The following is a 72,089-nucleotide window of genomic DNA, read 5'->3' as shown; positions in this document are numbered from 1 at the left end:
GGAAAAAGTCACTTATCTGATGTAAACAATAATATTGAAACTCTTGAGCATTTATTTTTATCAATGTAACAATGTTAAACCATTGATAGAAACGGTTGTTAGAAATTTACAACTTTGTATAACCTTATGAATAACAATGCACTCGTTGAAAAAGATATCTTATTAGGAATTTGTACAGAGAATTTTAATAATACCATTGTTAATGCAATAATACAAAACTTAAAATGGGCTATTTGGAAAAAACGTAATAATGGACGACATAAAACAATCAAAGAGAATAAAAAAAAATATAATTCAAATAGTTTGGGGATGGGGTCGAAATTGCAACAAGTTGTGTTTAATTGACATCGATTTCATATATATCCTTATTGGTCAATCAATTTTTCCAAAATTTAGTTAAAAAGGGGGGAGGTAGGGTGGTCAGTGAAAAAACTATATGAATTAAGTTTTTTTTATCCTACATTGAACTTTTGATGTCGTCCCTAGATGCAAATTCGATAAAATTGTATTGAATATGTAGTCTATACAGGCTAAACCTGCACATGCAAAACGAATTAAAACTTCTCTTGCTACGCTCGATTATAGAGTATATATGCAGATCGAAAATTAGATTCTTTATCGAAAAAATGTAGGAATATATACTTAATTCTACTGCTCTAATTGAAAGGTATGTTTGATTCCATGTATACTAATCTTATTGTAATTAGGAATAAAACAGTGAACAATATGTTATCTTTACCTACAGAAAGAAACCTAATATTTTTATTGTATTCAATTTTTGAAACTATGTCTTTGTACTATATTAGGTACATTAGTAAATTTCCACATATATCATGCTTCGTGGTACATTAATGCTTTATCCTTTTTATTATCTATACGTATATTACAGAATAATTTCAATTTTTGTTCAATCACATCAATAATTTCTAATTCAAACTATAACTTATTTTTCTTAATCAAATAATAGTTTTTCAAGTTTAAATCAAGAACATGTTTGTTCAGTGAACCGGATATACGATAGTGATTTTATACAGTGATGCTTATCAGGTAAAATCAATTGTATTGGTTATTTAAATATGAATATGTATGTAAAACTATATTATATAAATTCGTTTGTTTTTTTCCCTGGTCAAGTAAGGCCGTTAAAATACAGTGGTCCCTAAGTATGCGACATGGGCTACTTAGGTATTTATATATCAGAAAATAATTGAATAAAATATTTGTTATCGTTAAAAAAAAATCAAATATTGCTGTTTAAACTATGTGTAATAAAATTATGAAAAGAAAACTAGGGGTTAGTGATTTTTTTATGGCATTACATGGATAAAACCAGAGGATTCCGAATATCAAAAATTTAAAAACAAGACGAGCGAACAATACAATACAATACAATACAATACAATATTTTTATTTTCCAAATTAAAGGGCCCATTAAGAGCATAACATTAATTACAACATGACATAAACATTACAGAGTGATTAAAGAAACATAAAAGAATAATTGAAATTCAAATGCATGAAGAAAGGATCAGTGGTCAAGGGGAGATAATTTTGATATATTTTAGAGTATTTGACTAATTTTCTGATTTTCTTAGTTGCAGGCCTTTATCCAGGTATGCACATAAAATAGATAAAAATCTACTATCTTCATTAATCATGATCCATGAAAAAAGATCATTTATATTTAAACTATCTAAACTGGGGTATTTTTTTACATAATCCGTGATATCTCTTCTGAGGTTATTGTAAATCGGGCATTCCAGAAGAAAGTGCATTTCATTTTCAATACAATTTGTATTACAATATAAACATATCCTCTCATGTCGAGGTAATATTTCATATTTACCACATACATTGGTAATTCGTTCATGTCTGCCAGTTTCTATTCTTAAACAGTGATTGCTAGGTCTGTATTTTGTTAACAAATGTTTTTGTGGGTGCTATACCATCATAGCATATATGAGAAGAACATAACCCGTGTCATGCCAACAACTGTTTTTTTAAATAAATGTTTTTAGTTCCGATGCAAAGACCTTATAAGTGAATCAATATTAACGCCAAAATATGCAAGTTTTAATGACCTGACAACAGTATCGTAACTATACCCCTTCTAAATAAGTTTATTTAAAGGTTTTGTAAGCTTCTGAGGTGAATACTGACATTTTTGTGCTATATGAAGAATATTTCGATAAAAGATTGGATGTGAAATACCTGAACGTATAAGAAGTCTGCATGTTGAGTTATATTTACGAATGATGTCCTTATACCGATGATAAAATTTAGTAAATGTTTTGACTAATTTATGATATCGAAACCCCTGGTGTAATAACTTTTCACAAATACATAAATTTCTCTCGTTAAAATCTAAAACGTTGTTACATACACGAGCGAATCGTACAAGTTGAGATATATATACACCATCTATAAATGGATACTGTGGATTCATTAATATTCGTTGTATACCAATTTTTGTGGATATCATCGATACAGCAGAACCACGAATTTAAATGTTTAACGAAATACAAATTTTCTTAAGGAATGTATGCAGACTTAAACCAAAACCATGAAATTAAATATTAACGAATATACAAGTATTCCACAATCCTCGAAAATTTGTACCCACGAAAATAAATGAATCCACAGTAATTAACGATAGGAAATGAAAAATCATCTCTTTTATCATCAATTTTAGTATTAAGCTTTCCGTTAATGATATAGATATCAAGATCGAGGAAAGGGCAGTGGTCATTGTTAGTATTAGCTTTATTTAAAGTAAGTTCAACTGGATAAATTTCTTTAGTATGCATACTGAAGTCGTCATTATTGAGAGCCAAAATATCAGCCAAATATCTAAAGTATTATTGAATTTGTGTATAAGATGTTGTTTCGATGGGTCTTTGCTGAATTTTGTCATAAATTGTAACTCATAGCAATACAAAAACAGGTCCGCAATAAGTGGTGCACAGTAAGTCCCCATTTGAATTCCGATAACCTAACGATATACGGAATCTTTAAAATGTTATCTAGTAAAAATTCAAGGGCAGATTATTGTGAACTTTCCATTTCTAAGTAGCAACATTCCAGCAGCACCTGCATACGGGGTATATATCTCCCAATTGATACGATATTCCCGTGCTTGCATTTCCTATCATGATTTTCTTGATAGAGGGTTACTGCTCACAAGGAAGCTATTAAACCAAGAGTTCCAAATGGTGAAGTTGAAATCATCCCTTCGTAAATTTTACGGACGCCATCACGAGTTGGTTGACCGTTATGGAATAACCGTTTCACAAATGATATCGGATATGTTCCTTACGTCGTAACTACAATCCCCTTCCCTTTCATGAATGTGACCTACCGAATTAGACTATTTACCGGATTTGTAATCACATAAGCAACACGACGGGTGCCACATGTGAAGCAGGATCTGCTTACCCTTCCGGAGCACCTGAGATCACCCCTAGTTTTTGGTGGGGTTCGTGTTGTTTATTCTTTAGTTTTCTATGTTGTGTCATGTGTACTATTGTTTTTCTGTTTGTCTTCTTCATTTTTAGCCATGGCGTTGTCAGTTTGTTTTAGATTTATGAGTTTGACTGTCCCTTTGGTATCTTTCGCCCCTCTTTTATCAAAACATGTCCAATTGAGATACTTCTTTTGTTTATTGCTACTAATAAATGAATTAAAAGAGTTTAAACATATATATTTTTAAATGCCCATTTAATTAGGCGTGTGAATTTTTTCTTAATGAGAATGTGAGGCAATGTGGTATATAGGGTAGAAAAATCAAAACTTTGAACAAATTCAAAATCACCAATATAAGCCAGCAATTTATCAGGTACTTCCAACGAGTTCTTGACACAAGTAATTAATTCCACTATTTTCGAATGCCTTATTTGAACATTCTATTATCAGGTTTTTGATTGTACAAAGTGTACTGGTAAGAAGAATAGTCAATTAAGTAGTGGAACAATGGCTTGAAGACGAAATAAATCTATATTTGTAAGGTGTTTTGTGTAGCTTATGAAGCCAATACATACATGTAGTTGGGACTTTCATTGTATTTGGTTCTGCTTGTAAAGCGGTAGCTAAAAGTTTATGTTTGTTCCAGATGTTGTTTTCTGAAAATGGGGTCAGTTGGAATGTAAGTGAATTGGTGATTTCATTTTTCAGAACCTCAATGTAAAATTTACGTCAAACAATAATAATATTATTAGCAGCTTTATAGGCCGGTACAAAAACAAATTCCTTGGCTAATTCTTTTAGTTTATGTTTGAGAAATAGGTTTATTGTAGTTATTGTTAAAAGTAAAATGTTCTTTAAAATGTTGAAAACGTATATCAACTATGTTCATTACTGAATTAAAAAAAGAGTCCAAAGATTTTTTGTCAGCTTTTTTCCGTTTTATCCATTTCAAACAGTAAGTACGGAGTAAGTCGTGGATGATATTACGAAACTCATTCCAATTATTAATTGACGGGGGGCGATATTTAGGTCTTTTACTGAGAAATGATTTTAACTCTTGGTCTTGAACGATGTTTAGATCTCCTGTTATAACATGGGAAATGGGTCCATAAATGTATTCGGAATTACTGCAATAACATGAAGTAGATGTATTTTCACTCAGTGTTCCAGCTAGCATGAAATGGAGGGGCGCCGCGCCCCGCCCCCGAAATTTTGCGCCCCTCTGCCTTTTTTGAGCGCCCCTGCGCCCCTCTGCCTTTTTTGAGCGCCCCTGCGCCCCTCTGTGCCCTTTTGAAAAAAAGTTTAAAAAACGATCTTTTTTCCTCATATCGTCGCCATTTTGTTGAGTTCTTTATACACACACTTCATTAAGACAACAGATTAAAATTGTTGACACTTGTTACCTGATTATAATCACCTATTTGATTAGAGTCAATTACTTAATCAGGTGAAATTTACGACCCTGTCTAATCCCTTTACCCTGAAGCACCAAACATCGAAGTTTAAATGAATTGATTATTTTAACACCTGACGATGCAAAATATAATTTATAAAATAAATGTGAACGGTGTTCATTTCTATTGTATTTGTTATTTATTATGTCATTTAAAAAGAATCATTCCAATAGGTCAACATGCAAAATGCATGAAACATGATGTAACTTTGAGCTCCGTAGCAGAGTTCAAAAAATTTATGGGTCACTGAATATTCACAATTCAGATCGTTTTTGTTTTGATGTTTTTATTTTTGAAACTGATCTTTCAAACTAGTTTTAATCCAGAAGAAAGTAAAACCATTGCTTGACTGTACCTTAAGTTGAATATCTATATCCAAATTAAATTAATTAAAACTGTAATCCATGATCACAAATTGAATGCTTTGTTTACAATTGTTGAAAGCCATGTGCTTTTTGGCGGGAAAATTCGGGAAACCCCTTATTAACAGGAAACAGTTACATTTCATTGTTATTTATAGACAGTAGGAATTTCATTTTGGAAATCATTTTGATTACAACTGCTATAAAGATTTATTCATGAAAAATTATAATAATTTCTTGGGGTGAAACTGATAATACTTTTTTTTATTAAAATAATTTACATCTAGGGGTATGGAAAGGGGGGCTTTTTTTTTTCTTTTTTTTTCAATAATATTACAAATATATATAAAGTTCACCAGTCTGAAAATACATGGTTAAATGGATTTTAATTCTGAAAAACTCGTGTTTATTTAATTCCTTTATTATTTCCATCATAATAAGAAACAAGCTACATGTATAAGGTATTTCAAACATATATTTTTGGCTTTTATATAAGAACATTCAAGACTATTAATATGTATGTGCCTGCAGTAAAAACAAACCTGGTAAGGCCTAAAAAAATTCTACAGGGCCCTTGAAAAAACTTTTGGATCCAGGCTGGCCTTCAGAGAAAATGTTAAGTATTGTTCCTGACTGTATTGCAGATTTATGTGAAGTTTTTAAACTGACATGCACAATTCATTTCATAAGTGTAATAAAAATAATTCTACAAAACAACGCAGCGCATCGCGTTGCAAATTCATCTTAGACCCACCATGCATCAAGAAATATATCTTTATGTGGTAATATTAAGTATTTGATTTTTTTCAGTGAGAACGCGCTAAAGTGCCCTTTTTAAAAACGCGCCCCTCTATTTTCAAATCCTAGCTGGAACACTGTCACTGATATTAACATCTTTACACAATTGGCTATAATCAAACAGAAATTCCCGGGTAGATTTCTTGTAAATATAACAAATAAGAGGAAGCTCAGTATTATCAAAATATCCAGGAATTTGTTCTTTAACAGATTGGTCGTTAAGAATACCGGCATAATTTACAAGATACATCTATATTACTGAGTTTTATCAGCTGTTGTATAATGTAATTATATATACCACGTGCGAAAATGAAGGCCACAATTAAGAAAAAAGTAAAAAACAAAAAATAAAAATAAACTGAATAAAACTAGATAGATCATATTTCATTCTAGTAGAATTTGACATTTCTTTGAAATGCAACTTGATTCTTTAAAAATTTACTACGTGTATATATATATATTTTTTCTTTTATAGGGTTTGTATTAGCCATTTAATCACGCAATAAAAACCACGTTAGCATTGACATTTAAATACACGAATAAAAAATAAAGGAGGTGTTGTTTTAAAATACGTTAATGATGAAAAAAGGAGAAGTGATAAATACAATGATAGGACAGTCAAATAGACACCTTCCACATAATTGTATCATATATTTTTGAAACTATCGATTTTTCTAACTTGTTTTGTCAATAGACAACTTTCGAGTTAATCCATTCCGTATATTTTCGGCACTTAGTTTTTAACGGGGCATGTTCATTTCTAGTTAAGCGAAATGTCCTTCAAATCTCAAAATGCAAACGACTTGGAAGGTTTTCTACAATAAAAAGGTGTAATTTGTATTTCTATTGAAAGTGACATATTGATCAACTAGCGGCCTAGCATTGGAACCGAAATTGCCTATATTAAACGAGGAAAATGTCGTTGAACTAGACTTCTGATCACCATTTCTGGTCCAAGTTTACACTAACGTGTAGTTTGCTTCTGGAGACGACTGACGCGCTTGCATCCATAGAAAACGGGCTTCAATTTGTTCATTTTATGTTTATTCGTACAAGTTTCATCTACCTGCCACCCTTTAGTTTCTCATTTTTGGGTAATTTTCACAGGTCAGCCGGCTCTTGAACATCAATATTTTTGACGGACAAATATTTACCTTTTGATATGGGTTGAATTCTGTCGTCCCCAGCTTGTCTGCTAAAACAACCGTTGGATGTCAGTGTAATCTCGGACAACAATATTTCAAGCTTGACGATACGTACAATGGTTGTTTTTTTTTGGGGGGGGGGGGGGGAGTCAAAACATCTGAGGTTTCTGATATCTGATATAATGTGGTCTCAAGATCTGAGATAAATCCCTCATATAAAAAAAGTGACATATTGGTCTACATGTTATATTATTGTAGTTGGCCAGTGTCAGGTGAAAAATATAATAAAAAGGTACAATGGGTATCAACTATTCCAAGCAAATCATATATTGATAATGTGCAGATTAATTCCAGAAATGAGACTGAAAGATGTGACATATTATGTATGCACTTTAGTTAGTCTTTCTGAATAAACTTATTCCAGCCGGTTGTATATTGTGTTGTGTAAGTGTAATACTATCCTTGTATTCATGCTTCTTCCTTGTGTGTTTAAGATTTTTTTCACTAGTTGTCTAAGGTTCAATGTGAGTTCTTATTTTCCACTAAAGTTTCAGTTTTTTTCCCAGTTATTTCCATAAATTGGATGGATACAGGCTACCAGGAATACTGTTATTTTATTATTAAAATTTTTGATGTTTTTAATAGTGAATTATCTTACTCTTCTTTATTTCAGAAATTTTTAATGCCTATAAAATGTGCATAAGGTTTCACATTACAACTTCTTCTGTCTATAAACCATTCAATGGATTGACTTCTTTTACATGATGTAAATATGTATACTTCTGATTTATGTTACACATACGTAATTCTGAATATTTGTAAAGGTTTTAAAACCAAATCTTCAAAGTTTTATTTTCTACATCAGTCAAATTCTAAGGAATATCTTTTATTCTTTTATTTTGCATAAAACCTGATGTGACGTACTTTATATGATTGGAGGAATTAAAAAAGGATTTGTTCTCAACCGTACCCTCCCTGCCCAGTTCTAGATCTGTTACTCTAGATTCAAGGCAGACACACAACTACAACAGGAACCATCCAGCCTCCCGAATGAACTGAGTTCGCCACAGTCATTAAATTATTTCTAATGGTAATCAATGTTGTTCTCTGTGTGTTGAATTTTCCTATCCGTCTTCTCGTGACCAACACATTGGATTTGAAAATTGTATACAGAACTAAAATAAAGTGCGTAGTATATTCAATGTCGAAGAACATAGTACACTGCATCAGTTGAAATTGCATTCTAATCAGTATTTTATGTTACTTGTTTTCTTTAATCATCTCTTATATTTCATAGATATACATGGTAGCAAGAATCAAATGAAAATAAAGCAAAGACAACAGTGGGATGATGGAAGAAAAAACCTTAACGAAACTCCTCCAAAAAACATAGCGATAGTGAAACCCTGTTTTAGTAAAACACGGAAAAGCAAAGAACAGTGTCCACCAACAATTTATCATCCACAACATAAAAAAAAATCACTGAAAGAAGGTATTTAGTTTATTTCTTCACAAAGAAAACATTTCCCAATTCATATGCTGTCTTATTTTTTACGTTGTTTAAATTTATTTTTAAAAATTATTCCACGAAGATTGCACTTTGTTATTAGAAAACATTAGATCAAAGGACTTTTTTTATAAAGGTTTCTCATCTAAATAGCTCTCTGAACAAAAAATATATACAATTGACAGAAACATACTCCCTTTAGGCACCGTTTACGCCCCTTTAACAATAGACTAGTTCTTTTTCTGTTAGGAATCACAGTTTGTTAATAAGACCCGTATTAAGTTTATTTTATTGATAAATTCAAAAACAATTATCTTTATCTTGATGATATTTGTTCTTTAAAGAATCAAAAAAATTCTGAATATACTGCCGACATTTACCCCAAAGGTCATACTTTCAATATTAAACGGTAATATCTGTCTTTTCGAATATTTCAGTTTTACACAGGAAAGTCCTCACTCAACTTGACGAGCAAAACGAGTTTTAGTTGACTATTATTAATTATCCTTTTTTGAAGATGATGTTTAACAGTGTCTTACGGTGTGTTTATATATCACAATTAGTTCACTGTTCGCGTGTTTGTTGTGACCTTCCGGATTTTTAATAAACACAATCTATCTATAAAATACTGGTTAAAAATTATAAGTAACTGAGGGATTTTGTTACCTCATATTAATCTAAAACTTTTCTTATTTCTTCAATAGATACAAAGATTTAAGTTTGAAACTGGTTTGCATATCCTCATTTTTACGGCGATGCCGAAATAATAACACAATAAGGATAAACTTAAATATCCTTCAAATTGACTTATTCAAAAAGATTAGAAATTCAACACTATAATCCGATCTTTGGGGTACCCAACAATATACCACAAAACAATCCTGTCGTTTAATTTTTCTTAATTGTTTTTCATTGATAAACTAGGCAAACTTAACATCTTGTAAAAATTTTAAAAGATTTGAACCGTAGGTTTAAAAGATTTGGCAACTCAAATATGGCATCTTTTACATACTTGTATTGGCCAAAATTTGAAGTTTCTGAAATACAATGAAATATGGGTATAGGGTTAAATATGTGAAATTTTTAAAAATTGAATCCTTATTTGATAATAGCATAGCTAATAATGATAGCTTAGGTGAATATAAGTTTACTGATACCCTTTTCTTGTAAGTTTTTTATTCCGGATTTAACATTTTGCACGAACTTTAATAGGGGGTATCAGAATCAGCCCTGAAAAGTAAATGCTGTGCTTCTAGTATTTGAAGAAGAACTTTTTTTTTTTTTAAATGTGTCGTTTAATTTTTTCAAAAAACTAAGCATTTGGAGTGCTATAATAGTCGGTTGTTCTAGCAAAATCTTTTTTAAAATTTAACCGTTAGATTTTTTGGTATTTAAGTTTAAAATACGCCCGACCCTCAAATTTTTCGGCTTTTGAACTAGGCCTTAGATATTTGGAATGTGGATGTATCATCACGGGGTTAAGTGTCTTGCATCATGATGACCTTTTTGTGACCTTCAAATGTGACATCAAGGTCAACTTTAGGTGGTTTTTTTCGTGAAAAACACAACCATGTAGGCCATAATTTCTTCGCCTTTTGACCTAGGCCTTACATCTTTGGCATGTGGATGTATCATCACGACGTAGTATGCCTTCTTAAAAGGAGTATGTTCGATAAGGTCCTAAAATGGCCCATTTTTTTAGCGTAAATTTCAAACTCGGATTTATTGACCAATATCACGATAAATTATAGCTAATACATTGACTAGATAGGATATAAGCCATTTTGTTTAAAATTTTACGTTTCTGCGTTTCATTATGACGTCACAAGTTGTACTCATATTGATTTTTCACGAAAAAATCAATTAAAATGGGGAAATTTCCAAAGCTTATATGACAGGAAACATAGAGCGCATACGTCGACAACAAAGATCTTTTAAAATAATGTTTGTGAAGACATTTAACGTGTCTTATTTGAAGATTAAGCTTGTCGACGCCTGCGCTCTATGTTTCCTGGTCCTTTATTTGGTTGAAATCCCGCTGATTTTGTCAAATTTTACCAAAATCCCTTATCTTGACCGTTTTGGAATGTAAAAATCGTTCTGTTAGAATTAAACTTTGACAAAAACAGCTCTGTTTAACTTTTTCACATGTCTTTAAGGCAACTTAAAACAATTATTGTCTTGTAACCATGAACTTTATAATTGGGGCCAAATATGGCACTTACCGAACTTACTCCTTTTACCTTCATGTGACCTTGAACTTTGACCTCGAGGGCGATAATTGTGGTTTTTTTTTGGTAAGAAACATTTGTACGGGCCATGACTTTTATATAGTTATGAATTCATATTTATTTAAAAAAAATCATATTACACAAGCTTCAATCGACCATACAACAATATAGACACATTTTATGACATGTTAACACATTACATGCACACGGACTACATAATAGACATATAGTCACATACAATTGTTTAAAAAAGAAATAGTTTCTATTGAAGCGCGGTGTACGTACTTAACTACTCAACAGCCAGCAAAGTGAAAACTTCCTAGGAATCAAACAGTAGGAGGAGTAATGCCAAATAACTATGTACCAATAATGGGACGGACAGAAGGACAGACGGATAGGGGTAAAACGATACCCCCCAAACAAACAAAAGGGTGTAACTGATTTTTGATTTGAGATACGAGCTGTTGAAACTAAAAGCATGACACGCCAAAAAAAATATTATACATAGGGAAAAGCTTTAAAGTTGGCAGTTTCTTTACATGATCAAAATTTTCACTTTATTGGTCCACAGATTCAAAAATATACAATTCAAAATTTAAGAACAAAACTATTTGTGCAAAGAACCACGGCTCATGTGATGAAATAGAGCTGACCGTGCAAAATCCTTATACTATGAAATCAAGTTCGTTAAACATAGAACTTTTTTTAGTATTTCGGCAAAGGTTATGAAAATAAGATACAACTGGGTTTCACATTTTTTTAAGGGCCCCTTATTATTATAGAGAATGATTACTCTTTTCAGTAATAATCTTGAATTGAGACTTGAGAAGAAACATTTTCACTTGTCACTTGCAATAATAGCACACATTCTTTTTTATATTTATTTCAAAATTGCATTTGAATAAAAAGATTCGGAAAGATACACAAACATGAGAAAAGCACAACAAAAGAAAAATAACAAATTTTGCTATCCCTTCGAAATTTAAATTAGATAAAGCGAAAATAACATGTTCTATTTATATCATACATGTGTAGTTTCGGTTTCAACCATGATTCTAAATATAGACTTTTTCCCCTAAAATTGCGGACGGAATAGAAGACACCCGTTTATTTTCTAAACCTGTCAGGATAAAAGTTGAAAAAAGATACTAGAAAAGATGTAGTATTTTTTTATTCAGATGAATGTGAGAGTGCATAAATATGTGTTCAAAGTGTTTTGTGGACTGAATCGGATGGTTTGTTTTTCTTCTTTTTGTCTTTGTTCTGTGACATGTAAATAATGCACTAGTGGTTGATTATCCCCCTCGGTATCTTATAACTTTTTACATGAATATAAATCGTGTAACAAAATATTCAATTGCAATTAAAAAAAATATGCCAAAAATGTTAAAATCATAATTTATTCATAACCTATGTAACATTACTACGTGTATTTTTTATTACTGTAAGCCCATAGTATATTTCATCAAAAACTACATGTATGTTTAAAAACAAAAAGGATTGTGGAGTCTATTCAGTTTTGATTTTAATCAATTTGGCACGAAGATCTACGAACAGAAGCATTGTATTTATGTCCATGGTTTATTTATTTATTTGGTTAGAGTTTTATTGTCAGAGGAAGCTACCATTTGAGGAGGGAGGCTTGGATGAAATTTGAAAAAAGACAAGACAGGCTTTTGAGCAAACAAAGGCAAGAACAGTAATTTGGCATAAGAAGCAGAATGATTACAATCTGTGTAAACAATTTCAGGATAAACTAATGAAAATCCCTAAAAAAATGAATAATAAAAATGTCAGATAAGGGAGGGTGGGAGGGGTCCTGATTGCGAAATCCAGGGATTAAAAACACGAAATCCAGGTTAAATAAATTTAAATCCCGACATCCCGAAATTCGAAGTTCTCGGATCCCTAAATCCTGAGCTTAAAAAAAAAAAGTCATGGTCCAACCCCCCCCCCCCCCCCCAATGATTACAACTAAAAAAAAATGCAGGACAACAATTTTTATTTTTTACCCTCCCCCTAAATTCAAATAGTAGTATCTTTAGACTTTTGACGTCTTGTACTTTATTTCATTTAATGTAAGATCTAGGTATTGGCAAGTAAAAAACAGTTAGCATGGTCCGTTGACCTTTCTGTTTCCTTCCTTTTCTAACGTCCTGGTTTTCTTTTGGTACATTTAAGTCACTCTGAAATTTCCCTATTATGTCTCTTTGAAGAGTCATTCATGGAAAATTAGTAACTTTAAATGGATTAAAAGATTAAATGAAAAACAATAGGTGTACAGCAATAATGTAAACATTCTAATCATGATTATATACGCATATTCATAACTTTTGTTATCATTTAGTTAAAATCAAATTGAATGTTATTGTTATATAATTTAATTTTAATTAATTTTATAGTCTTCTGATTGGATGACGTCGTTTTGTTTATCAGACCATAGACATAATTTTGTCATGTGACGGTGACGTCATCAACATTTTTCACGATTAATTCCGGTTTAAAATGAAATTTAGAACTAAATTATAAGAAATAACTGTAATATTTAATCTGTATATTCGAAATAACATAAAATATGTGGTGCACACTTTAAAATAACCCGCTACGCAGGTTATTCAGTGTGCATCACATTTTTCATGTTATTTCTTCATAGACAGAAAAGATATTTACAGTCATTCCTTAAATACATACGCATACTCACGACTCTTCTACAATCTGTCAATACCTGCAGCTTGTGATTTAACAAGGTCGTATTTTCTCTGATTGTTTATGACGTCTTTACAATAAAGTTGGATGTGTACCTAATGCAAATCAGCTTAAGATGCAAGTTATTGTCCTTAGATTACAAATGTTAGTATGTTTTGTCATCTTTGCCTGCCTATTTTGTTTTATATACTTCACATGGTTTTCAATATTATGGAAATTTATGCCACTGTCATACAAGTGAGAGTTTTAGCTAGCTTACAACTAGATTGAGTCTACCACGTTTTACAGAAGAAAATGACTGTATAGTCAGTCATATGAGAGGGAAAAATAAATAAGACCTTTAAGTATTTAAAATTAGGTTGGAAGTTGAAAAATGGCTATTGAGCGAAACCTTAGCAATAAATTTATTGATTTTCAATTTCTATATTCTTTGTTAATAGCAAATCGAGTACAAAAATACCGGTCGTTTGTCAATGAAATTTCGAGGAAAACGCTCAATGACGTTTAGACAGCTGGTCGCTCTTACCAACATGCGTTTATAATCAAACATATACGAACAATTCAAAGGATTAGAAAAAAAAAGTGTCTTTATTCAGAACTTATTTGATATTTATGTTGCCAAATATGGTTCGAGATTGACATTTGTACTTATAAGGTGCACACTTACAATTTTCAGTCATCTGTTAAACTGCAATCGATAAAAAGGTGGGTGCTTGTCTGTCAAAGATATGAAACAAAATGACAATTAGAAACATTTTAATCACTCTATCTTACAAATTTATTTGCCTTATATGGTCCTCACAATATGATTTGATAAAGTATTTTCGTAAGCTTTCATTAAAGGAAAAACCATTTGATTCCGAAAGGAGGGAAAAGAAAAGTATTTTGAAAGTCAATAACTTTTTGTGCCTCTTTGTTAAGTTTGATTTTATTGGTATTACGATACTTGTACATGTCATTATTATTTACGATATTCTCGTACTTTTGTCTTGCTTTGCTAGTAGACTTTGCCTATAAGTCTTTCGGTGTTACTTCGAAAACTTGTTTGGTGCTCGTCTTTCAGTTTTGCTATGTGCTTTGTTTATATGACTTTTTAGCTCACCTGGCCCGAAGGGCCAAGTGAGCTTTTCTCACCACTTGGCGTCCGTCGTCCGTCGTCGTCGTCCGTCGTCGTCGTCCGTCGTCGTCGTCGTTAACAATTTACATTTTGAACTTCTTCTAGAGAACCACTGAATGGAATGGAACCAAACATGGCATGAATGTTCCTTATGAGGTGCTGACCAAGTGTTGTTACTTTGTAGCCGATCCATCATCCAAGATGGCCGCCAGCGGCGGACTTAGTTTAACATAGGACCCTATGGGAAATGCATACAAATGACTTCTTTTAGAGAACCACTGAATGGAATGAAACCAAACATGGCATGAATGTTCCTTATGGAGTACTGATCAAGTGTTGTTACTTTGTTGCCGATCCATCATCCAAGATGGCTGCTAGCCGGGGACTTAGTTTAACATAGGACCCTATGGGAAATGCATACAAATGACTTCTTTTAGAGAACCACTGAATGGAATAAAACCAAACATAGCATGAATGTTCCTTATGGGGTGCTGACCAAGTGTTGTTACTTTGTAGCCGATCCATCATCCAAGATGGCCGCCAGCAGGGGACTTAGTTTAACATAGGACCCTATGGGAAATGCATACAAATGACTTCTTTTAGAGAACCACTGAATTGAATGAAACCAAACATGGCATGAATGTTCCTTATGAGGTGCTGACCAAGTGTTGTTACTTTGTTGCCGATCCATCATCCAAGATGGCCGCCAGCGGGGGACTTAGTTTAACATAGGTCCCTATGGGAAATGCATACAAATGACTTCCTCTAGAGAACCACTGAATGGAATGAAACCAAACATGGCATGAATGTTCCTTATGAGGTGCTGACCAAGTGTTGTTACTTTGTTGCCGATCCATCATCCAAGATGGCCGCCAGCCGGGAACTTAGTTTAACATAGGACCCTATGGGAAATGCATACAAATGACTTCTTTTAGAGAACCACTGAATGGAATAAAACCAAACATAGCATGAATGTTCCTTATGGGGTGCTGACCAAGTGTTGTTACTTTGTAGCCGATCCATCATCCAAGATGGCCGCCAGCGGGGGACTTAGTTTAACATAGGACCCTATGGGAAATGCATACAAATGACTTCTTCTAGAGAACCACTAAATGGAATGAAACCAAACATAGCATGAATGTTCCTTATGGAGTGCTGACCAAGTGTTGTTACTTTGTAGCCGATCCATCATCCAAGATGGCCGCCAGCGGGGGACTTAGTTTAACATAGGACCCTATGGGAAATGCATACAAATGACTTCTTCTAGAGAACCACTAAATGGAATGAAACCAAACATAGCATGAATGTTCCTTATGGAGTGCTGACCAAGTGTTGTTACTTTGTAGCCAATCCATCATCCAAGATGGCCGCCAGCGGGGGACTTAGTTTAACATAGGACCCTATGGGAAATGCATACAAATGACTTCTTTTAGAGAACCACTGAATGGAATGAAATCAAACATGGCATGAATGTTCCTAATGTGGTGCTGACCAAGTGTTGTTACTTTGTAGCCGATCCATTATCCAAGATGGACGCCAGCGGGGGACTTAGTTTAACATAGGACCCTATGGGAAATGCATACAAATGACTTCTTTTAGAGAACAACTGAATGGAATGAAACCAAACATGGCATGAATGTTCCTTATGCCGTGCTGACCATGTGTTGTTTCTTTGTAGCCCATCCATCATCCAAGATGGCCGCCAGCATGGGACTTAGTTTAACATAGGACCCTATGGGAAATGCATACAAATGACTTCTTTTAGAGAACCACTGAATGGAATGAAATCAAACATGGCATGAATGTTCCTAATGTGGTGCTGACCAAGTGTTGTTACTTTGTAGCCGATCCATTATCCAAGATGGCCGCCAGCAGGGACTTAGTTTAACATAGGACCCTATTGGAAATGCATACAAATGACTTCTTTTAGAGAACAACTGAATGGAATAAAACTAAACATTGCATGAATGTTCCTTATGAGGTGCTGACCAAGTGTTGTCACTTTGTAGCAGATCCATCATCCAAGATGGCCGCCAGCAGGGGACTTAGTTTAACATAGGACCCTAAGGGAAATGCATACAAATGACTTCTTTTAGAGAACCACTGAATGGAATAAAACCAAACATGGCATGAATGTTCCTTATGAGGTGCTGACCAAGTGTTGTTACTTTGTAGCCTATCCGCCATCCAAGATGGCCGCCAGTGGGGGACTTTTGAATGAAATTAAACATGTTCCTTTCCTTATCAATGAGGTTGTGTTGTCACTTTTAGCCAAATTTTATATTTTTTCATATGATTTCAAAAACCCAAGTAGAATCAGGTGAGCGATACAGGCTCTTGAGAGCCTCTAGTTATGTTTCTTCGTTACATATATGACTTGGCTCTACTTATACATCCCGTCATTGTGTTATTGTACTATGGTAAATTTGCATATTCTTGTCTTTAATTTTTACTTATATGCTTGGTCTGTATGCCATTTTGTTTCTTCTTTATTACATGTTTCTTTGTTTTGTAGTGATTAGGACAATAGTACAATGTTGACTGCTGTATATTTGACATTTTTTGTACATATAATGGATTTTGAGGCGACTATCATACAAAGTGCGTTATAAATCTATTTTTTTTTTATTTCCCGTCATGGAAACATACTATCATGATTGTAAAATGTAATGATTTTCCTATAATTTCCTTCATAAGTTAGCTGTGTGTTATTTGTTAACTCAAACTCGTTAACTAGAGGACACTTTTTATACTGGGAACCCTACTAGTTCGGCTACAATTTATAGATGATAAACGATTTATATTGGGTGCTATATACAGTTTCGCATAAAAAACTAAGGGTTATTCCCCGACTAAAATAACCTTGGAGGGAAACCCCCGTCTAATTACTTAATTGGTGAAAAAGTACCATGTTTTTTGTATTTTATCAAAAATTGGTTAATTAGCCTTAAAAAAAAAACCAGGTTGTATGATTAAAATAATTTTATTTTTTTTTATTAAAAATACATGTTTGAGACGAGATAACGCTGTAAACATCCTGTTTTTAGCAGTGAAAATTGAAAACTTATTTCCAGCCACTGTAGCTCTTTTCGGAGCAGGAGACCGTACCCTGAAACAAGATTTTTATGAAAGACCAGGTTAAAAACCTATTAATTTCATACAAATTTATTATGTAAGAGGTGCACATATCTTGTCTTCATGGGTTTGGACATGACCTAACTTAATGTTTTTTTATTATGTTTAAAATTTGCATTTATCCCCCATGTACTTTAGATGGATTTTTTTTATATATTAAAAGAACACTTTTAAATTATTTTTATTTCATCATCATAAACTAGAGTACATTCTGATTTAGTATTATACAAGTATCTTTGTTAATCTACTAATAAGTCCACCACTAAGGGTCACTTGTGCAAGGTCCCTCGAAATATGACACACACACACACACACACCACATATATATATATATATATATATATATATATATAAAATGAGGGTTGTAACAAAATTGCAACAAATAAGACACACAAAGACATCATAACCGAATAAACTATAACATGTATGAGGGCCCTCATGGGGTTTTTGATTATGTGATTACTTGGCCGTTTTTTTAATGATTATTTGATTATTAAGCCAAATATTTCATGATTATTTGATTACCTAGGACTGTATTTTTAGTTTATGATTATTTGATTACTAAAGATAAGCAAATATTTAATGATTATGTGATTATATTGGCAAAAAAATGGTGATTATGTGATTACTAGGACCCCCCATGAGGGGCCTCATGTATAATGTGAATAAGGCCGTGTTCACATTGACCTTAACTCGGTGTTGTGTAAGTGTAACTTACACGTAAACTAAACAAAATTACGTTCCCATTTATAAAACTCAATGTTTACATGTAGTGTAAATCATGTTTTGTCTACATGCAGTCGATACTCGATGTAGGCCGTGTGTAGATCAAGTGTACACAAAACTAATCATTTAAAACATTAGTTTCACCGTGTATATTTAAGGAAGGATCGATGTTTGAATAAAATTGATATTTTAAACTTTATTATTAATAAAGTTTTTTGTAGAAATACATGTATTTGAATAATATAAGAAACAGATCTAAATGTCCGAAATAAGAAATACATAATTGGTCCGACTTTTTTCACGTTTACATCTGTCCGAATCAACTTGACTTACACAGAAATATTTGCCACTGGTCTTTACTCAAACAACGATTCACTCATAAATGCATTACTTAAAAAGTGTGAGGTAAATGTATTATTTGTCTTGCATCTCGGATCCGTTAAATTACACTTAAAAGTAAAAAAAAAACATTACCCCCTCCCTTTGCCAAATACTCATTGGAGAAGAAATATCACTTGAACAAACAGAAAAGATAGAAATATCGTGATCCCTAATATATCCTTCTTCTTCGTCTGTAAGCACGCTGCTTCAGCCTACGTTTTCTAATGCTAAATCGAGAGTATCTTTAAACTACTGCAAATAATCAAAATGGCTTTCATAAAGAAGCAACCACTTAACTTCAAAAAGGGGGGGGAGGGGGTATTTTGTTTATTTATCTCAGTCAGAGGTTTTTCCGCATTTAACACTATTATAATGTATGGGGAAACTCTTGATTCAGAATTTATTTTATCATGCATCTGTAAAATCAGATTAATTTCCAATTTGGGTTCTGAATATACCCCCCGATTTAAAGTGAAATGGTCGTTCCCTTACTGCTACAATAGTTGTCCGAAAAGTTTGCATCCTGTTCTACGTAACGAACATTTAAATGACATCGAGTTTACAAGTGTGAACAAATCTTATGTACAGGTAATTAAACAAGGTGTATAGATGGGAACAAATTTAATGTGAAACCAATGTCCAGTATATTAAACTAGTTGTAAACAAGTTTGGTGTACATGGAGTTTGTTGTGCACACGGCCTATGTTGTACAAAACAAACAATCGTTTCTAGAAATATTATTTTACAATTTTCTTTCCAGATCTTAAGCTTAATATCACATCGGAAATGCCTGTCAATGTGATGATCAAAGACCCAACAGAAATTAAAAATATTCTACGTTTGGTTTGTGCATGTTTCAATTCCCGGGACGGTTTTGAATTGACTTTAATCAACAAAAGGTACGAAAAAGCCAAGACGGCAAATTTTGACGAATGGTATGACCGGATTGAGAAGAAGATGAAACGTTTTTTTTTCAATTCAATTTCTCAATATATTGATATCTCTGGCAATTGTAATTCCGAAAAAATCTTTATTAAAGTAAAACGTCGTGCCCAACACTTATGTTCTTTAGAAACTTACTTGTATTACCCATCTGTGTCTGCAGTGGAACAAGTGTCATATAGAGAAGCCATTGATATTTTAGAGAAACCGAGACAGATAAATAAAGCAGAAGTTGTGAAAATAAAAAGCTGTGGTATGTTTAAGACATTGGAAGACTTTCGAAACGAAAACGATAATCTTCAATTCAAAGCAATAACTGGAGACAGGGTATCTACCACATTGTCAGATATGTGCTCCGAATATATATCAGCCTTTTGCAATCACAAAGGAGGTTTAATACTATTTGGAATTGAAGATAGTGAAGGGAAAGTAGTTGGTGTAACAACGCATGATAAAACTGACATAGGTTGGTGATCAGTTAATGTTTGTATATACACGCGAATGTTATGGTTTGGGTATGATTTAAAGAGTTATCAGAAAAAATTATTTCACTAAAAAGTATAAAAATACTGAACCCCGACGAAAATTCAGTCGGAAAGTCCCTAATCACATGGCAAAATCAAATGACAAAACACATCAAAAACGAATGGACAACAATTGTCAAATGAGAAAAACACAACATTTAGTGTACAACTTAAGGTTAAAAACCACAGTCTTTCAACAAAGGTGATCAAAAATCAAAGTTTTGACTTAAAATAATCTAAAGGAATCGCATGAAAAGAAGTTTTATCAGGTATATATGTCGGCATGATGAGCCTCTCCGGTAATGCATTTATCAATCAATTAGGGAATTAACACTGAGAATGTTACAATTGGGAATAATACCAAAATCGGTTATATCACAGGTATTTCAAGATCTACAACCGCTTTTTAGTTGTGACACAGGCATAATGTATCGGACATTCGTAAACATTATCTTGTGTCGATTTCAGTTGGTCTTCATGATACATCTCTTGAAGCAAGGTATGTGCAGTTAAAACAATCTGGTTAATGAAGTCCAAAAAGTGTAAACATGTTCGTCATTGTTTCTTGTTTGAAATCGTATATCGGTTTATATATACAAGAAACTATTTTACGGTTGTCTTAACAATTAATAAGTGTATATGATTCAAAAATAGCTCACATAATCTTCATATCTTCATGTTTTATTTACAGAAAATAAGCTTAAAGAAAAAATTGCCTGTTTAAAGTTTGGTTCTTTTGACGGGAAAATGGAGAAAGGCTTCAACTGGGATATTGATTACTTGGCAATTAAAGTAAGAAAACACATATCGATACATGCCTAATACTTTTCTGCAGTTCTAGTATCTATTACGTATGATATACAGTCGTATACTACCGCTGATGAAAATAACGGGAGAATAAAAAACTTCTCCTATAATAATTATTCGCTTTTAGCAGCCAGTATGGTTCAAATTTGTCAAAATAAGTTAAAAAAAACCATTGACTATAAATTATTTACTTGCAAGTCAATAATTCGACTTCATTGAATCCGTATTCATGTGAACTTCAATTTAACCCCTTAGCTTGAGATGGATAACAAGTGAATTGTATGTGTAAAATTATTCAAAGGAAAACAATGTTAACATTGGAAGTAAAACAAAGTTAAATAATTTGATTGACTGTTTTGATCTACAAAATCATTTTCATATAGGTGAACAAAATAATAAACATTTATTATTCGTCTATAATATGAAGTTACATAGACCTTGAAAAATCCAGCAGCACGGATTAGCTTAATCTATTTATATGTATATTTATGTGTACATCGCTTATATTGTCATCGGATGACTTTAGAGTTCAACTCGATAGTTATTAAGATGGCGTCTAGACTAAAACATACACGAAACAAAGCTACGTATTTTCATGCCCTTGCCCTGTTAATTTTTATTTCAGACTTTTAATAGTTTGAATAAATGTTTTACATTGTTATAAATCAAACATGGAAATTAACACATTTTCAAAACAAAACAAATATGCTTGCAACATGACCAGAAAGGATGTCGAGAAAAATACACCACCCAACCAACATGTACCTTAAAATGTGGCAAAAAATGGACGTCCATTTTGCAATAATACCACATCTCCTTATTTTTATGTTTCATAAAAAACAATGATTGTTCATCTGCAAAACATACAGGTACAATATGCAAGGTAAACTCATAAAACATTACATTATAAAAAGTCTCCTTGCCAACTTCTGAAGAAAGGTAGTCGGCTCTACAAAGTCCTGAATTTAATGCTGAGTTTATGAGCTTCGGTCCTTGCTTGGATGTGATCCCTACACATTCTAATAAAATTACACTAGAAACTGTTTTGAGCATTATACTGGATGAGATATTGAATTTCTAATTAAATAGCACTTGGTACATTCTTATAGAAAAGGGAAGCGATCGAGACAGCAAATTTTCAAGTGAAACAGTAAAGTTGTATCACGTGCACGTGTATGAACCTGACAAATAGAATAGTGTTTGAACGCAATGCCTCAAGTTGCAATGAAAATATGCAGAATTTTTTTTTAATGTACAAACACACAGAAAAAAGATTTAAAAACAAAATGTATACACGATCCCAATATTAAAACCGAATTTTTAAATATGTATTGGACTCATTCTATGCTTATCTTGATAACTCCATATTTGATTCATAATTATAAGAACAATACGAACATTTAATAAAAGAGATGGAACCTTATCCAATCAAGAAAAGATTGAAGTAGCTGTCTTTCACCGGCAGTATAATTATTTGCAAATTTGCATTTCTTTTTTTTTGCAGCAAATTTTAATCTCAAACATTTTGCAGTTTATTTCCCTTATAGTCGAATACAGTAGCATTTGCAATATTCTGTAGTCAGGAAAATGTGTTACACACACTCACAATTCACGGTAAAATGGGTATAATAGCGTTAGATTTTGTAATGACGTTACGGTAGACATTAATTACGTCCCCGAATATTTTCTATCTTTCTGCTAAAAATCAAACTTCAAGAGGGTATCACCAGCCCAGTAGTCAGCACTTCGGTGTTGACATGAATATCAATTATGTGGTCATTTTTATAAATTTCCTGTTTACAAAACTTTGAATTTTTCGAAAAACTAAGGATTTTCTTATCCCAGGCTTAGATTACCTTAGCCGTATTTGGCACAACTTTTTGGAATTTTTGGATCCTCAATGCTCTTCAATTTTGTATTTGTTTGGTTTATAACTATTTCGATATGAGCGTCACTGATGAGTCTTATGTAGACGAAACGCGCGTCTGACGTACTAAATTATAATCCTGGTACATTTGATAACTATTTACACCACTGGGTCGATGCCTCTGCTGGTGGACGTTTCGTCCCCGAGGGTGTCACCAGCCCAGTAGTCTGCACTTCGGTGTTGACATGAATATCAATTATGTGGTCATTTTTATAAATTTCCTGTTTACAAAACTTTGAATTTTTCGAAAAACTAAGGATTTTCTTATCCCAGGCATAGATTACCTTAGCCGTATTTGGCACAACTTTTTGGAGTTTTTGGATCTTCAATGCTCTTCAACTTTGTATTTGTTTGGTTTATAACTATTTCGATATGAGCGTCACTGATGAGTCTTATGTAGACGAAACGCGCGTCTGGCGTACTAAATTATAATCCTGGTACCTTTGATAACTATTTGAAAGGTATTTCTTTGCACTTATTGATTTGTTGTTTATTGTAGAATCGCCTTCCGATTTAAAAAAAAAAGTAATGTTGATCAACGAATTAGAAAATCATGATAAAGTGAAAATATCTGTCGTTTTTCTTTTTATGATTTTCAATATATATATCTTTGGCATTTCTGGCGTATCATGGTTTTAATTTTTCAGCTTGTATATGAAAAACGAAATCCCCATTTTATATTTTATTCTGATTTATTTTAAGCAGAGTACAAATGTTAAATTAATTTTTTTTATATTAATCATTAATTACGGACACTTCGCCTTAAACGGAATACCTCAGTACCTGTTAAGAATCATAGAATATCAATCTAGACTGTGAAACAGAAGAAGTTAACTTTTCGTTTTAAAATTAGTCGAACTGATTTTTTTTTGGATGTTTTAATTTACATACCCTAAGTACTAAATATATTTTATTGATATTACAGATGGATGGCGAGTTTTACAGGGTGAAAGGGGATGACACTATCTTTCTAAAATATGACAAGAAAGAAGAAGGTTTAGAGCGTATCGAAGAAGGTTTAGAGCGTAACAAAGAAAGTATTCCTGAATGGTGGACAATTAGAAATTGTAAACAATGTGAAGGGCTGGCAAGAGCAGATTCTTTTGTTGAGGTAAAACGTTTAATGTTGAAAAAATTGTTTTGAATAAACGAGAGCTATGTTGAGAGAAATGTTGCGTTGATATAAGTCTATTTTTCTTTTTATGGTAATACATGTATTTTGTTTGATACAGATGCCATAGCTTAGGTTCATATTGGTTTGATAGATTTCATATTTAAAAAAGTTATCAAAGGTACCAGAATTATAATTTAGTACGCCAGACCCTTGTTTCATCTACAGAAGACTCACCAGTAACGCTCAGATCAAAATAGGTATAAATCCACACAAGTACAAAGTTATAGAGTATTAAGGACCCAAAATTCCAAAATGTTTTGCCGAATACGGCTAAGTAATCGATTCCGTGGATAAGAAAATCCGAAGTTTTGCAACAGAAAATTTATAGAAATTACCATATAAACAACACAAAACAATGGTGGACTTTGTTTGGGAAAAGTAACATTTTTGGATTATTAAAATACCACATAGACAACCACACACTATCTGCTTTTTTTATATTGGCTTGTTGAAACAATACATTCATTGTTTAAGGAAGAGAAACAAACTCTGCATCTATAATTGACGTTTAATTTTGACAATTTTGCCCATTATGTCTGTTTGTTTTGTTTACACATCCATGTCAATATAATGTCATTTGATGCGACTGTCATACAGTGAGACATTTAGCTCGCAATAAAACTTGGTTTCTCTAATTTTTCAATTTCTTGATCGGTGTGAGAAAAACAATTCTTCTCACTATTAAAAATCATTTCTCGGTAAAATGATTGGTCGACATTTAACTGTGTCGTTTAATTTTCTTGGCTGCTTCAGAATTTTCCTATTGTGACGTCATAAAAACGGGCGACCATCCCTGATGACCTCACTTTAAAAGTACACAACTTGTCTTCAAATCGTCGAATAGGAAGAAAAAAAATCATTAGAGAAACAGATTCATCCACTTAAAACTCGTGTTATACAATATTTCTCATCTCTCAACAGTTCAATTGTAAGTATTTAAAAGCTCAGCAAGCCTTGCATTTTAAATATTTAAATTTTACTGTTTCGAGTGTAGTAATATCGTAAAACACTTGTTTCAGTTGTTGAATATATATTCAATTAACAATTTTCTGCATTTGAAAATGTATGTACCAAGTCAGGATTATGAAAATTGTTATCCATTTGTTTGATGTGTTTTAGCATTTGATTTTGCCTTTGGAAAAGAACTATTCATTTTTGGTCCCAATAATAAAATCTCAAGAATAAAAAGATACTATAAGACAATCCTATAAAAAGAATACATCAGACGTCAAAGTACTCTTGGACAAGGTTGAAGTATGTTTTCACCTTTTGAATTATTACAAATTTACGAATGCATATAAATTGTTATAGCCATTTTATTGAATATTAGTGATTTTGAAATCTTTTCATTTATCATTTTTTAAAAATGGAACATTTCATGTGTCGACATTCATGCGGCGATTCACAAAAAACTTTAGGAATTTAGACACATTGCAAGATACATGAGACATTCGATAACAATTCACGTGATATTCAAGCTACATTTGTACAGCTCACAAAGTACATGTAGTTACCCTTTACTTGACAAACTGAGTAGGGAATTTTTATTTTCTAAAGGAAATCACTGTGATGATATTCTGTTTTAGTTCCTCTCAAGTTAAAACATTGTTGTAACGTCATTATATTGTTGTACCTGTTCTTTATTCCAGTGATTGGACTATCATTTACTTGTAAGAAACCATTATGTTACCTTTAGCTGTCCAATATTTTTAAGAATAGCCCTCTTTTTTCTTACAAATATTGGACAGATAAAGGTAGCATCAACCGATTCTTACAGCTGAATGATAGTTCAATCACTGAAATGGAAAAAAAACCTATTAATTACCCTAATTGTTTTTTTATCATGTAAGGAAAAATACAACCAAATAACAAATGATAATCAAAAACAAACATTTTATTAAAGTCAACTTCCAATTCAATAATTTTGTCACTCCTCAAAACGGTTTTTTGATGAAATAAATCACTTTAAAAATGATTTTTTCATACTACCAATATCTATATCATAGGCATTTTTCTCATGTTTGTCTCTTTTCGCACTTTTTCAATGAGTTGATTATGCCCGTTTTTGTTGCCTTTATGAATTTCTTTTTTTCAAAAGATTTATCCACGTCCGTCTTTATGTAATAAAAATTGACTTCTGGTGTTGCTCTTCCTAACATCATTTTCAACTACATTTAAAATGAAAAAAGTAATAAAGAAATGCTTCTAAAATTTGATAGATCATGTCGCAATACATGGGCCATGAACAACCTAAACCTTATACTAACTGTGTATAAAGTGCGAATCTAGAACTTCCATCATAAACTAGATAACTATAATACTTTAGAGATTTTCGGCGTTGCCTTTACAGTTGTTGTTTTTTTAAGTTATTGCTTAAATATTTAAAATATAATGCAACACTTCATTTATGAACGATGATGAATATGGGAAGCGGAATAAAGGAAGACATTACCGCATTTTATCTGTTAAGCAAATCAATCGTGTGTCCGATTCGCACTTTGTTCGCAGTGATCGTTTTATTAAAGTATTTTTCCAAAAGAAACTAGAGACAAAATTACGTTTCGGTAACATTTAAACAATACAATGGATTCAATACACAAATAAACGGAAAAAGAGAGCTACGACCTTGAACCGAGAAGGAACAAGAAACTTATAAGAGAGAACTACATTTTAATATTATAGAAAACTTGCCATTATTAGCTGCTTTGGCTATATCCTCTTCGTAATTCACGCTGGAATAATGTATGTAAATAGATTCTGAATACACATTTGATTTTAATCCAAAGTTTGAAACAACACAATCACTAATAACGAAATCTCTTCCTTCGTTTTCTTATTAAGACTATACACAATTTTCATACTTGATGAAATAAATCTTTGCTTGCTTTTTTGTTTGTTTTACCTTTTTCGACGTGTTAAACAATTTTTTAGTAAGATATTAGCCTCTAACAGTCCATCCTGTGAAATGTTGAACAGGTCTTCGGCTTATATCCCTTACATAATACTTCCAACGATGTCGAAATATTTAGCTTACTTCTTTATAGAGTTATTTCCCTATGATGACGGTGAATACCTATTGTTTTCTTTGCAACAAATATCTTAAGAACTATTATAAATTTATTCATAGAAACTATAAAAGGCAAAGTGAGAAACAAGACGCGATTTACTTAGTAGCAACATTCCAGCAGCACCTACATACGGTGTATATGTCTCCCAATTGATACGATTTCCCGTTCTTGCATTCCCTATCATGATTTTCTTGATAGAGGGTTGTTGCTCACAAGGAAGCTATTAAATCAAGTGTTACAAATGGTGAAGTTGAAATCATCTCTTCGTAAATTTTACGGACGCCATCACGAGTTGGTTGACCGTTATGGAATAACCGTTTCCCAAATTATATCGGATATGTTCCTTGCGTCGTAACCATAATCCCCTTCCCTTTCATGAATGTTTCCTACCGAATTAGACTATTTACCGGATTTGTTATCTCATAAACAACACGACGGGTGCCACATGTGGAACAGGATCTGCTCACCCTTCCGGAGCACCTGAGACCAACCCTAGTTTATGGTGGGGTTCGTGTTGTTTATTCTTTAGTTTTCTATGTTGTGTCATGTGTACTATTATTTGTCTGTTTGTCATTTCATTTTTAGCCATGGCGTTGTCAGTTTATTTTCGATTTATGAGTTTGACTGTCCCTCTGGTATCTTTCGTCCCTCTTTTACAAATATGTAAACGTGACCAATATGTTTTTTTGACTTCTTACTAAAGTTAATGCCCATTTTTGTGATATATGCGTCATATCTTGAAATCTAGTACTGTAATAAATGGATAAAAACTTTTAATATCAAAAATGATCAGCAAGACAAGATCTGCAAATATGCCATAATGACTGAAATCTTAAGTTGACTCGTTATTAAAGTTAGTTCCTTTACAAGATAATATTCATATGCAATGTGTTAATTTGAAACTAAAATAAGTAAATAGAAATTTAAAAATGATAAAAATTGTCAACAGGATGAATTATACAATAGACAAATGATAGATATAGGAAGATGTGGGGTGAGTGCCAATTAGACAACTCACCATCCGAATAACAATTTATTAAAGTAAATCATTATAGGTCAAGTGATGGCCTACAACACGGAACCTTGGCTCATATCGAACAGCAAGCTATAAAAGACCCCAAAAATTTGTAACGGGAAACCAACGGTCTAATCTATATAAAAAAAAGAAACGAGATACACGTTTGAACTTTATGAACAGACGACGGCCATTGTACATCAGAATCCTGACTAATAATCCTGGTACCTTTGCGAACTATTAGGACAGGTGCAAACATTTGCAGCGGGATTAAACATTAAAAATTAAGTCCTGATATCTATGATGAGTTTATTTACAATGGTACAAAACTTTCTCCCTTTAGTATAACATCACAACATAAAAGATACACTATAAAATATTAATTGTAAAGCTCAATTCAATCTAAAAGCACAATATGTCAACATGACTGTGATTGATAGTTAAATCTAAATATAGTAAGTATCAGTTGATGTTGCCTTTAACTAACAATTCTTAATTGTTGAAAATGTAATTTAGCAGTACATTCTTTAAAGAGCCTCTGGTTTGTTGGCGTTTTTGATCGATTAATTTGTACGTATGCTTGAATGTTTTAGTCAATTGTGTTGTAAGTATTTGTTGTATGTTTAAAAAAAATTTGGCTGCTGCATCCCAATTGTTTTAGTATTAACATATGCCTGTTAAGGTTGAAACTTCTATTTTTTAAAAACTGCCACACAAGTGGGAAGTTTAGCTTACACTAAAACCAGGCTAAACACAGGCTTGGCGGTTTGCATTTTGTTATACATTTTGATAAGATACCTTAGGCATTAGGCCAAAACATTATTGTTAAGGTCTTTCCTTTCACTATAAGGAAAGACCTTACTGTATTTCTTCTTATTATTATTAAACTCATTCCTTGTACTATAAGGAAAGACCTTACTTCTGATTAGTATTATGTCTTTCCACTTTTCTTCTGATTGTTCTTATTTTCTTCCGCCTTTGTTTTTTTCCTTTGCTTTATTTGTGTTTCGCAAGATGTCGCTTAGATATTTGGAATATGATATTGTACAGTTTTGTACGCTTTTGTTTCTACTTCTGCGTAACTGAATACTTTTCTATGTAAGAGTTATCTCCCCGAACACTGTTTTTTTCTTGTTATTTCTAAGGCTTCGCAACTGTATTAGAAACCGACAAATTTATTTTTCCAAATTGCTCGCTATATCCTTAGGCTGTTCTGTTTTATTTTGACCGAAGCCGTATAGAGATTCCATATGAGAGTTATTTCCTCTTTTGTAAAACCATAAGTGAGAGAGGCCTAGGGTCTTTTGATTTGAGATATAAAAAAATTAAATTGAGGTCAACGTCAAAGGTCAAGGTCATGTTAAAAATGTTGATTTCGGCTTGTTATCACTTTTTTTCAGAAATCTTATATCATATCAACAAAATATTTTTACACTATTTGTGAAATTAATATTCGAAGAAAAATATTGTTGTTGAGATCATCCTTCTTTAATCTCTGATTGACAGTTGTTTTATGAACAATTATACCAAATTTTATTTCGAAGTACAGCCCTTCTATCTCATTTATGATACTCAAAGAAACATTATTCATTAATTAAACTTTGAAGCTTATGAATTGATTTTATTGTGTCAAAACGGATGAATGTAAAAGATTTCCACATTTTATTCCAAAGAGGAATGATAAAATGTCTCTTATTGACAATAAATGCGATAATGATAAAAAGAAAACAGCCATTAGTGCAGTTTATATTGAAACGTTATTCTGAAAATGCTTGGTGATGCTCATTTATGTATTGTTTCATTGTATCTCATTTGATTGCTTAAAAAATTTCAGGACCAAAGTACTTGGTATAAAGTTTCGAAAAACGATGGACTTTTCAAAAAGAATGACATTGTAAGAATAATAGGCACCGAAGAAGGCAAGGTTAAATGCAAAAGCGCCCATGGAGAAATAGGATTAATATGTCAAAATCTGTTAGTAAAAGTAAGTAAAACGTAAAAAAAACCTCCTTTTTTGTTTACATTCCATTTTAGATAAATGAAAGGGATATTAGTGTCTCTTTGATTATTTTGTATGGTTCTTTTGTTTAGCTTCCAGTTGATAGTATTTTTTTATTTGTGTTCCTGTTTCAAATTCCTTCTTTTTTTTCAACACTTTTCGTTTGAGTCATTTACGAAATTTGGTCATGCTAACTGTTAAAAACTTGTCATGCTGATCATTTTTGTTTAGCTTACACTCGTTTAGTGTACTTTCATGTTTACATTATAGCTGCAATTAAACATAAGAAAAAATAGTAATTTTAGAGCAATAACCGATATTATAGGCAGGTAACATAGCAGTCGTGGTGCATTATTGAATTTTTAGAACTATTTGTCATTGGTTTCTTTGTTTAGGACTTTGAAGTAAAACGCGACAACACAAACATAAACAGCGATAATGACATAATTTGGTTTACATATTATATACAAGAACAAAGATCTGAAAGTACTTGTAGTAACTGAAAGCTAGTTCAAAGCCAATAACAACTACATAAAAAACTCATGCATATTAGACTTATATTTATCAGTATACAGCGGACATCTTATGTATTTAGTGTAAAGACGATATGAGGAGTCAAGGAAACATATGACATAGTGCAATGCCAGATACAGGCATCAACAGGTTGAAGAGCCATATATTGATATATGTATATGACAATAACATTTAATCAATATTAATATCAATATCAACAAATATAATATTCAAAGATCTAATAACAGTGTGGAATTGGTGACCTTCTTGAACAAGTTTACCTTAAATGATCGATGAAATAACACATATCGTTTGAAAATTTCCTGGCTTGGAAACTACATTTCTGTAAAAATGAAGATATGCTATCCTGTTTGAAATAAAGATATACATTTCCGACGGGTACAATCAAACGTCAAAACCAAATCTTTATGCATATTGAAGAATTTGGTAAAAGTAATTTAAGGTTAGAATATCTCTGAATTTACAAGTTTCACATAGATTATTCATAAAAATCCAAAACGGCACAACATATACGGTTATATCACGAGTTGTGATATAGAAACAGCGTTAGAGGGTACCAAAAATATATCACTATACAAAACAAAAGAAAAATTAACAATAGGGAACGAGAAATCGACCCTTTTGTTGTATATTTTTCGTAAATGACGAATAAAAGTAAAATTTTAAAATGGCTAGGTATCAATACAATTTTGACAGGAAATATAATAAACTTATAACGAGTATTACCATATATTGACGCAGAAGACACATATTTGTAAAATACTATTCAGCAGGTACTTTCGAAAAATAAAAAATACAACGGTTCAGAACATGTTCACCCTCACAATAATTTGTTAAAATGTAACTAAAATTGTAGGATAGCTCAACAAGATATATTGCTAAATGTGATTGCAATGGAAAAAAACCGTATGAAATTGGTGAAGTACTAAAACTGATTTCAAAAGATACTGATAAATGGTGGACCTTCGAGACAGTTTCGAGAACTAAAAAACAGTTACCACCTTCAGTTGTGGAAGCAGTATGTTTAAATTTTCATAAGACTATAATATGTATTTTATTTTGCTCATCTGACTAGAATGTCAAGCTTGCATTATCATTATAAATTAAGTGTTTTAATATCCAAAAAGGAGATGCGAAAGATACCAAAAAGAATATGCAAAGTCATAAATCGAAAAAAGGACGAAGACTTACAATTCCATGACAAAAAAATCAGAAAAGCTATATAAAAACAACCAATTGAATATCAGAACCAGGGTTTCCGCTGTCGGTCTCCATGATCGCATTTTGCGAAAAAAAAACTTTGTGGCGATTAAGATTCATCATTTGAGACCGGTGGCGATAAAATATATATAGATTGTTTTGATTTCACCCATCTCGTTTATCTTATTTTTTTCGAGTTTCTCGGATGTTACATGACCAGAAAATACTTGGAATTCACCTTGAAATCATTACGATTTTGCCCAAAAATTAATAATCAGCTGATTGCATTTTATAGATGTAGGCAACCATGGACTTAGTATAGGTAATGAAATAATATTCCCTTTTCTCCATGAATAAGTCCGAGTGTTAACGAATACTTATTATGAAGAAAGGGATTCACATTCTCTTGCAATATTGAATATAGAATAGTGTAAAGTGCTCAAGGCTCAAATGATCTCTTTATTGTTTGTAATTAAAATTACTTTCATTGTAAATATAGGCAACAGTAGTATACCGATGTTCAAAACTCATAAATCGATAGAAAAAAACAAAATCTGGGTCACAAACCAAAATCGAGGGAAACGCATTCAATATAAGAGAAGGACAACACAACATTAAAATGTAACACACACAGAAACGAACTAAGCATTAGACAACATCCGATGAGAATAACAAATATAACATAAAAACTAAATACATGAATTTGGGATAGAAAAATACCGTGACACGTCTTATAATACTGTGAATTCACACTCAAATTTAAGAGGAAACAAATGACACAAAAAAACACAACGTTAAAATGTAACACACACAGAAACAAACTATAATATAACAATGACCATATACCTGACTTGGTACATGACATTTTTTAAAGAAAAAAATGGTGAGTGGAACCTGGTTTTGTGGCATGCCAAACATCCCTCTTTTATGACCATGTTAAATATTACATTAAAATGACAACACAACATTACAGGACTACAATACAAATAAATAGGAGAACACAATTGACAAAGAAACAAACGAATAATAGCTAACAAAAGGCACCAGGTTTAAAATTTAATACGCCAGAAGTGCGTTTTGTCCACACAAGACTTACTAGTGACGCCCAGATACAAAACTTTGAAAGCCAAAACAAGTACAAAGTTGAACAGCATCGAGGACCAAAAGTTCAAAAAAGTTGTGCCAAAAACGGCCAGGGTTTTCTGTTAGGTACCAGAACATCCCTATTATTTAGAACAATTTATACTTTTGCAAACAGTAAATTTTATAAAATGACTATATAAAAGATAAACATGATAAAACTGAAGTATTATCTAATTACAGGAAACAACCGAATACATTACATAACCCGACAAAATCCAACACAATCCAACACAAAAAAAAATAAACACACCCGAATAAGTCAAGGCCTCAACGCAAAGTGACGTCACATTTGAAATTGTAAAATCGGACCAAAAAAATACGTCACATTTGAATTTGTAAGCATAATGTTTGTTATTAAGGCTCGACTTCCTATTTAACTATTTCATTCATAGATTAGTTTTATTGATGTAAACATGTAAAAACTTTCGTATAATTTTGGAAAATAAAATAGATAGATGACACAACATAGAGTACAATAAAATGGATGATTGTGAGTAGGAATATAAATCATGGAATATTTGAGCGAGGAATTATCTTTTTGTTTTTTTTCCAGTTTAAATTAATGAATTCAAAATTTGAGTTACATCTAAATTTCATTTAACAGCCAGTATATATGTAAGTCAAGTCCTTTACACCATATTAGAGACAAAGCTCCCGCCCTTTTCTTGTACGAAACATTTTGGTTTATTATTAAGGGAATCACTGAAACATGACTGAAGCAGGCCCCCTCTTTGACAGACACTGCATCCCCTTATCAAAATTTCTGGATATTTACTATGCAATTACTTGTAGTTGTGGGAACACTTCAACAGAATAAAACAACTCCTTATCATCCCCATGTACTGCCATATAAAACAATGTTAATAAACAGGTATACAACAAGAAAACATGTGTCTTCTTTCTTGAACAAAATGATAATTATACATGGGATATAACATTTATGATATTTCGAAATAGTTCTTTTCACGTTGAATATTGAATATTGAAGATAGGCCTATCTGATTGGCATCAATTTCAATTTTGGAATTGGTGTTGTTTTGTGTATGTTTAGGATTTCAACTTATGATGTCATTTCCAGTTTGAAGAAAGAGTTCTTCCAAATCATATATTAAAGTTAAATATGTGTATCCATGATAAAATGTATAATTGCTTAATAATCATGTCAGACATTTATTGTTTTGAATAGCATGAACTGCATGGCCTTTAGAAATGTTAAAGTTCAATTTTAATTTTACATCCTTCGAAATATTGATAATGTGAAAATGAGTAGATCCTACTAATGTATATTTGTATTTACAGTTGAATGTCAAGACTGGCGACAATTTTGATGGTTCGGAAAAGAACGAAGAAGTCTCTGTACGTATAGGTTGAAAGAGTTTAGAATATTGGTATTTTAATAAATGCATTAAATCATTAAACTTCAGCAGAGGTTTTAGCCTGCAATATAAAAAGTAAGCAATGTTCCAAGTATGTTTTTGGTGATTTCTTGCAAATATCAGGAAACACAAAAATGATGAGTGCAACAAAAAAGAACAAAACCAATATTGTTTCAGTGATATTAAATGAGACATTCCTAAAACAAAACATCGTTATAATGATGTTGAGAAGTTTGATATGTTTTCCTTCATCATCTTGTGATCTATATAGCTTGAACTTAAAGATTGTTTTCTCAAAACTACGTCATCGTCCCCAGAAAATTATGTCACAATCATCAGTATATGGCTCTTTAAACAAATGTTATAATAACCTGAAAATAAAGCATAGGAACTAACCAATAATCGAACGTCTGATATCCAGCAATTCGTTACAAATAGATAAATGTTAAAAGGGCAAGTCCTCAGATTTAGAAAACTGTTAATTTCAAAATTTACTGCGACCAATTTTTAGTTTTAACTTAAAACAATAATCAATACACAAAATTGCAAATTGCACATATATAAAAAAAACAATAAGGTAATCTATGCCATTGCTGTTCCACGTCTGGGAAATTCTGGTCCTACATGACGATTTACACCTATTTTGGTGTATTTGCATACGCATGTGATAGCTATTATGCCCTATAAAAGAACAACAACTTTTAACAGTAAGCATTGTAAGAAGCAACAGGACCAAAGATAATAAAAAAGTAATTGTAATTTAACTGTTATTATATGTCAGCGTACCCCTTTATAATCGTGGTTTGATTTCGCGAGTGTACCTTATCTGGAGGATGAAAATCCCTAGTGTTTTTAATCCACCAACAGAAATCCAATAAGGTTTTTAATCCGGTTCCAGTGTAAAATATTCTGGTTATAATGGGGTTTTTTTTGGGGGGTATTTGAATTAGCTTAAATTAATTAGATTAAGTCGGCCTCATATGGTCCGAGAACACAATTATTTCGTAGTGCATTTCTTTTAGAACATAAATGAAAATAAAAACAATCCCACCTGCGCTTTCAGTGTGTTGTACTACCTTTGGGACAAATTATATCAAAATTATAGAAAACTTCATCGTCTCTAACTCAAAATATGGACAATTTTATCTTTAGGGCGTCTTGAAATCTTTTGACAGCTTCCGAAGTACTATTTTTCACCTGGAACAAATCACTACTTTCCTTTAAAATTCTGTACCCAATTTTTTTTACAGTGTAATTTCACCCCCCTACTTGCAATTTGAGGCATTAAACATGGAGAAATAAATTTGGAAGGGTTATAAAAATTAATGGCAAGTAACCCACTGTCAACACTAGGGACTATATTTGTGAACAACGAAAATCAAGGGACGACAATTGTGGTCTCGGACCATATCTTGACTTTCATCTAGAAACTGACAATGAGGGTCGATTGAAAACAAAACTTTACGACAGAAGAGATGATTTCAGCTTTTCAATTTTGAGCTTTTCATTCCTAAGTAGCAACATTCCAGCAGCACCTGCATACGGTGTATATATCTCCCGATTGGAACGATATTCCCGTGCTTGCATTTCCTATCATGATGCTCTTGATAAAGGGTTGTTGATCACAGGGAAGCTATAAAATCGAGAGTTCCAAATGGTGAAGTTGAAATCATCACGTCGTAAAGGAGTAGGTCCGGTAAGGACCGACTTTGGCCTCAAATTTCAGGTTCATCTTACGAAAGATTTTGACCACTTTTTAAACACTTAAGTGTCTATTTCATTTGAATCAATTAATTTATGTGCAAGATTTTAACTGATTTAGTCATTAAAAGAACCCGATTCAAGCTCAAATATGAAAAATCTACCAAATATGCCGAAAAATGTCACTTTTCAGATGATTTTTATCAAGATTGAAAGTGGCCGCATCCGTGTTCATCCTCAACCTTTATATATGTTATGTATTATCATAAAATACAACTTACATTTCAATATTAAGGATGAACACGAATGCGGCCACTTTCGTTTCACACGAAAACTGTCTAAAATTTAACTAAAATGCTAGAATTGTGAAGATTTCAGTAATTTAGCATGACTTAATGGTGCTAGTACCCGATATATGTGCATTGTATTGTCAAAAACAGCCCATATTTATGTAGCAGAAGCATTCAACTGTCCAATAAATAACTAAAAGTTTACATTTTAACAATTTTGTAAAACTGCTATATTTTGGGGCCAAAAAGGAGTCTTACTGGACCTACTCCTTTTACGGACGCCATCACGAATTGGTTGACCGTTATGGAATAACCGTTTCACAAATGCTATGGGATATGTTCCTTATATCGTAACTACAATCCCCTTCCCTTTCATGAATGTGACCTACCACTATTATCTGCCGTCCCTCTTTTTAAATTGCATAATTGATTTATGTAAAATATAGACAAAGTAAACTAGTGTTTTATTTTTCATCCATGGAATGTTCACACAAATGTTTTGAGTCCGGAATGATTACACTAGCAATTTTGAACCAGGAATAATTTCACTAGTGCTTGTGTACCTGGAATTATTGCACTAGTTACTTGGAACCGGGATTTATTACACTAGTACTTACTTTGAACACATGACAACAAAATATAAGGCTTTATTAACGAAATAATTTTAAAGATCTTTCTAATCAAATCCATCAAATGATATGCTTTTAAATTGTCACTAATTGTATATTCATATATACTAGATTTTCTAAGTTTTTTCTGTGCATCTGCATTTTTGGTAGACTTCTATGTCAATATCTATTAATCAAACTGGTTCCTTTTAAACTATTCCAATTCTAACCTATGAATTTATGTAAACAATAAACTAGTCTAATATAACAAAAGCAATGATGTCTAGATTAACGCTTTCACACTATTTACATCCAATATTCTCTAGTGAAAAACAGTTTTCCGGAATAAAAAGAGCGTGGAATGAAATAACGCTCAACCAAAACAAATGACTTACGACATGTTGTATCTAACAGTTAAGTTAACAAATGTTGTCGATATCTAATATGGTTTTTGAAAAAAGTTTTTAATCAAAATTTAGAACATGACTTTGATTTTTGAACTCGACCTAGTTTCTTTTTGGATCAAGGACCTATAATCCAAAGACCCTTTGTCTTTCTCACATATTATATACCAGTTAGAAATGCATATCAAATGCATTAGGGAGAATAACTCTCATATGGAGTCTCGTTATAGCTTCGGTCCAAATAGTCATTCTAATCCTGAAGATGAAAAGAGCAATTTGGTAAAATATTTTTTTCGTAATCTTTTCCGGAAGCGACAGAGTAGTGGACAAACGAGAAACAATAATCGGGGAGATAACTCTCACAAGAAAAAGTATTCGAGTAAACTGGGTTTTGAAATCGTTTTAACTGTTAGATGTTATGATAATTATCTAAACATTTAAGCGAAATTTTGTGAAACCATAATACTGCAAAAGAGAAAAATTTGGGGGAGAAGAAATAATAATAATAATAAACTAATTGTTCAGAGACCAATTAAAGGTCTTTCCAACCATAATGATATATTTTGATATAAAAATATTAAAATTCGGTTTAAGATGTCAGTTCAATTGGCAAATGATAGCTCATTTGCTGATTCCAAGCATGTGTTTCTTCATATTGATTCAATATATATATATTTCTATATATTGTATGCCTTAAATAAAGTAAAAAATTGTCAACTTCTAAAATGGAACTTCTGGTCCCATATGATAGCTTTGATTACACCGATTACATAATATATGGTTTTTATATACTTTTGCCTGTAATAAGGTACTTCCTGTTAAGTAAAGATCAATTACGGTTTCAACTGATGTATGCATATTTTAAAAAATATATAGTTTCTAGGTACTTTTCTATAAAATAAGTGTAAAAATAACTACGTCAGGTTTACCTTTCCTTTTGGTCGTGAACTTATGCATTAAAGCTACTTGATTCAATCAATTTCAAAAGAGGGACGAAAGATACCAAAGGGACAGTCAAACTCATAAATCTAAAACAAACTGACAACGCCATGGCTAAAAATGAAAAAGACAAACAGAAAAACAATAGTACACATGACACAAAATAGAAAACTAAAGAATAAACAACACGAACCACACCAAAAACGTATCTAAGTATTTGCTTGGAATAACAAAAACATAGGTGCTTCTTATCTACAACATCATCAACGTGTATATTATCTGCATATTTACAATTTCATTGATTATTTGTTAATGCGTCTGCTGGTTTTATTTGATTATTCATTGAATATCTTAGATTGACAAATTGTATCATCAATTTAAGAATATATATTACACTCATGCAAAGATCTTTCAAATTGTCCTAATTTGGCTAAACTTTAGGTTTTTGTGTTATTGCAACTGCTAGTTTGTCTACACTGACAAAAATATAAGCCTAAGTTCCTAGTCCGGATGTGCTTTTAGGTGTCATACCACCAATTACTCCTTCAAATTTAAAACGTATGTGAAAGTAGGCCTACTCGGACAAAAAATAGTGCATTTGATGTCATTGTTCACCTAAACTAACCAACAAATTTGCAGAAATGAACGTTTTGTTGAAAGAGAAATATATTAAGACCATTTTAAGCCAACATTTACCTGTTTATGAGTTTGCATTAAAAATTGAGGATTAATGCGCTCCATAGTATACTAATTTAAGATTTCCAGAAAACCAGGGGTTATTTTTAGTGGTACCTCCTTTCGGAAGCTCTCTTCTTTCTTATATGATTTTGAATGTATGTTGAAAATTGGCATGCAGAAAGGTGACACCTGAACGATTCAGGATATACCTAGTTTCTATGAAGTTAAACTTAAGGTAAAATATTTAGAAAGCTGTGAAAATTGCAAAATTTGGTTGAACAGATAGGGACTTTTAATTGGTGGTATGACACCTTTAGTTAAGGCTGATAGTTTTATTAGTTCAATAACATTTGCAGCAAGCAGTACTGAAGAAATATTGATTGTAATTAAACCACATGCAAAAGGATTCCTTGTCTGGATCTGGCCTTACTTTAAGTTGTACGTTTTCTTTAGATTATTAACGTTCACATTATTTTTCGTGTTTTGAAATACTCTGTCGTCAATCAATCTGAAGAGACATTGATCGTCCAGTGTTTCAATAAGCAAAATTTTACCGCTTACGTTTTTATTTTCATTTGTAAGAAACATTCGCTGATGGACTGCTATTCTCCATGGGTACAGCGATGTAGCCAGTACTACGGCACTACCATGTTTATTGGAATTTTGCTGAAACTAGTATTAAATTTTGGAAACTATTCTGTATTGGGGACTATACCTCTCATAATTGCATTTTCTTTGTCTATATCCTAGCTCCTTTTAAGTTTGATTAGCCCTTCAACGTTTGTTATGAGTAGTGAATTATATATCGCCTGCGAAAAGGGTCTCGGAAAGCAAAACATGGGAGATTGCTTTTCCGGCGATGACAGTTCCGGAATCGGTGTCAATAATTGCTACGTTTTTTGCTTAATTTAGTTTCATTTAAACAACTTGTGATAAATCATTGATATCAAATATGAAATCTTTTACTTTCAAAACTATAGGTTTGACGACTTTTTCGAGGCCCTGGCCCTATGACATGGTCTAATGACTTTAAACTAATTAGCAATTTTCAATGTTAAGTTATCTGAATAAGCTAGTTGGAAAGGATCTACTTTTGAAAAATCAACATTAACCGGTGACGTCTAATTAATTAACTTTGTTTAGTTGTCTACCTGAGTTATGTAAAAACCATTATTAAGTCTCCCAAACAAAGTTTGGAGACTTATTTTTTTGGTCAGTTCTTATTATTTTTATTATTCTTCTTCCTCTTCTTCTGCCACTTTAAAAATGAACTTGTCCGCAGCGGTTCTCCTAAACGGCTTGTCAGATTTACAATATGTTAGACTAACATGTCTAGGGGAGCCATCAATCTTTCGTTTTTGCATTGGGGTCTATTAAAGGGTATTTTGAGGGCCATAAAGAGGGGAGGGGTTAACTATAGAACCCTATGGGATTTTATTTTTTAAAATTTTCAAATGACTACAGCTTGAAAACTGTAAGTGATAAACACATGCAGTCTTTAGAAATGATCACAGGACCATTAAACAAATCAAATGAAATATAGGGTGAGTCCCTAGGGTCCACCCCACCCCCTTCAATTTGAGAGTGTGCTATTATCTTGTAAGCGGTCGAGATCCCCACCCCTAAACCATATATATTCTTGAATAGGACGTAAAACAAATCAAATGAGATTAAAGGGAAGTCCCCCGGGGTCATCCCCACCCCGTTCAATTTGAAAATGTGCTATTATCTTGTAAACAGTCCAGATCCCCATCCCTAAACCATATATATTCTAGAATGGAACGATAAAACAAATCAAATGAAATTAAAGGGAAGTCCCCAGGGGTTATCCTCACCTCGTTCAATATATGAATGTGCTATTATCTTGTAAAAAGTCCAGATCCCCACCCCTAAACCACACCTATTCTTGTAGGAGACAATAAAACAAATGAAATGAAATAAAAGAGAAGTCCCTAGGGGTCACCCCACCCCCTCTTGTTTGAATTGTAAACGGTCAACATCCCCACCTCTAAACCATATATATTCTTGTATGGGACAATAAAACTAATCAAATGAAATTAAAGGGAAGTTCCTGGGTGTCACCCCCACCCCGTTCAATTTGAGAATGTGCTATTATCTTGTAAACGCTTCAGATCCCCACCCCTAAACCATATATATTCTTGTAGGGGATAATAAAACAAATGAAATGAAATAAAAGGGAAGTCCCGTGGGGGTCACCCCACCCCTCTTGTTTGAAAACTTGTAAACGGTTCAGATCCCCACCCCTAAACCATATATATTCTTGTAGGGAACAATAAAACAAATCAAATGAAATGGAGGTAAAGTCCCTGGGGTAATCACCACCCCCTCCTGTTTGAATACTTGTAAATGGTGTAGATCCCCACTACGAAGCCATATATTTTCTTGTATGGGACAAAAAATCAAATCAAATGAATATGGAACCATATGAATGGCGAGTTATGGGAGCTTTGTTTGGGAAACTTCGTAAAAGCATCCTGTTACAATTTCTTCTTGTTGTCAATGTTTCACAAAAGAGCTTTAAATAAACGGGACAACTGGTAATCATACATAAAAGAGGTACAAAAATTACCAGAGGAACAGTCAAACTCATAAATTAAAAAAAATAAACTGACAACGCCGTGGCTAAATATGAAAAAAAAACCAAATAGACAAACAACAGTACACATGACACAACACAGAAAACTAAAGAATAAGCAACACGAAACCCACCAAAAACTAGGGATGATCGCAGGTGCTCCGGAAGGGTTAGCAGATCCTGCTCCATATGTGGCACCCGTCGTGTTGCTCATGTTATGTTATAACAAATCCGGTAAATAGTCTAATTCGAAAGGTCACATTCATTAAGGTGAAGGGGATTGTATTTCCGACTTAAGGAACATATCCTATATCATTTGTGAACGGTCAACCAACTCGTGATGGCGTTGGTAAAATTTACGAGGGTAGGATTTCAACTTCACCATTTGGAACATTTAATAGCTTCCTTGTGAGCAGAAACCCTCTATCAAGAAAATCATGATAGGAAATGCAAGCACGGGAATATCGTATCAATTGGGAGATATATACCCCATATGCAGGTGCTGCTGGAATGTTGCTACTTAGAAATGGAAAGTTCGTAAAGTTTTGTTTTCAACCGACCCTCATTGTCAATTTCTAGATGTTAGTTAAGATATTATGCCGACTTAACTGTATCTGTTGTATCCTTATCTTACGTTCGATGGGATAGTTGCGTTTAAACAGTCACCAAATTTTAAATTATTATTTAGTGAAATAATACTTATCTTTAAAATCATTTGCAAAAGAAAAAACTTTGAAAATCATATATCAGTCCTCCTTTCTTCTGATATAAACATAAAAGAACGACGAAAAAATATACCGTCATTCTACTGGATACCATAACTTAACAAAACTCCATATACAGAATGATACATTGCTCGATCGTCTATATGTTCGATTAAAATCCTTTCTAAAGTGCTGATTACTATTATTTCTACAGTAAAAGATGGTCGCCAAAAGTAATGTGATGAGATATATGCAACTAGTTGTGTAAATCAAATGTGGATTCTCAAAATAACTAAAGTTCTACTAGTAAACCTTAGATCAAATCCATACAACATTTAGACCGTTGATTTGTCTACGCTTTACCATCTCATTAAACAGAGCTTTCTCTATAAAGAATTCTTGATTTGGGTTATATTAATTCTTATGTTGTGAAGAACTACTACCACTGTTTCTACCAGGAAATACACTGAATATAATATAATCAAACTGATGGACTTTTAAATTGACAATATATTCAGTTCGGAGGATTGATATTTTAACAGAAAAACGGTATTCAAATGGGTTCTAATTGTGCAAGCCTTCTGGTCGATTTGTTTTTGTACTCGAATGAAGCAGAAGAGCACCAAGAACCTACTAAACGACCAAAATGGGGGACCGTTTCAGTCATGCTTCAGTGATTCCCTATATAATCAACCAAATTTTTCCCACGGAAGGGGGACGGGCTGGACCCTCCAGGCCCCCTGGATCAGCCTATGTATACAACATGTCTCGGTATCTATAAACAACGAACATGAATGTATTTCGTTTTAATATTTACAAAAATGTATATTGCGGGTTCGGTTAGATATTATTTTACATATAATCGTTTGTGGTTTTTATTGTGTATGTTCGGAACATTTCACATGTGTCTTGTTTGTCAGTATAGTCGAGTTGGTTTCCCTTTTTATAGGATAAAGTATTTTGTTACTCCAATAATAAAGACATCGTCACAGCATTAAATACAAACAGCCTTTCAATACTGTTATAATCATGACAATGAGTTGGACTAGGATTGGGAGAGTTAATGTTTAATTTTTCGATATCGTTCCATTAGACATGTTACGAAAAGGTATATTCACGACGCTGAGATTGACAAATTACACTTTAAATGTGGGGAGTGTGTCAAAACATAAAGGAGATTACATGTTTATACATTGAATATTATTTAAAAACTAGATTGATCCTTTTGGAGGCAATTCCGTAGTGAGCGAATATTAAATAGCATTTGTACCATAAGAAATATAAGAAATAGATATTAATAAATTTCATATATATTTTTAAGAAAATTTAATGCAAACAAAATGAGATTGGGGGAGAGGGGCGTTCATGTAAATGTTATAGGTGTGCTGGGCAATGGAGTCGCAGGCTACATAAGTGTGTGAGGTTTTCTGCGAGCCCTTAAGAACCTTGCAGATAATCTTAAGTATTATAATCTGTTTTATACCTACTCGTGAATATATTTGTAAAGGTCATTTTTATATAGTTATGAAAAGCAAACAAAGGAGTATAATGCTCTTGATTCAGTTGTTTGCCACCTATTGTTATTTATCTAACGGGGTATGTTAAGTAAAACACTTAAAACACGATTTTTATATAATTTCAACTTGGAACTATTACACCATATATAGTTTTAGAAAATTTACTCCCGATCATATAGCTTCAAAGGCACGTTTTTTTCTTTCTTTATTTCCTTCCAACTTAAAATCTACACCTTAACACAACCTTATGCAGACATTGCATTCATAGACAGATGATTGTGGACAACAGAAATCATATAAGATTTATTCGAAGTGGTTTCCTAGGACACAAAAAAGATGCCCAACAGTATGATCTACTGCCTTAGTTGAAACAAGTTTGGGATTAGATTTCCTCAATAATTGTGTCATCTTAGCGGATAAAATTTATCCATGTCGATCGCTCTTCGTTAATCCATACAGACGACATCAACTACGAGCAGAAAGAAGAAAATGTAAAGAAAATGATTTACGTATATCAGAGTGTCAGTTATATGTCGAACCGAGTGTCGAACACACTATACGGCGCTTAAAAACCTTTCAGAGTCATTGGAAACTTATGGAGACACACGAGAGAAAAAAAAATCAACCAGACTGTAGAGCTTTGTGTGGGATTAGTGGAGCGACAGAATCAACTTTCTCAGGAACTGTAATACAACAATAAAACAAATATTTAACTTGCTTACTATGTATGTATTATCAATCTAGAATCAAATAAACTTATATAACTCTCAGCCCTCCCCCCTTTTCTAGCCCACCCACTCCTGGACGCGTACACCTTTCATGTCTTATGATAGCCAGCAATGATATCACAACAGCAATTGTCATATAGGATGTTACATACTGATGTTCTAGATAAATGTCATTTAAATTAACCAAGACGCACATAATTTAGATTTTACCTGTTTAAATCTATAATCAGTGTTTTGACACCGTCCCCAAATTTAAAGTCTAATTTGTCAACTTCAGCGTCGAGAATATACCTTTTCGTAAAATGTCTAATATTTAATTGTATGAATTTCAAGTTTATATATATATATATATATATACGTCACACAAATACGCCACTGTTAGTTTAGTCCTGGTTTCGTTAAGAGAAGATGTGCGTTTTAATTCAATGGTTAACATATAACTGAATGTACTTTTATATTCTGTATTTATGTGCTTCTCTGTGTTGAGTGTTCGTACTTTGTTTGTACGTGTCTGTACTATCATCATGGTCATATTGTGTTTTAATTTTAGAGTTTTTGAATAAATTGTTTTTGCTTAATAAGCTAAAGGTTTGACTAACCATAAAACTACGTTCAATCTACCATGTTTTCTTTAAATGTCCTGTATCCAGTCTGGAATATGGCAGTTGTTACAAAATAGTCCGTTTCTATGTATGTTTGCTAATGTTTTTTTGCACTTCAGTTTTTTTGTCGTTCTGTTGTTTTCTACTTATTGCTTTTCCTACTAGGTTTTAGTTTCTTATCGGATTTTTTCTATTAATCGTTCTGTGTCTTTTGAACAAAGGTAAACTATTGTTGCCTTTATGGATGCAACATTCACAAAAGATTTTTTTCCAACCACGAAATTGGTATCCTTTAAAAATTGATTAATCTTCATTAAAGGCATTGCATACGGATTTAAGTAAGGCAGTGTTATACTACAGAAAACAGTTTTCTAATCAGTGTTATCCTATTGAAAAAAAGTTGATTTGTAAAATATTTCAAAAAACATTTATATGTTAAGTATTTTATCATCGTTCTACAGAATGTTCGAACAAAAATCGTTTTGCTATATAACAGTAGAGATCACCTGACTACTACTATAAAAATATATGTTTTTAGGAACAGACAAAAGTAATAGCTCTAAGTGTTGGTTTTATTTCTGGAGGAGTATTTACAGCTGATCCCGAATCATATTATGCTGACGATGAAGGAAAAGTGCATAAGTATACATTTACAGAGTGGAAATCACAAATGAAAAAGTCAGAAAAAGGTAACAAAAGCATTCTAAACTACTAGTGGTCAAATTGTAAAAGAATTAAATTAACAATTTATGCTCATAGTTCAGTTTTGGTTTATCTTTTTCTAACAGGTTTACTGGTAGCGTTTCGTTTATTTTTTTTAATTTACAACATTTTGAAATAAATTCTATAACTCTATAACCGATGATGATTTATCAAGCTTATAGTTTTAGCAATGATTCTTTTGAACTTTGATTGGCTTTCTCATACTAGTTTGTAATCATTTAATTTTTAGACGATTGAGAACAACGACACTAATGTAAAATGTGCTCAGAATACCTATCTGGTATCTTCATTTCATCGAGAGATGATAAGGGGGAGGGGAGATAAGTGATTTGAAATTATGCTTAGAATGTGTCTGTTTATAATTTGAAACTCAATAGTGGTTATAGATAATTGTATAGTATTTGTTCTCAGATTCATGATAGAAAATTCAATGTTGGTAACGATATCGCTATTGCGACTTCATTTTAAGTACAATTTTCTACATTGAGTGATATTCAGAGTTTGTCTCATCATCAAGGTTTGCTATTTCACACAATTTTGTTATATTTTTGTTGTATTATTGTGTTTGGAATTATCAATATTACATTTGGAATTTACTTTTAATACACGGCAAGGTCAATGTCATGTCTTTATTTATATTCCTGATAAATCGAAAATAAGAAAAACAGAAAAAAACATCTATTATAATTTGCTTGAAAAAAATAAACTGCCTGAATTTGTAAAAAAAAGTAATCCTTTCAAAACAAAATTCTTTTATTTTAATGGTGGTGCCAATTACTCGTTCCTTGTCTGAATTATGACAGGTATTTATATTTGGTAAGATTTTAAATAAGACATATTACCATAAAGACAAAATGACAGTGATATTAATCCTGCTGCGTTCAACAATAAACACTACTTATATATCAAAGTAAGTTGTAATACTTCGCGGAAGACACGTGAGGAAAAAAACCCAAAAGACAACGGATCAATTTAGTTTGCAGTCACGTTTGAAATAATACAATTAATTTCTAGTGCTTAAAAGAAACCTGTTGAATGGAGGCTGGATAATAGCAACTTACCTACTTACAGAACTATTTAACAATAAAGAAATGACTGTAATAATTTATAAATTCTATTTTAAGCCGGCTCTAGGACGTCATGGTTACATGACAAAAGTATGTCTATGAGCTGATAGGAAAAAAAACACTGTCAGCCAATCAGAAAACGAGTTTGATCAAAAATGAAACTATACTTCAATCAAAGGAAAGAGCAATACTTTCATAAGATATTTGTTTAGCACTCTTTCAATAGCTTTATCTGGAATTATATCATCATAGCATTATATAGACGAATACATTTCTCTGCCAAAATGATTTTTTAAAGTTGCGTAGGCACTTTTTAATTGATGGTTACTGTTTGTAAATCTATGCGCTTGACTAAAGTGACTTCTGAGATTTCAGTGACCGTACTATAAGTGTAAATGAATAGCTTTTGAATAAAGGATTTCGTTACCATATTTTATTATTTTCTTTTTTACTAAATTCTTTCATAGAAACAGAGGTTTGGTATTCAATTTTGACTTGACCTGTCGAATGTGATTACAATTTGGTAACCACATCATATTTGAACGATACTGATGTTAATTAAAACCACAAGACTATGATCAGCTAAACTCATTTTATCGGTTCTTACATTATTAAATATTTATTGCTTTACAGTTTGAAAATCTTATCGTTGTACAACCTGGATATTACGTACTTGATATACCATATCAACATATTTCATAGAGTAACACGATAGGTACCGCATGTTGGTAACCCTTCCGGGAAATCTGAGATCATCCCCAGTTTTTGGTGGGGTGCGTGTGGCATATAATTTAGATTTCTATGTCGTGTTTTGTTTATTTTTAACATTGTTTGGCTGTTGGTCTTTTTCTTTTTTAGCAATGGCGTTGTCAGTTTATTTTGAACTTATGCGTTCGAATGTCACTTTGGTATCCTATGTCTATCTTTTATAGTTGGGCATTCAATTATGTCAATGTAACATACATAGAAACGAACTACTAGAGATATGATATGATATATTTACACTAAATCCGATTGAAATGTTCATCTGATATAATTTTCTATTCGTTTGATGTGTTTTAGTTTTTAATTTTGAAATTTGATAAGGGACTTTCCGATTTTAATTTACTTTGAGGTTCTGTATTTTTATTATTTAACTTTTAATAAGACAACCACAAACAAGGTTTCATGTTTCTGACAGGCCATTCTCTTAAGGTCAACTTTTTCTCATTATATTCATCAGTCAAAAATATCAAATAAATAGCTTAGACAGGAAAAACTAGTGTTAATCTACTGGGATTATTGCGGTGATATAGGTCATTTTTTCTCAGTCCCCCCCCCCCGGTCTAAAAAAAGAGAAATTTGATATATTTGATGATGTTATTCAAATTTGAAAATTGAGATGATAATTGAACAGCTTTATTTTCATAATATACGTGAATTTCACAGTAACAGGAAAAACTAGCTTAAACATCTTCTAAGAGTTGAGCCGTGATTAAAACTGATACAACGTTTTCGTATTTGTCAGTAATTGGGGGGGGTACTTTTTGATAATGACCTTGAGTTGTTTGTTTTGAATGGATTTATTGGATCTGAATGCGCATCGGTAAATTACTGTTGACTCCAATCTATTTTTTCAGTAAGCGCTAAAAAAAATAAAAAAATTAAGCGTTTTGTACATCTACACATTTCAGAGAAATACAATGCAATTGGTACAAAAGATAACATTGTTAATATTTTGAAAAGTTTGAAAATTATTGTTACAATGTCTATTGTTTGCCTCTTTCCCCTTTAAAATGTAAATCTTGTATTTTGTTATTTTTGGATACTAAAACTTGTTTATATACTCTTACTAAAATTACAGTTAGAAGCACTCATTTGTGTTTTTGTTAAGAATGTTATTATAGGAAGTGGTATTTTTTGACTGCACAGGCCCTAGCTATATATAGGTATAAGTGAACACTTGAAAAAACCGTATACATAATAAAGGGAGTATTTCATTCATTTGAAACAAAAACAATTCGCATTTGTTAACCTTTCTGTAATTTTTTTTATTATTATTTTGTTCAGACTTATCATTTGTGCAACAGCAGTTTCCCGGTTTAGCGTTAAAAAACACTCAATTAGATGTCATAATGTCAATTTAAAAAAAAGGTCTTATACTATAATAACATTGAATTTATGTTACAGAGTTAAGTAATATCGGAAAAGGGGATTTAGTGGAACAATCAAAATATGTATTCACAGAAACAAATTATGTGAAATTAGAAGATTTTGTGAAGGAAAAGAAATGTGTGATTCTGAAAGGTAAGTAACATTTGTTATTTTGAAAAGTGAATAAAGATCCGATTCTGAAAACTGATTAAAATATGCAAAGCTAAGTGTCATTTTTTTTTAAATACTATGCATGACATTCCGAAGGTAAGCAGTATTAATATTCTGAAAAACAGAATAAGACGTGCTATTTTGAATGATTTATAAGGCGATTGCAATTTGTAGATGTATAGAAACTAGACGATGGTTTTAAATCTCATAATGCAATATGCAGATACAGGTATTGTAACTTCTTTATCATTAAATGCAGTTATCAAACAAGGAGAGTATACATAGATTATTGAGGGCACACTCCATATGCGTCTATGTAAAAATAAAAAGGTAATTTCTTTTCTTTTTCCCTTTATGATAAAAACATGTATCAGTAACTATTTCACAGAAAACCTAAAATAAAAATAAAAAAAAAAAAAAAAAAAAACCGGGATGAACTCGTTCTTACAGCTAGTAGAATTTCAGTGTAATTTATCACAATTAAAAGTTTAAAGGTAAGCTGCATTCGTTATCATTCTATTAACTTAAATGGAAGTTCGGAATTTTTAATATATCGGAAGGATTTAATCAGTATGAAGGGTACATTTAAATATTACGCTGATGGTATAAATGAGCTGCGTTGGAAAGAAATCGACCTTATGCAAATGAATATCAATACATCTGTTAATCTCTTTCCAGTTGAAAAAATTTCTAGGGAAAGTCTTTAAATATTTTAAAATTGATTTGTTATATGATCCCTACAATACAGATCAAAATTTATTTTATATATATTCATGTAAACGTACACTTGTATAATGTCTATTTCTATCGGACGCAGCCAGAATGATAAAAACGAGAAGTTATGTAGAAGTTTTTAATGAGTGACATTTCCACTGAAGGTTAATAGTATAGATAATACATATGTTAAGATTTGTTTGTTGTATAATGCGTGCTACACAAAAAGAAAAACCTAAAAATATCAATTATCTGACCATGAAAAAATAGAAAAATAATATTTTCTACCAAGATTTGCAGTAGATTGAGTCCAATTTTATCGATCACATGAAGTTAAATATACTTTTCTTATGCGTTCATGTATAACCATGCCAAATAGGTCAATTACAAGGTGAAATACAATTCACTAATCTAGATACAAATGCAAACAATTATTCATAACTGTCCAGTTAAATTAAATTTCACAGTTATTGTTATAAGCAAGAAACAAATGAATTGTTACGGTGTATGAAAAATGCTCGCTAGGTAAGTAATATTTTACTTTTTTTTCTCTCCATGAACAGCAAATCTGAGGACTAACTTTGTTTGTATTTGATACCTAAGCTTCCCAAAATTCTGTATAAATAGAGATTAATACATGGCCTTTTCCATATCAGCCTGGGTATCATCCCGAGACCCCATATCAGCCCGAGACGGATGTATTAATCGCTTTATCATATACTTCCGACAATAGTTTTATGCAAGGCAAATGAATAAATGCAATAACTAAAACAGTCGAAAACTTTATAAAGAAGTTAAATTATGAAGAAAATATACTATAATTGTTCAACAACAGCATCACTACCTCCTTATATTATGGTAACATTTCCTATAGAGGCATTTTGAAACATTGAAATTTTGGAAGAGTTTTATGATCAGTACTACTCCATGTTTGTTGTACTATAAAATGATTCATAATTGTCATTGGCATTTGTTAGCAAGTACTAAACTACCCCACAAAAGTTCCCGTAAATTTTGACGTCGTCATAAAAAACATCTGACGTCACAATGGAAAAGTAAACAACCGATACCGGAAACACCGGAAGTAACTTGCACGAGATGCCCCTGATATGGGTTATCAGCCCGGATGGGCAATTATGGCTTGTGTACTTCCGCTCATTACACATATGCAAAAGCTATCATATCAATGCTAAGTATATGATAAACAACGGTATATTACCGGCTCATCACCATATTTCACAAATAAAATGTCCATTAGATTCACAAAAATTCGGTCCGCAGTGAAAGACGTCTCAAAAATACTGCGAAACTGTTCACTCGCGTAGTGATATTAACCATTAGAGGATTCTAAAAAACTAAAAAGAACTTCTGAATGATTTTAAATCTTGTATTTCTCTGAAATTTATTCTATGAATGTGAAATTAAAAAATCGTCTAAAAGAAATAATTCACAATGCTTTTAATATAAAAGTGGTAGTATACGCTATAAATTTATTACTTTGGATACCATACGGTATTGTTTTTTAATAGTGAACAAAAAGGTAGACATGTAACACAAAAACAAGTGACTAGTATGCTGCAGTTTCTTATTGATCTTTTTTTATGGAATTTGGTGGTAGACTTTTTCAACAAATTGTCGACGTTCCTATGGGAACGAACTGTTCACCTCTCATTGTCGACCTTGTTTTATTTTTATATCAGTCCGAGTTCATTCAGACACTTGTCAATTAAAGAAGATCATTTAATTTCACATTCAGATATATTAATTATGTTCTTTCCATTCACAATCCAAATATTTCTAATTGGGTTCCATTTATATATCCTCCAGAACTAGAAATTAAAGAAACAATTAACACGGCTTCCTCTGCCTCATTTTTAGACTTATACCTGCAATTTAACATAAGCAGTTATCTCACTTCCAGAATCTATGACAATCGCGAACGAGGCGATTTTAATTTTGATATTATCAATTTTCCCCACCTTAGTAGCAATACTAGTATACCAACTTCAACTGCATATAAGATATACATTACAAAACTCATTCGGTATTCAAGACCTTGTACCTACTACCCAGACTTTATAAAACATCACCAGTGTCTGAGTAGAAAGTTAATGAACCAGGGTTATGTCAAAGAACGTCTCGTCCTTTTTCTAAAAAAAAGTTCATCGGAAGATACCACGATTTTGTTGATAAATAATCCATATCAATTTCACAAATAATACATGATGGTCTTTAAATATAGATTCTGGTACTGAATTGTTTACCATCTTGATTTCTATCTTTGACTCAATTAGATGTCATTATGTCAATTTAAAAAAAAAGGTCTTATACTATAATAACATTGAATTTATTTACAAAACCTTTAAATAGACTTATTAAGAAGGGATATAGTTACGATACTGTTGTAAGGTCATTAAAGATTGCATATTTTGGCGTTAATATTTATTCACTTATAGGGTCTTTGCATCGGAACTAAACACATTTGTTTAAGAACCAGTTGTTGGCATGACACGGGTTTTGTTCTTCTCGTATATGTTATGATGGTATGATACTAAACCCCTCACGGGAAGGATTGTACTTGATATTCATATGGTGAAGACATAATCTTTCAATCAGTTTAATTGAAGTCTGGAGCTGGCATGTCAGTTAACTGCTAGTAGTCTGATGTTATTTATGTATTGTTGTCATTTTGTTTATTTTCTTTGGTTACATCTTCTGACATCAGACTCGGACTTCTCTTGATCTGAATTTTAATGTGCGTATTGTTATGCGTTTACTTTTCTGCATTGGATAAAGGTATAGGGGGAGGGTTGAGATCTCACAATCATGTTTAACCCCGCCGCATTTTTGCGCCTGTCCCAAGTCAGGAGCCTCTGGCCTTTGTTAGTCTTGTATTATTTTTAATTTTAGTGTCCTGTTTACAATTTGGAGTTTAGTTTGGCGTTCATTACCACTGGACTAGTATATATATATTTGTTTAGGGGTCAGCTGAAGGACGTCTCCGGGTACGGGAATTTCTCGCTGCATTGAAGACCTGTTGGTGACCTTCTGCTGTTGTCTTCCATATGGTCGGGTTGTTGTCTCTTGGACACATTCATCATTTCCATTCTCAATTTTATTATTCTGAATGATAGGTTTCTCTTGCTTGCCTAGCAGTACACTTTTTCTTTACAAATTGAAAATTAAGTAAGAATATTATAGCCCATCTCTTCCATTAATTATGTGGCTTTTCCCCTCATAGATAATTGAAAAATTAGGCAAGTTTATAGTGTGATATCTTTATTTTTTTTATTTTAATGAGGAAAACAAATCACGAAACCGTATGATTAGAGCACTAAGTCATAATGTTAGTATGAGATTAAAAATAAGAACATTCAAAGATCATAGTACAATTAAAAATACGATGGATGTTAACAAGATGGTATACTTTGGTTTTCAATAATCCTACACATGAATGTAACAAAATTTGGCTTGTTTTAAAATTGTTATGAAATATTTTGCATCACATAAATTGTCCATTTTTAGTAACGATAAATTCCATAACTTCCCTTCATTTGTGTCGACAGTTAAACTGTGCGTTACAGAAATTTGCGGGTAAAGTGTTTCAATTTGAATGCGGGTAATAGTGTTTCAATTTGATAAATGGAGAAAAGAATTGTTTCGTGCATAAACCTTAAAAGAATTCAGAAAATTGTACAGTTCTAATTGGTAACGCCGCATGATTTTCACCCAACGAATTATAAAATTGTTGAACAACCGGCAGTTTGCATTTTAATCGGGGTAAATAATGACCGTACAGAGGTAATTAGTATATACATGAACGCATATTTCCTTTAAACTAGGTATCGCCCGGGGTGTTATCTTCAAAAGAAACCCCTTTCGTTCTGAAAAGAATTGACGTCACATAGATATACCATGTATACTATGAAGTTTATTTTGTAATTGATATATAATTCACAATCTCTCGAACACAAATAAGATTTTTAAAAAATATATCCAAGATAGCTAGTAAATGACTCGGATAAGTCGAATATATTTCATAGGAACTAATTTTGTACAGAGAGTGTAATAATGTTTGATTTCAAAAGCAGTGTTCACTGTTATAGTAATTTACTATTGAAACACACATGCATACTCAACAAGTCAATATTTCTTGTTCTTCTAATGATGAGTTTATTATTGAAATATTTCTCGAACACAGTCCCCTTGTCATGGTTTCATTTCCCGAATTCAACATGTTCACTGTTATTTAAAAAAAACATATAATGCATTGTTCAATTAGCACTGAAATCAATAAATCACGCGTTTAATCTTCTATTTTATTTTTCTCAGACACGTTTATTCTTTAGATATTAAATTAAACACATTTCCGACTGTGCAAGACTATACTTTAACATTCTTTCCTATATGCGACTCTGATACATTAAAAACTGTTCTTTCAGGTTTGACAGGAACCGGTAAATCTGAACTTGCTCTACAGTACTGCTACATAAACCGTAGCCCTTCCACTATTGCATATAAGTTACGATGTAAGAATACGAATATGTTTGAAGAGTCATTGCGTGAGCTTTACAAATGCCTCCTGAACATTGATATTATTGTAGAAGATGACTCCCAAAAAGAAACAATAAACAAAATAGAAGATGCGATAATAAGGGAGATGAATTATAAAGAAGGATATCTGTTATTGCTTCTCGATGACGTGACGCAAATTTCTAAACATGCTGTACATGATTTTTTAAAGAAATGTAAACGAGTTGGTAACATTAAGCTAATTGTTACAACCTCTGTGTCGTTAGAATTAGATGCATTCACAAAAGTAGTAGAAGTCAACGGGTTTTCAGAAAATGAAGCTGGAGATTTTCTAGCAAATGGTTGCAGTGTTAAAAGCGTAGAAAAATCCAACAACATTCGACTTGCCAGGAAGTTTAGCTGCAATCCGAAAGGTTTGCATATTGCAAAAGCATACATGGGACAAACAGGTTATTCAGCAGAAGATCTTACAAACATGCTTAATTGTCCTTTGGAAATCTGCAAACTAGAAAAAACCATAACAGTTATGGAAACAATCGAGGACAAACCACTCTTTGTGTCTTTAGTTAGCTTAATAGGGAATATACACAAGAAATACCAAGAAAAAGGGAAAGAGAATATATTTGAAATGCTACTCCTATTACAGTTTCTTGAAGCGGAAAATATACCTGTAGTTCTGTTTACAAAATTATCCGAAGCAACACATTTTTGCATTGGTGACCTTATTTATGAAATTAAGAATTCATCATTTGGAACCTTGGATGAACATGAAGTCAGAACGATTAACACCCATGATTTAGTGAAATCAGCCTTACAGATATATATGAAGTTTAATGAGGCTAATATTACACTTAAAAGCGAGCAGCTCTTGAAGAATCTGTTACGAGCTTTCTTTTTATTGATGGATAAAGATAACAGAAATCAAGCAGATCTTAAGCATCATATTTCACTTATTCCGCATGCCCGTACGGTTTTGGAAAAACTTAAAACAGTTGTTGGAGGAAAATTTAAAGGTTCATCATTTAGTCACGTTGAGTATTTGATACAAGTTATATACTTAAAGGATATAATAGGATATACATACAGCTTTAATGAAATGTTCAGTGAAGCAAATGAATTTTATGAAGATGCAAAAAAAAATTTATTTGAACTATTAAACGTAGCAGAAACGTTTCCGATGGAACTTGAAAAGTTAATCGAAGTCGACTGCGATATATATACCCTTAAAAATTCAGTTTTTGAAAAAACTGAAGAACTCTATACAGCCACTGTTAATTTTATTAGCAATGCAAAACAATTGTCCTCCGTTAAACAAGTCAGTGAGGATTATGTTCTCAATAAATATAGAAATGCACAGGATGTGGGAGTACTGTCAAAATTACTAGGAAAACAGAAACTATCTGCAAATTCTCATTTAACCGAATCTGAGTACTTTGAGTTGTCCAAAAAAGGACTTGCAATATCATTTGAATTGCTCAGCGAAGAATTTGTATTTGAACTAGTTATTTCAGTTTTACATACCTATGGTAGAAGACTGTTTCATCTAACAGATGACAGCGATACACACACGGCAAAACTATATTTCTCACATTTGTGCGTTGCCCGCAAATTGTCAGAAATAAAGTATCTCAAAGAGAAGGATAACGAAAAAGAATGTTTGAAGTTAAATAGACTTTCCTTCATGCTAACTGAAAGGAGTGAGATTCAGTCCGTTATAGATTTTCCATGCACGCAAAGCGAAGTAGATTCCTCCACTTTAAATAATTATATTTCAGTATGCAAGTTTAGGCTTAATGAAAGAGTTAACTATTTAGAATTTGGAGTTCTGAAGGATTTTCAAAGTCATAACAAAAACAACCATTCCACTGCTATATGGGTTAAACTCATCATTGGATGTTACCGCAGATTGATAGAAATAAAAAAAACGTCAAAGTTATGTGAAGAAGCTTCAAAATGGGCTCGACATCTTTCTGAAATAATAACAAGCATGAAAGATAGTACCTGCTATCCTAACTATTTGTGCTCACTTGGAGATCTTTATTTTGCTACAGGTGACTTAAAGGAGTCAGAAAAGCTTTTCGAAGAATTGCTTCCTAAAATAGAACATGTAGAAGACAAAAGCAAGATTGAGAGGAATTTGAAATGGTTTGAACGAAAGGCATGCGTTTGCTTTGTCCGATGTCGAATAAATAGGTCCGATGATACAGTGCCGAATTTTGATGAAGATACGTTAGACAGATTAGAAGCTTTGAAATCTGTGATGCAAAAATACAAAAAGGAGATGCAAGATCTGGAAAAAATGAAATTAACACTTACAGAAAAGCTATCTGCTCATGTAAATACCAATAACTATCCAGTTTTAAATTAGACAATGCCACCAGAAACCAGGCAATTGAACTAGTATGATATATTGTGACTGTAAATTGTCAGTTTTCAAATTATGTATATGTTTTTTCTACTAACACTGGGGATATAATTCCTTAAGACAAAATTTACTACGATGGCTTTGGTTGTTAAGTTTCGCCCATATGATGATTTGTGCATTTTTGTTCTTAATGATTTTGAGTTCCTAAACACATATTCTATAAATAGTATTGTACATGTTGTATAAGTGTGTAATTGTAAAATACAAAATTAACATAAATCAAGAATAAAAATAATTGAATGATATAAATGTATCGCAGTGGGTTTTAAGTTAGCAACACTTATTGACTATTTCAGACGATGATAATGAAGAGATATTTTCTTCATAAAAAATCTTTTACGAAAATAGAAATATTACAACTGTCAGGACATTTTAATTTTGCCGCCAGATTTATTCGTCCGGGTAGATCGTTTGTCGGTTTCATGTATCTCATTAAGTTATCTACTTAAGTTGATAAACTACATCACTATATATCATTAGCAACAGACTATAGAACTGACTTAATCATGTTGCGAGATTTTCTAAAAGGCTGGAACAGAGTTACTTTTTTTATGACGAACATATAACTTTATCTAGTGACATAGAATAGTACACAGATGCGGCTTCTTACTTCGGTTCGGAGGGTATTTCCATGGTAAATGGTTTAGTAGTACTTGGCCTTCTGAACTCTGAACTTCTCTCGATTCAGACAAGTCCATGGCTTTTAGAGACTGTACCCGATTATTGTTGAATCTTTTTTATGGTGGCACTTATGGAACAAAAAACGTATCATGTTCCACTGTGCTAAAAAAGCCGTCGTTAATATAGTTAAAAAAGGAAGATCTAAAGTGCTAGACATTATGCAATTATTAAAAACACTTACTTGGCTATCCGTTAAACAAAACTTAACTATTCAATGTCAACATATTCCCGGAGTTAAAATGTGATAGCTGACTCTTTTTCTCGCCTTGATTTTTTGAGACCTTCCAAAAAGCAGCACCAGCAGCAGAGAAAGAACCTACTCCGTGTCCGAAATCTTGGCAAGTAATGTGGAATTAAATGCAAAAGTTAAACATTTAATTCACAACTCAATCGCAAGCAGTACGCGTTCGCAATACGAACATGGATTTAAATCATACAAATACTTTTTGTGTCTATCTGGTTTTAAGTGGAATGATAAAACAGAGTTGCCACCTCTAACGGAGGATATCTTTCGTTTGATGTGTTTTATCCTTTGATTTTGCCATTTGATTGGGGACTTTCCGTTTTGAATTTTCCTTGGAGTTTAGTATTTTTGTGATTTTACTTTTAATGCAATAGCTATACATTGTCATGAAAATCCTAAGATAAAATGTTCTACAATAAAAATGTACATTTGTGGTTTAAGATACATATATCTTCAATCCGGGGTACAGTGTTAACTCAGTAGCTGTTGTTCTTCAAAACTGCGTAGGTTAGAAACAATTTACAGGGGTATTACGAATCAAGAAGTAAAGAGTTCCCGAAAAAGATTACCGCTAACTCATGATATAATTAAAACAAGGATAACAGTACATCAAAAGGGAATATGTTTGCCATTTGTGACTGCACTAATTGGGGAAGCTTGTATCGTCGCTTTCTTCGGATTTCTCCGCTGCGGTGAATTAACCTTCAACACGGACTTTGATGCATCTTGCAATCTATGTATAGAAGACATCACTTTCGAGGAGGATTACGTAATATTACATTTAAAGTCGGCTAAAACAGACCCTTTCAGAAGTGGAGTAAATATTTATCTTTTCAAAAACAACACCTCTTTATGCCCAGTCAAATATTTAATTAGATACCTCGCTATTAGAAGATCTAGATTCAGCATAGCCTGCAACTCTAGTCCGCTATTTGTCATGGAAAATGGAGAGGCTCTAACACGTACGTCGTTTTCGTCAATCATGTTCGATCCCTCTTGAAACTTATCGTAATCACCCCATTTAATTACAACGGACACAGCTTCAGAAAAGAAGCGACAACATCAGTTGCATCAAAAATTGAAGATCACCTGGTCAAGATTTTAGGTCGTTGGAGTTCCGAATGCTATCCCAGATATACATGTATTCATACTCCAAAATCAACAATTAAACAAGCCAAGCTAGCCTTGATATCCGATTAGTCTAGTTTTACTATTCAACAGTTTTCTTTGTAAGAGTTCATGGAAAATATGTGCGCGATTCTACAGTGGCATAATAACCCACTGTTTAGAATGAGTGTTCTCTTGTCAAATACATGTAATTTCATTTGATTAACAGGGGCATAATAATCCCCGTCGACTGCAGTGTGTTGCTTTATTTATTGGAAATGACACAATCATTGGAGTCATTGTCTTCTTTTCAGTTGTGCGTAAGAATCAACATGTCTGCTTGCTTTTTGACGGGCACAATTATCATCTTTCTACGATTTTAAGTTTTAAGATACTTATCATTGGGGCTTGACGATCCGTAGTTATATACTATGTTACTCAACTAAAGGGGGTGTACTATTCCCTATATGATTTGAATATATTATATTGAGCAGCATGATAGCGTAGTATGATAGTGTTTATACTTACATGTACATGTCAAATTTATATGCTTTTTTGTTTTTAAACTATACTTCGTGTCTGACGAGTTATTACCATTAGCGAGTTGTATTTCGAATTTGGATACATAGTCTTACTTGAAAACTGAATATGACGAATATGAAATTAATGACTATATTGAGAACAGTTTCTTTCACAGTCCAAGAACATCAAATAATGCTATTTTTGCTTTTTTTTGTTCCAATAACACTTCCATCATATCTTCCCATTTTTTTAAATAAAGCAGATTTTTCACAGATTTTGAAGTAGAATTATAATAATTACATTCACGATCCGATCGCAAGGCTTGGCCATCGTTAGGTAGTAATTCATGATCATTGTTCTCGATATACCGAATGATAGCTGTGATTTAGTGTTAGAATCAAATGATTTGTATGTGAATGATAGCATATTTAGTGCGCGACATAGCAGAAGACGAGGACAATTATTTGTCAGCTTAGATTGATTATGATTTATTAAATTATAATAATTATGATAAGAAATCATTACTGTTAATGGAGTCTCTTCACCAGAAGTGTCTTCACTGTCTACTCTAATAAGTTTCATTTTCTATGTCGTTTAACTGCATGTAAATGTATTAAAATCGTGTATAATTGACACCCCTTATAATTTGTTTGACATAAGAATCCTTGTCATAAATTATTTGTTTGATTACATGATTGATTGATTGATTGTTGGTTGCATAACGTCCAGTGGCAAATATTTCATGAATGTTCAGGACGATATTTGATTACAAATTATCATTTGTATAATTGCAATTGTCATAATTATGCATATGATCCGACAGTCCAAAAGTCCAAGGCATGTGTTTCATATCATTTACAATTTTGAAATGATGAAAAACCTTTCAAAAATCACGTAGCTGCCGATCAAAGGAAAATAATGCATTTTTCATACCCTTAAAGTTATACCGATGGTGACAAATTATGCCGTTATAATCGACCAAAGTACAACTGAAGAAAAACAGTGTATTATAAAATATCCGAAACCATTCCTTGTTGTTATGTAAAAGGTATCCATACGTACAAGTAGATGAAGATCTTTAGGAATAGCAGATAATGGCCAAAACCGCCATCAACCATGAATGTTACGGTCACTTTAAATAAAGAAGATACATATCATATGATCAAAATCCTGCAAATAAACATTAACTAGTCGGCTTTATTTCATGTTTATGATGTACTCTTATCGAGCTGATGGTCCTCATCACAACAAAACATGACTACCAGTCTCATGTTTTGAAGACTATTAACAAAAACGTAATGCTCAAAGTAAAAAAAATAAACAAAGCAAATTGTAATTAAACTAGTATAAAAGGAGAACAAAGATAACCGACAATCGAAACAATATGCCCATGACAGAAAAACAAAACCATGCACGAAATGAAAACAAAACAAAACAATTAGATAAAAAATAAAAGTTCACTAGACTCTTTACAGAAAACTATAAATCATGAACTCTAACAACAGCATCAAAATCGGGATGAACTCAGATGCATGGTTAGCAGATACTACGTCCCTAGTGACAGCCATCGATTGTGTTGCTTTAAATATGCATCTAGTAGTTTGCACGTGGCACGGTACTTGTCTATCCCAAATTCATGTATTTGGTTTTCATGTTATATTTGTTATTCTCGTGGTGTATTGTCTGATGCTTGGTCCGTTTCTGTGTGTGTTACGTTTCGGTGTTATGTCGTTGTTCTCCTCTTATATTTAATGCGTTTCCCTCGGTTTTAGTTTGTTACCCCGATTTTGTTTTTTGTCCATGGATTTATGAGTTTTGAACAGCGGTATACTACTGTTGCCTTTATTTAATCTTTTACTAGATAACGTTTTGGTTCGTTATGCAAATTTTCCATATCGTCAAATTATCGGAATTCCAATGAGGCTTAACTGTGCAACATTTATTACGGACCTGTATCTGTATAGTAACTAGTTACAATTTATGACTAAAATTAGCAAACGCTATTCGAAACAACATTTGATACAAAAATTAAATAAAACTTTAGAAATTTGGATGATATATTGGCTCTCAATAACGACAACTTCAGAATGAGTAAGATATATATATTCTGCTGAATTGTTTAAAAAAAAAAGCTAATACTAACAATGAACACTGTCCTTTCCTGGATCTTAATATCTTTATCTTTAATTGGAAGCTTCATACAAAAATTTACGATAAAAAGCGATTTTTAATTTCCAATAGTTAATAAACGATTTTTAGATGGTGACGTTCCCTTGGTACCATCTTATGTATCGCATCTTTGTCGATTCGCTCGTGAATGATACAACGTATTTCTTTTTAACGAAAGAAATTTCTGTATGAATGAAAAGTTATTACACCAGGGTTTTTGATATCACATACTTGTCAAAACATTTACTAAATTTTATCATCGGTACAAAGAGATCATTCTTAAAAATTCATCAACACGCAGACATCTTTTACGTTTAGGTATTTCACAACCCATCTTTTATGGTAATATCTTATACAAAGTGCACAAATGTCGTCATTCACTTCATAAGCTATGAAAATCTGTGCGGTTGCTGGGGTGTATTAATCAATCTTGGATTTTGAAGTAGCAGATAACAATTGGTCTATATCTTTAATGAAATGTGCAAATTTTGAGAGTACTGTAGTATGTAATGCATGTGTAAGATTTCATGGTAGTATAGAAAATTATGTGTTTTATTATATTCACGGACGTTTTTTTTCTTCTATAAAACCCAATATTTTTGATTGATTCATTTTGTTCAACTTTGCCACATAAGGGAAGATTACTCAGATAGTATGGGAGATAACTCAGATAAAATATTTTTTATATAGAAAGTGATTTGAATTTACCTATCTTAATTTGTAACACGGAAACATGTCCGGTGACCCATTTCTTTCTTATCAGAGTTCATGTTTTTCTCTTAAAAGTCTATGGTATAGTTTTCTTTTTATCACACACTATTGGATATTCGATACATAATCTGTTTAAAATATTACAATTTTGAACAACCTGTAGCGTGAAAAAAGTTCGGTGACCTATATATTATTTATTATATTTTTGAAAAAAGCATGATAAAAATTTGTTTAAAATTAAAATTGTTCCCAACCTGTTAAAGGTCCATCTTTTTGCATAATTCAAAATTTGAAATTTCAACAAGCATCTAATATTTTTACACAAGAAAATAAACATAACTCTGCTCTGCTAGCTACATGTTCATCTTTTCTACCGATTTAATAACTAGAATCAAGCAAACAGACTTAAGAAAAAGGCATTAAGTTCATCATACAAATATGACACTTTTTCTAGACAATCCAGATCGTGCAAAATACTTCGCTAAAAATTGTAACCTTTAAAATTGTTGACGCGCACTAAAAAAACCCATGGGAACTTTCAAAAGTTGGCGGGTATGTAACAAGTCTTACTATTTTGATGCCCCATTTATGGGCATTATGTTTTCTGGTCTGTCCGTTCGTCCTGCTTTAGGTTAAAGTTTATGGTCGAGGTAGTTTTTGATGAAGTTGAAATCCAATCAACTTGAAACTTAGTACACATGTGTTCCTAATGATATGATCTTTCTATTTTTACTGCCAAATTAAAGATTTTACCTAATTTTCACAGTCCCCTGAACATAGAAAATGATTCTACGGATGGGACATCCATGTTCTTCTGATACACTCTTGTTTGAAGAAGAAAAAAATCAAAACGATAACGGAACAAAGGTGGATGGGTTATTGAGGCTGCTTTTATGGTAATTCAAGTTACCTTTATTCACCTTCTTTCACCTCACAGCTATCATCTCTTTGATTGTATGGACCAGTTGACTGGGACCACCCGAACAGTCGTGTGTACGCTATAAATACATTTTGGGTTTGATTTGTAGTACATTATGTTTTTTTAACTTTATTAAGACTTGATGGAAACGTTCTATGACGCCGAAATATGAACCTCATCCAAGATAAGTTTGTTGTATCTATATGTAGTGTATAAGGTAGTTTGCATCTTGATATGTGTAAAAAAGGGTGAGAGAACAGATGCGCAATGTTGTACACATTTAAACGGGAGGGAACGCAATCCAAAACCATAAGCAGAAGAAAAACAAACAAAGTATATCTAGAAGATGCCAATTTGTACATACACCAAACGGTCAAAATGATTTATGCTTGATTTTTTTTTTAAAACAAATGCATTTAGCTTATTCAAACATATAAGAAGTGGGACACGTTGTTATGAAAAGTAATTTAAATTTTATGTTAGTAAACAAAGTCTGGACTGGTCAATTTAAAATAGAAAAATACTTTTTTTGCACTTCTATAGGCATTTTTTTCACACTAAACAAAGTTCATAAAAGAATACAAATGTTGTCAGTGAATATATGCCGATTGGCTATCTTAACTTTGAAATAGGGCTTGAAATAAAACCATGGCATGAGGAACACACTGAAAATACGATTTTATGCAAAACAATAGCAATAAACAATAGATCCACCATCAATGAAGAGGTGTCAATGAGGCAGCAACCGGTGATCCCAATGAAATACATTAACAAAAGTAGACAGGATTAACAGGATTAAGAGGTCATACTGTAGACTAAAACAAAATTTGAGAATAAAAGTACCAAAAGGTCAACATAATTCAAATAAGAAGATGCGGTATGAATACTAATGAGACAATTATCCACCCCAAGTGCAAATCAGGTGGATGCTAGCAATTATTGGCAACTGTATGGTCTTTATTAATGATAAAAATTCATGTATGATTTTGATAGAGAATAGAAACAGGGAATGTGTCAAAGAGACATCAACCCGACAAAAGAGCAGGAAACAACCTCACGCCACCAATGGGTCGTGTCATCAACACAGTGAATTAATCCCGCATCCCGTTACGGGATTCAACTTGCACGAAGACATCTTAAAATGTATATTTCTAAATGATGTTTTTCCCAAACATTTTGTTTTTATACGACCGCAAAAATTTTAATTTTTCGTCGTATATTGCTATCACGTTGGCGTCGTCGTCCAAATACTTTTAGTTTTCGCACTCTAACTTTAGTAAAAGTGAATAGAAATCTATGAAATTTTAACACAAGGTTTATGACCACAAAAGGAAGGATGGGATTGATTTTGGGTGTTTTGGTCCCAACATTTTAGGAATTAGGGGCCACCAATGGCCCAAATAAGCATTTTCTTGGTTTTCGCACTATAACTTTAGTTTAAGTAAATAGAAATCTATGAAATTTTGACACAAGGTTTATGACCACAAAAGGAAGGTTGGGATTGATTTTGGGAGTTTTGGTTCAAACAGTTTAGGAAGTAGAGGCCCAAAAAGGGCCCAAATAAGCATTATTCTTGGTTTTTGCACAATAACTTTAGTATAAGTAAATAGAAATCAATGAAATTTAAACACAAGGTTTATTACCACAAAAGGAAGGTTGGGATTGATTTTGGGAGTTGAGGTATGAACAGTTAAGGAATTAGGGGCCAAAAAGGGGCCCAAGTAAGCATTATTCTTGGTTTTCGCACCAGAACTTTAGTATAAGTAAATAGAAATCTATGAAATTTAAACACAAGGTTTATGACCACTAAAGGAAGGTTGGGTTTGATTTTGGGATTTTTGGTCCCAACAGTTTAGGAATAAGGGGCCCAAAGGGTCCAAAATTGAACTTTAAAATTGAGAATGGAAATGGGGAATGTGTCAAAGAGACAACAACCCGACCAAAAAAAACAACAGCAGAGGGTCACCAACAGGTCTTCAATGTAGCGAGAAATTCCCGCACCCGGAGGCGTCCTTCAGCTGGCCCCTAAACAAATATATACTAGTCCAGTGATAATGAACGCCATACTAATTTCCAAATTGTACACAAGAAACTAAAATTAAAATAACAAAGACTAACTAAGGCCAGAGGCTCCTGATTTGGGACAGGCGCAAAAATGCGGCGGGGTTAAACATGTTTGTGAGATCTCAACCCTCCCCCTATACCTCTAACCAATGTAGTAAAGTAAACGCATAACAATACGCACATTAAAATTCAGTTCAAGAGAAATCCGAGTCTGATATCAGAAGATGTAACCAAAGAAAATAAACAAAATGACAATAATACATAAATAACAACAGAATACTAGCAGTTAACTGACATGCCAGCTCCAGACTTCAATTAAACTGACTGAAAGATTATGATTTCATCATATGAACATCAGGCACAACCCTTCCCGTTAGGGGTTTAGTATCATACCATCATAACATATATGAGAAGAACATAACCCGTGTCATGCCAACAACTGTTTTTAGAATAAATGTGTTTAGTTCCGATGCAAAGACCTTATCAGTGACTTAATATTAACGCCAAAATATGCAATCTTTAATGACTTGACAACAGTATCGTAATTATATCCCTTCTTAATAAGTCTATTCAAAGGTTTTGTAAGTTTCTGAGGTGAATACTGACACCTTTGTGCTTTATAAAGAATATTACCATAAAAAATTGGATGTGAAATACCTGAACGTATTAGAAGTCTGCATGTTGAGCTATATTTACGAATGATGTCTTTATACCGATGATAAAATTTAGTAAATGTTTTGACTAGTTTGTGATATCGAAAACCCTGGTGTAATAATTTTTCAGTATTACATAAATTTCTCTCGTTAAAATCTAAAACATTGTTACATACACGAGCGAATCGTACAAGTTGAGATATATAAACACCGTAAGATGGTGACAAGGGAACGTCACCATCTAAAAACGGATAATTAACGATAGGAAATGAAAAATCATCCCTTTTATCATAAATTTTAGTATTCAGCTTTCCATTAGTGATATAGATATCAAGATCGGGAAAAGGGCAGTGGTCATTGTTAGTATTAGCTTTATTTAAAGTAAGTTCAACAGGATAAATTTCATTAATATAGATACTGAAGTCGTCATTATTGAGAGCCAAAATATCATCAAAATATCTAAAAGTATTATTAAATTTGTGTATCAGATGTTGTTTCGATGGGTCTTTGCTTATTTTTGTCATAAATTGTAACTCATAACAATACAAAAACAGGTCCGCAATAAGTGGTGCACAGTTAGTCCCCATTGGAATTCCGATAATCTGACGATATACGGAATCCCCAAAGCGAACAAAAATGTTATCTAGTAAAAATTCAAGGGCATATATAGTATCAAAGCATGTCCAATTAACATAGTTTTTTTGTTTATTGCTACTAAAAAATGACCTAAAAGAGTTTGAACATATATATTCACATTCTGATTTTTTGAATGCCCATTTAATTAGGTGTGTGAAGTTTTTCTTAATGAGAATGTGAGGCAATGTGGTATACAGGGTAGAAAAATCAAAACTTTGAACAGATTCAAAATCACCAATATAAGCATGCAATTTATCAAGTACTTCCAACGAGTTCTTGACACTCAAAAAGTAATTTATTCCACTATTTTCGAAGGCCTTATTTGAACAATTTATTATCAGGTTTTTAATTGTACCAAGTGTGCTGGTAAGAAGAATAGACAATTTAGTAGTTGAACAATGGCTTGAAGACGAAATAAATCTATATTTGTAAGGGGTTTTGTGTAGCTTCGGAAGCCAATACATAGTTGGGACTTTCATTGTATTTGGCTCTGCTTGTAAAGCGGTGGCTAAAAGTTTATGTTTGTTACAGATTTCGTTTTCTGAAAATGGAGTCAGTTGGAATGTTGGTGAATTGGTGATTTCCTTTTTCAGAACCTCAATGTAAAATTTACGTCAAACAATAATAATATTATTAGCAGCTTTATCTGCCGGGACAAAAACAAATTCCGTGGATAGTTCTTTTAGTTTATGTTTGATACGAGAAATAGGTTTATTGTGGTTATTGTTTATAGTAAAATGTTCTTTAAAATGTTGAATACGTATATCAACTATCTTCATTACTGAATTAAAAAAAGAGTCCAAAGATTTTTTGTCAGCTTTTTCCCGTTTTATCCATTTCATACAGTAAGTATGGAGTGAGTCGTGGATGATATTACGACACTCATTCCAATTAATAATTGACGGGGGACGATATTTAGGTCCTTTACTGAGGAATGATTTTAATTCTCGGTCTTGAACGATGTTAAGATCCTGTTATAACATGGGAAATGGGTCCATAAATATATTCGGAATTACTGCAATTACATGAAGTAGGTGTATTTTCATTGATATTACACAATTGACTATAATTAAACACAAATTTCCGGGTAGATTTCTTGTAAATATAACAAATAAGAGGTAGCTCAGTATTGTCTAAATATCCAGGAATTTGTTCTTTAACAGAATGGTCGTTAAATATACCGGCAATATTTACAAAATCAAAGCCTTTATTGACATACTTAATTTTAATAAAATGTTTTTTATGATCTTCAGGGCGATCAATTTTGGGAAATAATTTAGAATAACAATATGCCATAATAATTTGAACAATTTCATACTTAGGACTGTTATATGAAATTGTGTTGCAATCCTCCAAAATTTTATTTAACTTATTAACCGGTAACGAACAGAGTTTTGTTAACAGATAATGTCTGCCGTTGTTTTTAGAAATAGAAATTAGGTCCGAAATATTGGTATGATTGGCCAGAAATTTTCTTTGATTGCGATTTGTTCTACGACCGTGGGAACGTTTTTTACGAACAGTTTTAGAAACTATATCCAAAATGTTAACGGAATTGGTTCTAGATATATTACCAATTCCCATGATATTATCATTTAGACCGAGAGGGTAAACTGTCTGTAATTTTTTAATCCAATTTAATTCAATTATTTTCCGTGATCGTACAAACTTTGAATGCGATTCACCAGGCTGCTTATTTACTACTTCTAAAGGTTGAACTGCTAAATATTTAAAAGGATGGTTGTGCTTCTTAAGGTGTTGGTAAATAATACTTTTGAATTTATTGGGTCTTTTAAAACGATACAGATGTTCTTGAGTGCGTTTAGATAAATATCGCCCAGTTTCTCCTACGTACTGAATACCACACCCCGGTTTGTTTCATGTCAGTAAATAAATAATACTGTTTGTTTTTCAAGTTATATCAGTTTCAAAATTTAAAGAAAATGTGCGACCATTAAACGTGGACCTTACCGTATTGTTGGTGGAAAGACGGGGACATGTAAGTCATTTTTTGGCATGACACTTATCGATTGAAGGGTAACCACGATTTTTATTGTTAAAAATGTTAGCGATGGTAGTATTTTTAGATAACCGATTTTGAAGATTGAGACGTGTGGATACCCTTTGAACAAGTTTAGTATTTAGTAATTTTCCATTTCTAAGCTTCATAATTGTTTTGTTAGTGAATTATATAATAAAGGAGCAAAGATTGGCGTCCAGAATATGAACCAGCATACAATAATTGAAGTTATATAAAATGGATAAATTTGTTCGGCTAAAAATGTCAAACGCTATCAGTATTAAATAGTAGAATGGGGCTGAATATTGAAATACTACTTTTTGATAAATATTCCTAAAGTAATGATTTAGAGCAGTTCTCGCTCGGACACACACTCCATAATCTAGTATATTATAAGAGCATAAACCTGAAGCGCGGGAGGCACTCTACTGCCTCCACACGGCACTAAAGCCAAACTCTGTAAAAAATAAAATTGAGAATGGAAATGGGGAATGTGTCAAAGAGACAACAACCCGACCAAATAAAAAACAACAGCAGAGGGTCACCAACAGGTCTTCAATGTAGCGAGAAATTCCCGCACCCGGAGGCGTCCTTCAGCTGGCCCCTAAACAAATATATACTAGTCCAGTGATAATGAACGCCATACTAATTTCCAAATTGTACACAAGAAACTAAAATTAAAATAATACAAGACTAACTAAGGCCAGAGGCTCCTGACTTGGGACAGGCGCAAAAATGCGGCGGGGTTAAACATGTTTGTGAGATCTCAACCCTCCCCCTATACCTCTAACCAATGTAGTAAAGTAAACGCATAACAATACGCACATTAAAATTCAGTTCAAGAGAAATCCGAGTCTGATGTCAGAAGATGTAACCAAAGAAAATAAACAAAATGACAATAATACATAAATAACAACAGACTACTAGCAGTTAACTGACATGCCAGCTCCAGACTTCAATTAAACTGACTGAAAGATTATGATTTCATCATATGAACATCAGGCACAACCCTTCCCGTTAGGGGTTTAGTATCATACCATCATAACATATATGAGAAGAACATAACCCGTGTCATGCCAACAACTGTTTTTAGAATAAATGTGTATAGTTCCGATGCAAAGACCTTATCAGTGACTCAATATTAACGCCAAAATATGCAATCTTAATTAATGACTTGACAACAGTATCGTAATTATATCCCTTCTTAATAAGTCTATTCAAAGGTTTTGTAAGTTTCTGAGGTGAATACTGACACCTTTGTGCTTTATAAAGAATATTACCATAAAAAATTGAATGTGAAATACTTGAACGTATTAGAAGTCTGCATGTTGAGCTATATTTACGAATGATGTCTTTATACCGATGATAAAATTTAGTAAATGTTTTGACTAGTTTGTGATATCGAAAACCCTGGTGTAATAATTGTTTTCATCAAAAATTGAATAATTGGGGTTCTTTGATATGCCGAATCTAACTGTGTATGTAGATTCTTAATTTTTGGTCCCGTTTTCAAATTAGTCTACATTAAGGTCCAAAGGGTCCAAAATTAAACTTAGTTTGATTTTGACAAAAAATGAATCCTTGGGGTTCTTTGATATGCTGAATCTAAAAATGTACTTAGATTTTTGATTATTGGCCCAGTTTTCAAGTTGGTCCAAATCGGGGTCCAAAATAAAACTTTGTTTGATTTCATCAAAAATTGAATAATTGGTGTTCTTTGATATGCCGAATCTGTGTATGTAGATTCTTAATTTTTAGTCCTTTTTTTCAAATTGGTCTACATTAAAGTCCAAAGGGTCCAAAATTAAACTAAGTTTGATTTTAACAAAAATTGAATTCTTGGGCTTTTTTGATATGCTGAATCTAAACATGTACTTATATTTTTGATTATGGGCCCAGTTTTCAAGTTGGTTCAAATCCGGATCCAAAATTATTATGTTAAGTATTGTGCAATAGCAAGAATTTTTAATTGCACTGTATTGCGCAATAGCAAGAAATCTTCAATTGCACAGTATTGTTCAATAGCAAATATTTTCAATTGCACAGTATTGCGCAATAGCAAGAAATATCTAATTGCACAATATTGTGCAATAGCAAGAAATTTTCAATTGATTGGAGTTATCTTTCTTTGTCCAGAATAGTAGTTGAATCAACTTAAATCATTGTTTTATACAATATACAATGTATATTCACTTTTACTACCAACTGATCAATAAAAACAATCTTTACCATTCAGTGATAACAAGCACCTTTAGTTACATTTTAATATTTAATGATGTATTTAAATGAGTAGTTATTGTTGCAAACTCCATTAGAAATTTGAATTGAGATCAGTTTTGGAAAAAGGGAAAGGGGGATGTGAAAAAAAGGGGGGGGTTAAATTTTTCTCATTTCAGATTTCATAAATAAAAAGAAAATTTCTTCAAACATTTTTTTGAGAGGATTAATATTCAACAGCATAGTGAATTGCTCAAAGGCAAAACAAATATTTTAAGTTCATTAGACCACATTCATTCTGTGTCCGAAACCTATGCTGTGTCAACTATTTAATCACAATCCAAATTTAGAGCTGAATCCAGCTTGAATGTTGTGTCCATAATTGCCCTAACCGTTCAGTGTTCAACCACTGCGGTCGTATAAAGCTGCGCCCTGCGGAGCATCTGGTTCAAATATGCTATCCTTGTAACAAAAAATTAATATGATTTCCTCTTTTATAGACAAACCAATGATGATTTCTGGATACAGATGTTATGTGTAAAATGTGATCAATAAAAAAAATCTATAATATTAGAACTTTCATTGTATCATAAACAGCTTCAATTTTATAAGAAAAAAGATTCAAAGATTTGTTTTTTAATTGCTGAAGCAGCAATCATTATAAATAAATCACTGTATCAAAAATGTCGGGTAAACATTATTTTGACAGCAACCACAAAGCGAAAAAAAGGTACACAGACATATCATAAGTAAATAAAACAAAATCATGAAACACATTGTTGTCAGTTATGTCAGAGAATTAAGATTTGTATTAACAAATTAAAAATTATATGAACAATTTAACATACAGTTTTCACGATTTAATTTGTCTGGCGCTCCT

At 32.4% G+C, this 72,089-nt stretch overlaps 1 protein-coding gene across 1 annotated transcript; it reads left to right on the top strand.

Moving 5' to 3' along the window:
• Nucleotides 1-21,237: 21,237 nt before the first annotated feature.
• Nucleotides 21,238-60,416, top strand: LOC139492123 (uncharacterized). Its single transcript, XM_071280261.1, has 7 exons — nucleotides 21,238-21,282; nucleotides 24,150-24,335; nucleotides 31,871-32,032; nucleotides 34,657-34,713; nucleotides 46,039-46,189; nucleotides 49,460-49,576; nucleotides 54,751-60,416. The coding sequence occupies exons 1-7, from the start codon at nucleotides 21,238-21,240 to the stop codon at nucleotides 57,207-57,209; spliced, it is 3,177 nt and encodes a 1,058-aa protein (XP_071136362.1). The 3' UTR covers nucleotides 57,210-60,416.
• Nucleotides 60,417-72,089: the final 11,673 nt, after the last annotated feature.

Source organism: Mytilus edulis, chromosome 10 (genome assembly GCF_963676685.1).
Source record: "Mytilus edulis chromosome 10, xbMytEdul2.2, whole genome shotgun sequence".
NCBI lineage: Eukaryota > Metazoa > Mollusca > Bivalvia > Mytilida > Mytilidae > Mytilus > Mytilus edulis.
This window is presented reverse-complemented; position numbering and strand designations above follow the sequence as displayed.

Coding starts and splice junctions, on each gene's coding strand:
- LOC139492123 (XM_071280261.1), top strand. CDS start 21,238: ATGGAGAAAGGCTTCAACTGGGATATTGATTACTTGGCAATTAAA. Junction 34,714..46,038: donor AAAAGAACGAAGAAGTCTCT/GTACGTATAGGT, acceptor ATATGTTTTTAG/GAACAGACAAAAGTAATAGC. Junction 46,190..49,459: donor AATGAAAAAGTCAGAAAAAG/GTAACAAAAGCA, acceptor TTTATGTTACAG/AGTTAAGTAATATCGGAAAA.